This window comes from Anser cygnoides, chromosome 1, assembly GCF_040182565.1.
Source record: "Anser cygnoides isolate HZ-2024a breed goose chromosome 1, Taihu_goose_T2T_genome, whole genome shotgun sequence".
Classification (NCBI taxonomy): domain Eukaryota; kingdom Metazoa; phylum Chordata; class Aves; order Anseriformes; family Anatidae; genus Anser; species Anser cygnoides.
Window position 1 is genome coordinate 209,059,869 of NC_089873.1, and position 70,090 is coordinate 209,129,958.

At 48.7% G+C, this 70,090-nt stretch overlaps 2 protein-coding genes across 3 annotated transcripts; one reads left to right on the forward strand and one right to left on the reverse strand.

The window, feature by feature from the left end:
* Positions 1-5,446: 5,446 nt before the first annotated feature.
* Positions 5,447-32,555, forward strand: LOC136789653 (glycerophosphodiester phosphodiesterase domain-containing protein 5-like). Its single transcript, XM_066989993.1, is given in 16 exon segments — positions 5,447-6,335; positions 12,801-13,009; positions 13,749-13,849; positions 14,725-14,818; positions 19,397-19,456; positions 21,026-21,124; positions 22,445-22,538; positions 24,025-24,170; positions 24,512-24,594; positions 25,449-25,599; positions 26,127-26,359; positions 26,361-26,438; positions 28,167-28,314; positions 29,430-29,512; positions 30,606-30,688; positions 31,143-32,555. Coding segments are annotated over 15 exon segments (1,668 nt in total). The 5' UTR covers positions 5,447-6,335; positions 12,801-12,826; the 3' UTR covers positions 31,175-32,555.
* Positions 32,556-32,693: 138 nt separating this feature from the next.
* On the reverse strand, positions 32,694-44,648 carry LOC136789654 (unconventional myosin-VIIa-like). 2 transcript variants are annotated; one of them, XM_066989994.1, is made up of 13 exons: positions 43,888-44,648; positions 43,612-43,769; positions 42,349-42,502; positions 42,022-42,177; positions 41,710-41,815; positions 40,310-40,423; positions 39,425-39,512; positions 39,132-39,238; positions 38,037-38,222; positions 36,971-37,087; positions 36,178-36,261; positions 35,786-35,905; positions 32,694-34,778 (listed from the first exon to the last, which is right to left on the reverse strand). In XM_066989994.1, the coding sequence occupies exons 1-13, from the start codon at positions 43,947-43,949 to the stop codon at positions 34,689-34,691; spliced, it is 1,542 nt and encodes a 513-aa protein (XP_066846095.1). In that variant the 5' UTR covers positions 43,950-44,648; the 3' UTR covers positions 32,694-34,688. The 2 variants fall into 2 exon arrangements, with proteins under 2 accessions (XP_066846095.1, XP_066846096.1); XM_066989995.1 differs by having other exon boundaries at positions 44,132-44,647.
* Positions 44,649-70,090: the final 25,442 nt, after the last annotated feature.

Genomic DNA, 70,090 nt, shown 5'->3' on the forward strand with positions numbered 1-70,090 from the left:
GAGCCATGCCCCCATCCCATGATGGGATTTTAATTTTCCCAGCCTCGGGGGGCTGAATTTATGAAGCCTCACGTGGCCCCTCCTACGGTGGGAGGGACGGCTCCGGCAGCCTCCCTAACACTGGGTGTCACACAGCGGTGCCACCATTCGAGTCCTGAGTGTCACGAGCAGAGGACACAGCGATCCAAGAGCAGCAGAAAGCAAAAAATAACCCCTCCATGTGCGTCCCGGCGAGGTGAGTTACCTCCAACGTCCTCGTGCTAAAGATTCCCCCCACCTATGTGAAATGCATACCTCCTTGCCCGTTCCTGCCTGCCCTAAAAGTTAGCTTTGCGAGGGGGAAGGTGGATTTTTAGGACTTTTCTTGTATTCTTCGGAGTTTTGAGAGTGTTGGTTGGCGTCCGACAGCGGGGCGATTGTCGCAGCTGCTGCCTGGGTGGCAGAGAAACAAAGCCCGAAAAGCAGGAGGATGGGGAGAAGCGGGAACAAAAGGGGATTATTTGCAAAGGGGGGTGTTCCCGGTGACTTCTTGGAGAGAAAAAGGAGTTTAGGAGTCCGGCTTCGCTCTGGCACCCCTGCCAGAGAAGTTTGCCGTCACCTGTTGAGGGGAGGAAGGGGAGCTGGGGAGAGACGTGAGCGGTGGGTGGCCGGTGGGGCTGCTGGAGCCGGGGGCTGGTGGGAGGGAGCTGGCGGCTGAGCATTTGTAATGCCTCGGATAAAGGGCTGTTTCCATAGTAAACGGGAGAAAGGAGCCTCTCTTTCTTTCCGCGAGCTTGCCCGGCGTGTGAACAGGGAGGTCGTCCCGGGAGCAAATAACCCGTGAAAGGGCAAACATCTGGGAAGAGCTGCAAATCATAGAGACCTGGTAGGGATGGCTGGAAGGGGGCAAAGGCTCTCGGGTCTGCCACCCGCTGCGAGCCAGCTCGGATGGGCGACCTCTTCCCTTCCCCAGGCTGCGTGCCCTGGTGCAGGGCTGCGTGCTGGTGTAAATCAGGAGCAGCTCGGTTAGCTGGTGTCAACGCGGGGACCAATTGGGGTTGGATAACGCAGATTTCATCTGGCTGGAGGTCCAGAGGGTGTACATCACCCTCTCTTCCCTCCTACTTTTTCTTTGGGAATCCAGGTCTCCCAAGGGAGTCTCTCTCTGGACTTATTCTCTGGCACATGACACCAGGTGGAAGGGTAAAGGAGAAGGGAAATAATTTCCTACAGCTGCTCAAAGAGTTTAGCTGCATTTAACAAAAGAAAATGCAGAATGTGCTGTGGGACCAGCTGGATTTTAACTGAAAAAATGCTCTGCATGCGAAGGGAGCCAAAGCTGCCTCTTTGCAACTTTGCAATTGAAATGTTTAAAAGGTGTGCAGGGTTTCCAGGGCGACCTGGAAACTTTGCGGAGAAATAGAAAGCTGGGTTTCACAGCCGGTCCCGTGGCTTTCTTACCACAGAATCACAGAATATGGCATGGCATTGGACCGAGGAGGTGACTGGATGGTGTCTTTTGGGCTTGAGGTGTCATTAGGGGTGATGAAAAAGCAGCTCTTTAATCTTGGTGATCACTTGCTGCGGGACTGCGTGTGTCTTAGCAAGTTCCTCTGTGCAAATAGTTGATGTATGGTGGTGTTTAGTGTGATAAAATAACAGCCAAGACACACAAGAAGCATTATTTCTCTACATTTGTAGCTTTGGGGCAATGAGGCTTTGTTTGCTTGCTGTGCAAGAACCCAGAAGCTTCAGAAAAATATTTGTAATAATTGTGTGCAAGCGGCTTCTGAAGGCATCACCCATCAGCTGAGGTGCCCTAACCCGGCACATGGGCTCCTGCATCCTCCCCACGTGGAGCAAATCCTGCCCAAGTGACCTCTTGGTGGCTTGGGACGGGAAGGTCTTGGACTATTTCAGAGAAGAGTGGATAGGATAAGAAGTTGGGAAGATCCTTTGGGCTCCAGATCCCACAGGAAGGGAGGCAACGGATGGAGCAGCTCGGAGAGGATGCCTGCGATGGGCTTCACACCAGGCTGAGCATGGGCTCGGCTCGGACACCCTGTGCAGGGGAGCAGAGGAGGCTGCCCGAAGGAGGAACACCTCTGCAGGCAGGACACGGCACGGGAACAGCTCGAAGCACTGCCGTGTGCCTGCATGCTCGGGCTGGAGCCTCGCTGCTTGCGTAGACCTGTTGTGGAGCCAGTCCCCTCCTTACCCTCCCGCCTCATTTCCTCCCTTCTCAAAACTAACTGCAAAAAGCAATCCCTCATCCCTCCCGCCTCCATCTGCTCTAATTAAGCTGGAGGCCTCTGGAAGGTGTTCAGCCCCCCGTGGTACCGAGCTGCTGTGACTACCTCGGGTCCATCCCCTGCCGCTGCACAATTTTGCAGCCGCTCTTAATCACAGGACTTATTTTGGAAGGTCTCCAGAGTCCGAGAACTAAAAGCCACTTTAGAAAAGAAGGGGAGGGGGGAGGAATTGGCAGGAGCAATGGCTTTTTAAAAGGCTACTTATTTCTTAAGATGTACTTGCTACTGATTAACCTTTGCTCCGTGATTGCTTTAATTGATTCATGCCTTAAAGCGGTCTGAGAGGTTCTGCGGGGTCAGCGCTCTCCGAAGTGCTCCGTTTCTCTGAAAACTTCTTAAAGCTTCTTGCTTAGGCAAATCCCAATTTGGGCGTGAAATGCAGGTGAACGGCTCTGATCCATTTTTCTTCCCCTTCCCCCAAACTACACAAGCAGTGCTTTACCTCTTCCTTCCCTCGCCTGCTGCCAGGCTGTGCCTGTGTTACTGTGTTATGGTGACTGTTGGTTGGGGCTTGATGTTTTGGGGCCATTCCACAAGAATGAGGCACTACAGCATTGGGAACTACCGCCTTCAATCAGCCTGTTGAACTTCTGTGGTCCCCGTGACTGCTTCCTTTAACCATGCATGGAGAAATCCTGCATTTCTTCCTACTGCAGCGGGGACAGACCCAGAGCAAAGGCAGGGTTTCCAGGCAGCAATGGGCTTTGGTGCCCAAGGGCCATACTTAAATCGAGGCAACCTGGGAGGCCCAAGAAATGGTGCTTGGGATTTTTGGGTTGGAGTGATGAATGTCCTTATGTCTTGGGCTGGATTCATGCCCTGGCACTCTGGCTGTGTTCATCCAACCTGTTCAAGATGCCTGCTCTTGGATGGGTTGAGTTGTACCCATTCCTCTTCACTCCTTGTAACCACTCAAACACGGAGGAGATGGGTCCTAGAGGAACTAAAACAGAGGAATTGAAACACCCACCACAGACTCTACGGCTAAATAAATTACCCTCTTCTGATCTGTTGGGATGTGAGCGCTGCTGGGTGTTGACCCCGCAGAGCCAACCATAGCCTAGGTCCTGAGGTTGTCCATCGGGGTCCTGCACGCTGGTTTTCTGCACGAGGTGGTGCCCATGCGATGAAAACCACCATGCACCTGCCTTGCTGAGCAGGCCCTGGAGATTTTCACGATGGGTGAAAAAGAAATGAGCTGTGAAGTCGTCATCTGCTGCTTTCACCGTGCTTTCAGCACGCCCTTGCCCCATGGAAAATGGCACAGGGAATGACTGCTGATGGAGATGTTCATGAGGGGGAAAAGGAGGCTCTGGGTGATGGCTCCACCACACTGGGAGGCTGGAACCAGGATGGGGATCTTGGGCGTGGATCTTGAGTGTCAGGCCATCCTTTCCCTAAATCCCTTCAAAACTTTCCTGCGATGACTTATGCAGAAACGCGTAGCACTGAATTAGCCAGAAAGGGGGGTGCGCTGGGAACAGTGGGGCGGCATTGTTACGGGGTAAAAACGGGCCAGCCCTGATGCATATGGATGCTGCGGATAGCTGAATAGAGAAACCTCCGGCCGACGGCGTGGAAAGCGTCCCTTCCTCCCCTCCTTGCAGGGCTGTTTTGCTCCAAACCCTGAACTTTAACACGGGCAGCCCGCGGGAGGGCTGGCGCTGGGGGCTTCGGGCGGTGACCGTCCAGGGCCCCCGTCCTTTGTCCTGGCTGAATAGGGCTCTGCAGAGCCGCCGGCGGAGGTATGTGATCTGCAGACCTCTTTTCTTCTCCCCCTTTTGGCCGACTGACAAAGTCTTCCCTTGGAGATGGTGCTGGCGGCATTGCGCTGCCCTCAGCAGGGCTGGGGGGGCCGGCGGGGGTCCCCCACGCTGCGTCCCCATCTCATCATCTCCCCTGAGCAGTAGGGCACAAAGAGCCGCTTAGGAATTCCCAGGAGCAGAGTGGGAGCCGAGCCAGGATGTGCTGAACTGCACAAAGTGGGATTTATCTTCAAAGGAATGTTTCCCCCCTTTTCTGAGCACCATTTTTAATTTTTTATTTTTTTTTTGGCTTCCAAGGGATTTATTCCTCCTCCTTCCCCAGCCCTTTTTTCTTCGCTGTGGCCACTTTTCAAGGGTGGCGGAGACTTCTTGGAGAGCTGGGGGCCACCCAGGGGCACAGCCCCAGGCTGAGCTCCACGTGTGACCTGAGACCGTGCTGAACACAGCCCCATGCCCTGCACCACCTGCAAAGTTGCTATGAGCCAGGTGAGGACAAAACCCTCCTGTTGACCACGCCGAAATGTGGGGAGCAGCTTCCTCTCAAACCAGTCGCTTTGAGTTTCAGGCTTGTTTTCAGGCTTGACCTGTAGGTAGGATCTCCCCAGTGCTCCCCATTCGCTCTTGGCATGACCAAAATGACATGTGGACACGGACATCTCATAGAATCACAGCATCATTAGGGTTGGAAAAGCCCTCCAAGATCATCTGGTCCAACCATCCCCCTACCACCAATGTCACCCACCAAACCGTGTCCCTGATCTCGGGGCTGTCGGCTGCCTTGTGACTGGGGCCGACATCTGGCTTCAACCACCTCCTTGTGCTCACAGCTGGAAGCTCACAGTTCCCGACCCTTTTGGGGGCTAATTTCTGCCTTTGCCCACCTGTAGTGCCCAGAGGAGGGAATCCAGCTCCCCCAAAAGACTGGACATCCATATAACGGACATGTTGAGCAATGTGGGGCTGTAGCCCAAGCTCATGGGTTACAAATCAGCTATATGAAGGCTCTCAGGGTAAAAAACAGAAGAAAGGAACTGCTGATGGCCCAGCAATGGGGCCAGAGCTACCTGTGTGCCACCCCACATGTGGTGGGGCAATGCCGTGGCTGTTCCAGGGTGTTTTGGGGGGCTGGCCACCATGGTGGCTAGTGGCCTGAAGAGGCAGGGCAGGTGAAGACACCGGGAATGGCTGCCCAGGGAGTGTCCTCTGGTTCTAGGGGGGACGAGTCTCATGTAGGGAGGCTCGAAGCCCACCCCAAGCTCTGGTCTAGCAGGTAATAACCCCCACAAGGTCCTTTAACCCCAAATTTGATGCTGTGCAGTGCATCATGCCTCTAGGGATATGCAGCAAAGTACCACAGGACAAAAAGAAGCCTTGCTTCTGCATTAATGGATATTTAATGCCACACAGCATTTCCCTCTTCACTTTAAGCAAAAAAAATCTCCTGTCCCAGCCGGGACATCCCGCCTCATCTGCTGCTGCTCCAGCATCGCGTGCGAGATGCTGGCTGCTCAGCGGGGGATTTCTCAACCCTTCAGCTTTCTCGTGGGCGTGAATGAAACGAGCCTGAAAGGGAAGTTTGGGAAGCGATGCGATCCTGGGGCTCGTTGCAAGTGGAGCCCTTTAACACCCCGATATCTGGCAGCCCTGGTGTGCAGATCTGGGCTCTCCTGGGGCACTACCCCTGGTTCTGCACCTACATAGTCCCACCTTGTTTCCAGGCCTTATAATTCGTCTTCTAGGAGAAAGAAAGAGCCATGTCCTATGAGTGAATGTCGACCTTTTATTTTATTTTACTTGAGTTTTCTGATGTTTTTCAGGCCCTTCCATGGCTGAACTGGACCCTCTCCACATTTTAGCTCATGACAAATTACAGGAAAGAGACACCACAGCATAAAAACCTGCTACGTTTGGGTCAACACTTGATGTCAGAGTTTAGGACTTTATTATTCTCAGCCAGAATTTTCTCTCCCCCATTTCTCCCCTTGGCCCTGGAGCATCCCCTCCCTGGAGGAACAAGCCCCAGGGCAGGGGTCGGTGCAGCTTCTGCCCTCTCCTCCTCTTGTCCCCCCATGATGGAGGGGCTGAAGCTTCAGTCCTTGGGGTCCTGGAGACCTGAGACTGACAAGGGCTGAAGGCTGGGGGTGGCCTTCACTCGAGTGGTGCGGTGGAAGTTTCTGGAAGGACAGTTGGGGCTGGTGGAACCTTCCGTGAGGAGGGTTGGGGCGGGCAGGACTTCCCAGAAGGACAGCGGGGTGAGCTGGGTGGACCTTTCTGAAAGGTAGGTGGGCTGGAACCTCTCTACAAGCAACTGGCAGGCAAAAATAATTCAAACCCCGACCCGACGGGACAGCTATGCTGGGATTTACCTCCTGTTCCCCCTCAAAGGAAAATTTCTGTAGATGAAAGCATCCCCATACGTGCCAGTCCTACACCTTTGCTCCTCGAAGATGGAGGGACTGGGGCAGCAGGCGAACCTCTGCAGACCCAAAACCACGCGGCCCTTTTGGGAAGTCTCCGTGTAACGAGGGATGGCTCCAGCCAAAAGTCCAGCCAATGCTGTGGCACTTGGGAAGTCTTTCTCCACCCCTTCTTTTTCTTCTTCCTTTTATTTTTATTTTTATGTCAAGCCACTAAGCTACTATTCATTGCCTTTATTCTAAACACTCATTTTGCTCCTAGCAGGAAAGAGGGAAAAATCTATTGTAGTGCTGTGAGGCCCTTTGACAAACACGACAATTTCCCCTTGCCTGTTTCAACACAAAACTGAAAGCATTTGCACAAAATCCATCGCACATGCTCTGAGGCTTGGCCAATAATTTCCTAGGCACGCATTCGTAGAGGCAGCCCGCAAAGTGCTTTGAAGATGAAGAAAACCAGCTGTGATTTGTGATGATGATGATTAGGATTAGACGAGGGTTCTGCAAGAGGTTGTGGATAATGAGTCAACCCCGGGGGGCTGGGGACAAACTTGGTCAAAACATGAGAGCGTACTGTGAGAGTTTCTTGAAGTGAAGGGAGACCAAACAATTTTTGGGGAAAGGAGAGGTTTAAAAAGAAGTAATTTGGGCTAAAACGTGGTTCAACTTTGAAGCGTTCCTTCCTATGATGAGCCCTCTGAAATAAAGGCAGGGATTAAGGTACCTTTTCTGCTCCAGACTCTCATGGATGATGCCTGGCTTTGCTCTGAGGTGAGCCCATCACCATCGGAGTGATGTCTGCTTCTCCACGCAGGGATATGTGCAGAAGCCTGGAGCTGGCAGAAGTGTTTCCAAAACCGCGCCGATCATCCTCATCAATTGGGGTTCCTGTAGGGCTTGTCAAGTTGACCCCCACCTCCACCCCAAAATACATGGTTGGTTGCCTCGGAAAATCCATTTGCCTGCATCCTCAGATGAATCCTGGTCTAACCAGCCAGTGTGGCTCGTGTTGAGCAGGGTACAGCACCCCTTCCCAGCACAACTCATGCTGGATGGCTGACCTTTGAGCCTCAGCACCGACTCCTCTGTAAGTCCCTCTGCAACCCGAAGAGATGCAAAGCTTCATCTGTATTTTCAGGTTCATTTGTCTGAAGCAGGCGTGATTATTTATGACCGTTCAAACTGCGGAGGCATATTGCAAAACATGGGACATTAACCTTGCTGGAAACCTCCCCAGAGCTCTGAGAGCCACAGCCACTGCATGCTGGAGGTGTACAACAGCACACAAAATGAAACGAGTATTGTTCCTGCAGCCATGGGAGCACTTATTCCTCATTAACCCCTTCTCTTTCCATGTTCATTCATTATTTTCTGGGGTAAGGCCCAGCATTTCTGTGTGCTGAGGGCTGTCATCTGCCTCAAACCAACAGCTAATCAGTCCTCAGGGCTACTTTGCACACACTCGAGTCGAGCTGCACATCCTCCCTGGGATCCCACGCAGAAGCAAGGCATAATTAGGGCTAATAAAGAAGCTGTTGAATGTCTTGCTGATAAATTATAATTATCACCTGCCAGGGAAAGGAAAGGATGTATATCCCGTATCACAGGGAGGTGTTGACTAGTCGTGTTTCATATCAACCTTCTTCCTTCCCTGTGTCAAACCTCTTCTGTTTTCTGAAAAGAAAGTGAAGGCTGATGGCAGTGGAACAAGAGGAAACCAAGGCTGTGATCCAGATCCTTGGGCACACCGTGAGCTGGAAATGCAGGTTTAAGGGAGGCTCTTTGCTGAGTTTTCTGGCTGGTGGCAAGGTCTGTGTGCAGCTCATGGGGACGGTGACCAACCAGCACCATGTCTGGATGTTGATTTTAGTCCTTCTGATTTGTTGGTGTGATAATGTTGAAGATTCCCAGGTGGAGGGGCAGGGTGTGATGTCCCCAGAGAGCAGAGGGATGGCACTGGGGGTCCCTGTGCCAGGCGACTTCAGTGGCATCTCCACCATCAGGCGAAGGAGCTGCAGGCGCTGGGAAGGCTCAGCCTTGGCACAGGGTTTACTTTCTCTCCAAATTCTGTCCAAATCCCTTAGAAATGGGATGGGCAAAGCAGGGATCACCCCTACCTGCTGCCTGCATCAGGCTCCACAAGGCATCATGATGCTGAGGAGAAAGCATGGACTTAAAAGCCTCAAGGAGAAAGCTACAGGTGATGCCAGGTTTGGCTTCTGTACCTGTTTACCACTCAGAAGATGAGTTCCCCAGCTCTAAGCATCAAATAATAATAATAATAACAATAATAAGGCAAGGATCCTCTCCTTGCTCGTGCACTTGCCTCTCCAGCCAGCTCTGCTTGCACTACCTTCTGCATCCAGGCTTTGCAGCTGAATATATTTCCCAATTTTTTCTCCAGCTCATTTCTCCACCACCCCCCGGGCTAGTTCTCATGCTTTTCCTCCCTCTCTGTCGAGCAGTGGGAAATGAGCAGCCCCGCTCAAATGCCTGCAATTACGGGGACTCTTATCTGTGAGCAAACAGTCTCTGTTTGCAAGGGAAAGACCTGAGGTCTCTTGGGATTATGGAGCTGGAAAACATGTGTTACTGCTGTCATGGCTCACTTGCTGAAGCCCTAAACTTTGCTCTCCTGCTGATGCATGTTTTCCTGCTTGCTCTTTGCTCCCATGGCTTTCCCAGTGAATGGATTTGGGGTATGCTGTCCCCTTTTTCCAGCCATTTACTTTTGCCTGGTGGAGCTGGGGAGGGGTTGCAGGCAGCCTCCAAGTTTTAGGAGCACTCTGCTTCAAATCTAGACCAAGCACTGTGAGGTCTCTTGCTGTGTCCTAACAATGGCTGAACTGCTCCAGATCCTCGTGTGGCCCTCCTGTCTTTTGGACTCTGCACCCACCATATGCTGCAATGTTCTTTGCCCCTTTATCCCAGTTGCTGGGTCCAGAAGCCGGGATATTATCTTTGTTGGGATCAGGTGCTAGTGAAGTCAAAGGCTTCAGTGCTTGATGTGGTCTGAGGCATTGCAGTTTCGGCCATACCTTGGGAGAGATGTTTCTGTGGCTTCTGAACGCCCCAGTGCAGCTGTAACAGCAGGCTGGAAATTTGGGAGCAAGGATGAGGTTGTGGGATGGAGGGTCATGGAGAAAGCGAAGGGGGGCAGAGGTGTGAGGAAGCTTGCATTAAATTAAACACGATATCTGAGGACACAGAGAAAGAGAAGGACGGGGAGGCTGAGGATTTGAACCCATTTGGAGCTGAGAGGGACATTTCTGCCTGCCCTTGTGTGAAAGGCCTGGTTTTCTTTATCCCTATCAACCCTTTCCTTTGAATTTACACATAAATGCCTTCTTTATTCAATATCTCAAGCATCTCCTGTGCTTTTCTCCCCAGTGGACCCAGCAGTCCCTTGCAGCCGTGGGGCTCCAAGTCTCCCATTTGCTTTTCCAGTGTGAGCCCCGCATGCCCAGTGGGAGCAGGAGCAGCTGTGGGGCAAGTCATGATCTGGGGCTTGGCAGGGCACGTTCAGCTTTGGCTGAAAGCTTTCTGCTCCCACCAGCTGTGATATAATGGCTTTATTGGCATCCCTGGTCTCTAACCTCCGGCAGCCTCTTGTACTTCTGGATGGGGCTGGCAGGTCACTGCAAGGTCTTCTGTGCATTGCTGTTTCTCTTTTGGGCAGGATAGGATTTCAGCCCCAGGAGCTCTCATCCCCTAGTCAGCCCATGCTGGAGAGGAAGAATGGTAGAGGATGATTGAGGATGATGGGCTCCTTCTTATAAACAGCTCTGAAGATGTTTCCTGGGTTGCAGATGTTCCTCGGTGCAGAATTTGCAAACTGAGATTCCGAAACTTCAGCTTCCTAAGTGTCACTTCCCAAAAGGATGACAAGCAGTGGGTGCCACTGTCCCCTGAGGACATTATCCGGGGTCCCGGGGCTCAGCCGTGAGACAAGATGAACCCTTTGAGCACCGAGGGCTCTGCGATCTGCACGTGGACATCCCAAACCCACCTCATGCTGCCAGGAAGTGGATGCTCAAGAGGATTTCTTGGTTTGTTTGGCCGTGGTTAAGACTGAAGCTCTCTTAAAGGCTGCTACGTGAATGTTTCCCATTATGTGAGATGTTGTGCTTACCCGTTCCAAAAGCTCCAGCGAGACGGCAGTCATCCAAACAGTTGTGAAATACGTAACAGAGGAAACATTTACTCTCCTCTCTAGATCCATCAAGATCAGGTCGTGAAGTGGTGGGCTTAAACTGTTAGACATGAGGCCAGGCACTGAAAAAAAACTGTTAATGGTAGAGCAAATTCAGAGAGGATTAGCCTGTCTTGGGAGCTGGTGGTATCTCCATCACCCTTTTTATGAGAGAGCTAGTCTAACATCTCGACTAACATCCAGATTTAACATCCCGCCAGCCAGATGGAGAGGACAATGTGCTGAGGTCTCTGCCATCAGTTTTCCTGTCAAATCCTATACACTGATGGATAAATATCGATGTGTGAGCCTCGTGTCTCCATTAAGAATGCAGTAGCAAATTTCATGGTCCTCTGACAGCAAAGCTGCTGGTTTTGAACCAGTGTCTTCATTGCTATTGCTGGAGGGAAAGGATGAAGCATTAAATAAAGGGCTGGGGAAAAAAACGATGCTGTGCTTCACTGATGGGGAAAATCATGGTCTAGGGATCCTACTAGAAGGTAACAAATACTGCACCCGCATGGCACATGTAAACCTTCTGGTAAGAGCTCTGAAGGTTCAAACGTATTCAGAAGACACAGCTGGGGCAATTTGGCAATCGCTGGGCTTATGCCAGGTATATTTTAGTCCAGGTGACTAGGACAGCAGGATCAAATGTCATCTACACCACTCACCGGTGGCACAGAGCCCACAAACCGCCTGTGCTGGGTTACTCAAGAGCAGGCTCACCATGTCGCCATGTGAGAGCAGCATCAATTTTTTACCAGGGGGTGACCTCCTGCTGCCTCCGGATCTGATGCTGGTGAACTGAGTGTCGTGGATGGGCAAACACCTCTGTCTCAGGAAGGCATTCAGGGCATGGCACACGCGGGCACTTCTTGGTTAGGAGCAGCCTGATCTGACAACTCTTGTGCTTCATTTCCATCCCCTCTCCTTTGCAACCCAGCTGCTGTTAGGCTGGGAACATATAGCAGGAAATACATGAGGAGAGCATCATTTCCGTTTTAACTTGCATCTTGTTTTATTTGTGCCTTCTGCAAACTGATCATAGGGCTGGATTTTTGGGGTTGTTTTTATGTAGTGTCAATTTGCAAGCTGTTATCCATTCATTTCTGCAAAGAAACGCAGGACTTGGAGTTGTTTGCAAACTATTTACGTGTACATTTTACCCGCGTGTGTAGTGCAGCAATCTGTTCATTTTTGCTCTTAAATTACTGTTATTACATCAGATAAATTAAGGGGATTGGACTCCTGAGCTGGGACTTTGCAGCAGATATGCCTGCATCTGAACATGACCGGTACGGACTCAGGGGCACTATGGCACTCGGAGAGCATCTCAGGCTATCTCTGTTCTCCAAAGAAGCGATGGATAGCGGTGCCTGTTCGTCTGCCAACACAGGACTATTTTTCCTTAATGTTTCCTTGTGGTCTCGACAGTGCCCTGCTGGGCAAATTGCTCTTTGCTGGCACAACCCCTGTGCTGTTTGCTTCACTGCTAACACCGGCTGCAACTTACCACCGGAGTCTTTGTTTAAAGTCCCGATTATGAACAGATCTCCCATGTGTGCATCTTTACAGCTGTTCTTTCTGGCCTTCCAACACGCTGCCAGTAGAGCTCTTTGAGTCAGGAAATAGTTTTTCCATCAGGGATCGGTCTCTGCAGCGCTGCAGTTTTTCTGGGATAAGAGGGCTGTGTCCTGGGAGAGTTTTGGTCCCTTTCCTACCTGAACTACTTAAACTGGTAAGGGGTTGCAGAGAGGTCACAGCGATATTGAGCTAATTCCCATGGCTAAGTTCATCTCAGGTTCATCTGACATTATTTGGGAATCTGCATGGAGGGCTAAAGTTAATGATTTCCTTTCCCAGAGCTCCCTGTAGAGTCAAAGGGAGGCAGAGGTTCCCTCAGAGGTGATGCAGAGCACCAAAGTTATAACCACTGACCACTCAGGGGACTTGAAATGACCGTACTTTTCTTCTAGACATCTCTCTCAGGGGTATAAAGTTAGGTGGGGTGTCCTCAGCCACCTTTCCTGCTGGTCTCTGCATCCTCTTGGGAACAATTCCTCTCCTTCTGACACAAAAAGCTTACCCCGAAGGCAAGGAGACTCACATCAATCTTGTGACCTCATTTCAGGAGGAAGATGAGATAAAGCTCTTCAGATGGAGGCCAGTTCCACCAGCCTCAAGAGGATCAAGTTTGGGAAGCTGAAGGTGGTACGTCGGCACTTGCTGCAGAGGTACGAGCACCAGCCCTTCATCTCCTGCCTGGCGGGTTTCTACAGCTGCCGGTGGAAGCGGTACCAACGCAGAAGGACCGAGCCTGGGAAATGCTGCTGCAAGACGGTAAATTAGCTCAGAATCAGCAAAGACATTCATTTCTGCACTGGGAAAAGTCAGTCCAAGCTGAGAAGCAGTTGATGCTGTGGGTCAAAGGCCTCACCTCCCTTAGAGCCCAGCGCGGTCTCTTGGTGTCCTAGATGGCAGCTCCTGGGGCTGGAGGGCTTGCTGTGCTTCTCTGGCAGGCTCAGTTTGTCTGTGCCACCATGGAGAGAGTGTCCCCGTGTGGCTGGTGGTGTGGGGCAGCTGCGGGTCCCTGTGGTGCCAGCCCTGCTCCAGCAGGGCCACCCCGAGCAGGGGGCCCAGCCCCACGTCCAGGCGGCTGCTGGAGATCCCCAAGGAGGAGCCCCCAGCCCCTCTCTGGGCAGCCTGTGCCAGGGCTCCGGCACCCGCCCAGCCCAGCAGTGCTTCCTGAGGGGCAGAGGGCACCTCCTGGGCTCCAGGCTGGGCCCGGGGCCTCTGGGCCTGGCCCCGGGCACCCCTGAGCAGAGCCTGGCTCCGGCCTCTCGGCACCTCCCGGCAGTGCTGGTGGCCATGGCTGGCAGCCCCCGGAGCCTCCTCTGCTCCAGGCCCAGCAGCCCCAGCTCTCGCAGCCTCTCCTCGTAGGACAAGGTCGGCTTCAGAAGGTCCAGCATCAAGCCACGTGTTTCACGGACAGCCTAGGAGCAAGCAGTGACTGCTGTTTGCTCTGCTTGCTTTGGAGTGAACGAGGCTCTGACCGATTGTCCTTCTTCTCCCTCTCTAGCGGGAATGCGTGTTTTTCCCGTTGCTCGTTGGAGCTTTCTGCTTTTCTCTCGTCTTCCTGTACATGTGGGGTGAAGCGAAAAATGACTACAACTTTGACTGGTAAGTGCCACGTTTTCCTCCTTTCCCACTCGGGTTTTAATGAGACACCCCAGGTAGGCCGGGCACTTCAGTCACGAGCCAAAGCTTTGGTCCCTTCACATCTTGGTTCTGGCACCCAAAATGAACTCCCAGGGTCTCCAGAGGTGCTGAGGCTCTGCCCTTTGCTTGGCTACGGTGTACAGGTTTAAGTGTGGATTTGTGAGAAAGATAACAACCGCTGTTGCAAAAATGGTGAATGAAAGGGACTAAATGGCTCTTTCCTTCCCTTAGTCTTCTTTTCTTTTTTCCTGTTCCCTCCGAAGAAGCATAGTGGCTGGCATCAGAGGTATTGCAGCAGCTATCTCGGAGCAAAGAGAATTGCATGTTCCCAGTCTGGAGACAGAGAAATAACCAGTGTGGTTTTATGCAAATCCTTTCCTTCTGCACTGTGTAGGTAGCAGTTATGTAAATCTGGCCCCTAAAATTAGATGCCATCCAGATAGCTCAAATACCATGAGAAGGGGAGGTGTAATAATGTTATTCATTGTTATAATAATATAATATATATATATAATGCTATATATTGTATATATATATATAATATAATATAATATTATATATAATACAAATATATAATAATAATTATATTATATTATATATAATATATAAAATATATATGTAATATATAATAATATATAATAATGTGTAATAATGTTATTCAGGTGTAATAATGTTATTGAGCCTTTGGATAAAAAGGAAAGCTTCCCTCTCTCTCCTTGGGATACGCCTCTGTAGCTCCTCCAGCTTTCTGGCGTTTTCTCCTTCAAATATATTTTCCCTGCAGCCCCTGTGCTAATGTGCCACAAATGCTATTATAAGGTTTTATTGCTTTTTAGGTATAACTATGGGAACCTGGGCTTCTGGTTCCTCTGGTCTCTTGTTCTCCTGGTAGTGGCCGCAATCCTGTTCATGTACATCGCGCTGCTGTTGGTAAGTAAGGCTCCTGTTAAGGAGTGAGTTACGGGCCTAGAAAATAAATACAGGGATGGTTTAATGTATCAGACCAAAGTTCAGCCTAGCCCTGACACTTGACAGTAGCTACCTGGGGAGGACTGGGAACACAATGAGCATTTGTGGTACTTTCTCCCACCTGCGGATGAACATTTTCAACACAGGTGTCTCTGAGCTAGATGTAGGTTCTGTGATTTCCCTCAGTGATTTCCCTTTGGTGAATTTGACCCATTTCTCCATCAACACAAGCGAAGCTGTGCCAGTATTGGTTATGCGGAAGCTGAGTTTTGTTATTTGACAGCAGGGAAGTATGGAGATCTGAGTCTTGTAGTGGTGATGTGTTGTCAAAGTAGAGTTATTCCTCTAACCCTGAACTGTAAAACTCACGAGAAGAAGGGAAACATTATCACTAAAGCTGCCTTGATTCTCTCTGCCTTGCTGGAGGGTTTGTCTCCAGTTGGAGACCGCAGATGTGGTCACAAAACACTCCTTAAGTTTATGCCCAAAGAGGTTTATGTTCCTGAGGTCTTCACTTTTCCAAACTGCATTAAATTTTCCCCACTTTCAGTCTCATTCCTGCTCCAGCTTGCGTTTTGAGATGCCAGGTGCTGGGGCTGACGCTGTGGCTTTGACTCACCTCTGTGACCAAGGCAACTGGCTTTTATCATCAGTTCCTGCTGCTCCTACCCGTTCATTGACGTCTCATCATATAGCCAGCCTGTAAATTGCCCGTGGCAGGGAACCTCTCTTAGCCTTGCTCACGCAGTGCCCAACACAACAGATTTCCAAGGTCCTTTGTCCCTGCTGAAGTACAAATAAATAGTGATTTTATTTCAGTGCTAGCAATAAAATAACAAAGTGAGAAATAGGACAGCTGCTTGGCCATGCTACAAGCAATCAATAGCATTATAAAAGCTGTGGAATAACTTATCTCTAAGTAGGTCAAATAACAATATTTAATTACAAGGATTTTGAGGCGTGCTGGTGGCTGTAGAGCTTAATGTCTGTTATTTAGCTAGGTCTACCTAGCTTTCCTGGTGTTAATGGATCAGTGTGGGTAGTTTGGTGGTTGCAATGTTACTTTGGGCAACTCTGAGCTTTGCCAAAGATGCATGTGCGGTCAGGATCCATTTGCTCCTCATCTTCATGAAGCTGTTAAGTAACCCACCTAAAGTCACTGGGTATTTCTAAGGGCACTTGCCCTGCTTGCTTGCATCGCTATGTCCATCATGTCTAATTTGGCAAGACTCCTGCATGCACTGATGTTAAGTTCTGGGAGGCACAAGGCTGTTTGTGCTCCTGCTATCTCAAAATGTGCAGTGGCTTTCCACAGAGGCAAAAGAAGCCGGGCATGGCTACAGCAAGTCAGGGACCTCCCACCTTGGGGTGCATCAGCCTACTGCTATCCCACCAAAAACATTCATCTCCAGAGGTTCAGCACTCTTGAGCAACCACAGCCAGCTGGCACTTCCCTGAGCACTTCTCCCTCCTACCCAAGTGATGTTCAGGGGGCGTAACACAGCAGAAATACCTTCTGCATTGAGCCACTGGTGGTTCCTGTGATGTGTGACTTCCCTACAAGACTGTTGGTATCACGCATCATAGCTAGACTTAGGTTAAACCATGGTCTGTTCTTCACCAGGTCTTAGGCACACGTAGAAACCCTTTTTGAACCATGGTGGGCTGTGACCATGTTGGCTCCGTGTGAAAACTTGCTTTTGCCTTGTTTCCTAAGAGGCTGGCTGTGCTGCCTGCCTGTTATTTCTCAACAGTTTTTGGCTGAATCAGCCAATTTCAATCACCTGGGACAGACATCCTGACCTGCAGGGACATGGGATGGGGATGTGGAGGAGGGAGGATTCCACGTGTTGCAGGAAGGACCAGAGATCTTCACCCAGGCAATGCTTCCTTGTGATGTTTTGCATCACTAGTCCCGTGTGTCAGAAAGCTGAGCACGCTGATGCCCTTGCTGGAGCAGAGTTTTTACAGCAAGCAGTGCTTGGCGTGGTTTTGTTTGTGAGCATCGTAGTCTCTTCCTCCACCCAACTGGGGCCTGGAGGCCTCCTTCCACGTCCTTATTGTGAACCACTGAAGCAAACACTCTTCTGCCCAGCAGCCACCAGTGGCTGAACAAAGTGCTGCACAACAAAGCACTTGCTGTCTGTGCAAAGGCTCTCTCCGCCTGCATGCATCAGTGTAATTTTCTTCAGACAATCAGTTTCAATTAATTTAATTGTTATCACTCCCAAGGCAATCTTCTCATCCCCATTAGAGCTAAAAGGTTAAGCTGCGGGGTCTTGTTGTAGGACAGTTCAGGCTCAGGGGAGAAGAAAAATACTTTCTTGTTCAGTCTTTCAAACACAGAAGATGATATTTGCCTCTCTGCAGTTAAACACATTCATTCCAAGGGGTTTTGGGGAGGTAACTCCTGACTGTATAATGTAAAGGGGTTCAGATGTGCTGGGGCCTCTGCATTCATACGCTAAGAAGAGGACTCAAAATTGTACATTGGCACTGAAGCCCAAAGAGTGACCTCAAGCCTTCATCCCTGAGAGACTGGGGTATCATGGAAGCTCTGAAAGCCTGCATTTTTTTTTTGCCAGAAAGTGAATGTAGAAACCTGGCTTGTGCTGTCAAGCCCCCATTGCAGTGAATCCCAGGGTATGTGTAGGAGCAGTTTGGAGGAGCCAGACCTGCTGGTGGTGGTTGTCCTTTGGCCTGAAGAAGTCTTGCTGTAGGTGGAACCGTGTGAGACACTGCTAAACACAGCTGCTCTCCATGGAAGAGCAGATCAGACAGGTCCTGAGGCAGCTTTTGAGGAGCCAGAGCACACAGAGGACAGATCTTGTCCACATCACATCATCTCACCGGTCCATCAAGACGTGTTCTCCTCCAGTGACCAGTGGAGCAACTGCAAGAGTTCCTCCTTCACCATCCGAGGATGAAACTTGGTGATTATTCTTCTTGTAAGCTGGTAATGAGCCGTTACCTCTATCCATAAAAATGAGCTTTTCCTCCAATGGCATCCCCAAATATGCTGCATCTTTTGTAGGAAAGTTACACAGGAGTAGCAGGGGAGAGTCTAGTTGAGCACGGCCTCTGAAGTAGGCGTTTGGATGCACCTTAGGCATGGACCAAGTCTTCGTAACATTGCTTGAAGAAAAGGGGAGATTTTGAAAGTGTCTTTTCCCTTCATTTTTCTAAAATGGCTTATTTAAATGTGCCTGGTTTAAGATCTTCAGCAGTAATTCAGTTCTCCGTGAACTGCTCCCGCGGTTACTCATCATGTCCTGGGTGTAGGATTCAATTAAAGGAGGCTGACATGTCAAGTAGCCCTTAAAGGCTGATCTGTATTCTCTGCTGAGCTTATCTTGCCTCAAATCAGCATCATCCTGGAAAGAGAGGGTATTTGTAGCTGGGTCAGAATCACCTTACATTCCTTTATAGTTGGGTTTCAGGAGAACAGCTCCCCTTCCCAACACATTATTGCCCTAAATCTCTTTGTCCTGCTTTCACACAGTCCCACTGTGTTACAGTCTGCAAGGACCTGGATCATAAATTATCATCTCAGTGGAGCACTGAGGACTGCTAACAGATGTTTTTTCTCTAAACCCTCATATCTGGTGATACTGGTTCCCAGACCGTCCCTTACACTTGTTGGGAAGCTTGCTCCATGCACCTGAGCATAGACCCACGTGTTTGCACAGCAGCAAGGCGTCTGGGCTGGTGAAACTCATCACAAGGCACCTGGGCTGGTGAAACTCGTCACCAGGTTCATCAGTTGTCTGTGACAACCTGAAGCTAGTCTCCAGAAGAGCCACGGACTGGTTTTCCTCATCCTTTACTTGGTGTTCAGGGCATCTCAGGTTGTCCCCTGCCCTGGCTGGGGTTTTTGCTGTCCTTAAGGGACCCTGATCCCCAAGGGCTCCAACCTGCCAGCAGGGAAAGGAACACACCAGCCATAGGGCCACAGCTGGGGATTAAAAATTAACCTAATACAAACCAGAGGTTTTGAATCTCCAAGGCAGTTTTCCACGTTCTGAGATGTGCATTTCTTGCATTTCTTGCAATTACTGTCACTGTGTGCTTTCCTTTGCTCTCTGCTCTGTTTTTCTGTTTGTTTGTTTGTTTTGTGTTTTTGGGTTTTTTTTGAGACTTTTATTCCCTGAGCTGTCCCCCATGGATGATGTGCCTTTAGTGACAACAAATACATAGAAAAAAAGTAAGGTTGCTGCTCTATTTTTCATGTCATGGCTGCTGGCCCAGGCCATATTCTATATATCAGAGTGCAGTCACAAAGTGTGTACCCCAAAATGCTCAACTATCTGTCACCCATGAGAAGGTTTTGACCCTACAAGGCAGTTTTGGTGAGTGCTTGGCCATTTCAGGAACATATTTACTGTAGCAATAACCGCTTCTCTCCATCCACCTGTCCTGCCTTGCCATTGTGCACAAAGGTCTAGAGTAAAGTGACTTCCCTATGCAAAAATAATTCCAGAAATGCCTCATTTTGTCATTTTGTACCAGGATGCAAATAATCTCTTCTTGCTTTCCCAGGTCCTAGCGATGTGTTTGCTTGCAGAAGGTCAGCAGCTGTACCTGCACTGGAGTCACAAGGTGGGGAGAGGGTTTTCTGGTAACCCTAACCATGCTTTAAACCATCAGCTTGTGGTGTTTCCCTGCATGCAAAACAGCTTAGATCATAGGAGAGAGGGAGGAGGTTAATCTTAGGAGGCTTTAAATATCCATACTAATGATATCTCCAAGTGAGCTAATCACCCCAAGCTCCCTGTGCAGTCAGATGAGGGAAATGAACCCTCTGAGGATGCAAATCATCCAGCTGGTCATAGACACTTAAATTGAGATGAGATGAATCACACCTAAAGTACCTTTTTTCCCCACTGGCTCTAAAAGGAGCCCGTGGTGACTCACTGAGGTGAGGATGTCTGCATTTGACATGCCTACATGTGGTTGCATGTAGACAAAGGCAAAGTTTCCATGAGGAGCACAGCGTAAGTCCCTGTAGCAGGACCCAACAGCTTTAAAAACAGTGGCTGCTTCCTCTGCAGAACAGAAACCTGGCTTTTCCAAGGCATCCTGGTGCCCCGTGTCTTTTGGTCTTGGGGTGGTTTTGGAAAAGCCACGTGGAGTTTGGAAGGCATAGAAACAACTCCTCAGGGAGCTGTTGCTGCAAAATGATGCTTTAGAAACCACCTTTCTTAAGAACTTCTTGAAAGCCAGGTGAGGCTTTTAAAAAATAAGCCATGAAGCTTAGGGGAAAGCATAATAAGATTGCAAATCTTGCTGTGAAGGGGAATAGTTGAATGTCAGAATACTCCATCCTCTGTTTCTCCATTTACACAGTGGAAACGATCAATTTTACTATCAAAAATGGGCTTCCAGAAGATCCAGAAAGCTGTAGAGCAATTTGTGGAAAATACCAACACTGCGTCCCTATGTGGAAGAGATTAGGGACTGATTATTAGGATGCTGATCTGTAGGATCTCCCTGAAGACTAGTTAGGGCCTTGGTTCCAGTTTCTACTTGTGTTTAGTTCTCAGCAGACAAATAAGGTTCCAGGAAGAGCCTGCCATCATAACTGCTTGGTACCAACCTGGGCAAGAAGCCACAGCACAGAATGAGCTACCCCTTCACTTTTCTTTTAGTTAAAGATTAAATTCTTATTTCTGAACTACAGAAAAGTTTGCAGTTGCTGAAGCCTCTTCCAAAGCAACTCAGCATAAGGAAGCTGTGCTGATGTCTCTTTTGGGTTTAACTTGGTGTTTCTGAGTTCAGCCAACTACAGAATTTAACGATAGTTGTTCATCTAGGCTCCATCTGCATCAACAGACAGAGAGAGGCATCCCTTATCATAAAGCAAGTGGAAATGGATCACCTCTGTAAATTCCTCTCTTTCTCCCGTGACTAGAGAGGGAGCCTTGAGGGCTGACTCAGGTTAGGTACTTAACTTGTAAAATCAGTTTTGCCATACAGAAAATCCAATTTATAGCACTGTGGGTCTGGTTTTAGTCCCATTAGATCTCTTTGTCTATGAAGTGGCACAGCCAAGCTTGTGCATCCCGAATGTATTGAGTCCAAGCTGATTAAAGAAGCCTGTTAGGCAAATAGATTGCACACCCTATGCAGAAATACCAAAGCTTATTAATGTCCTTTGTATCTCCCCAGATTGGGACTTTTCTTGTCCTGGGCTTCTCTATCACAGCCCTCTTCATATTATCTGTACTCTGGGGAGATCAGTGGAAAACAGTCCGCCTCTCATTCCAGGTAAGAGGTTTGTTTGAAAGGAGGTTCTTTGAAAAAAGCAACTGGTTTCTTGAAGTATTGTGTGGCAATCAGTGGAAAATATTCCATATGGTAAATGTTTTTCACATGGGTTTTCCTGGCAGTCTGTGCAGTTTTGCATAGACTTTTATTAAGACTTAACATTTCCCGTAGGAAGGAAGGAAGCCAAGACCTGAGGTTTGGTATCAAGCTATTTGTTTGATATAACATGTCTCCTTTGGGGAAGTCGTATCTTTTTTTCCCTTTTTTTTGGCAAACTTGTTTTAAGTGCACTGTTAATTAGCAGGTGCTGAGGGCAGGTAAATCAGATCCGTTTGGCTGGTGGGGTTACTGGAGTGAGAACTCACTCCCTACTCAGCTCATGCCAGCTCAGCAGCTTTTAGCATTAGCCCAATTTCAGTCTCCTGCGACCCAGAAGAACTTCATTCCCTGAGGAAGGGAATCAGGGCTAATGCACTGGCAAAGGTAAAGAGAAAGTGTCAGCTTCTCCTCCCCTTTTCAGACTCTAGGGGAGGAGGATGGGGAGAAGGAGACACAAAATCTTTTGGGTTTCCCACAGGTGTGGTTTATTTTGGGTGTTCATGCCCTTTGAGATGCTTCAGCTGCTGTTCCCAAAGGACACCAGTCTTTAGCAGATCCTGTGTTCTGTCCACTAGCCCTGCATAACTATCTCAAATATCCTGGACATCTCAGGTGGCACCTTTGTTTATGCAACTGCATCCTGCTTCTGGTCAAAAGAAGTTGGGATCAGGTATCCAGGGCAGACGTTCTCACACACAATGACATCTCTCAATGACTTCTGCTTTTCTTCAACCCTTACATTTTAGAGAGTTGGCCAAGCGGTAGGAAAGGCTGAGGAAATTCCGGTTTGTTGACATTAGATTGATGATTTAGTTGCAGTGGAGATGACTGTTACATGGATAAGATTGGACTGGATTAGATTGGATTAAAACTGGTGCTCTCTGGAAGATGTTCACAGGTTATGACGTAGTAGTAAAGGTGATTGTTTGCCAAACCATCCTGGACAAGGACAGACTTGTCCCTTTTGGCTGGTTGAGAGGAAAGGAGAGCTTTATACTGAAGTGAGGAGCACTCCTCAGTGCGGGGAACCAGCCAGGCACATCTCTCTGCCCTGACTCAGGAGGTGTTTTGTGGATCCAACCTGGGTGTGGGAGAGAAGATAAACTGCTGATGTCCACAGCAGGAGCCCATCTATGTGGGAGGCTGCAGCTGTGTTGGGGCTTGTTTCTGTCTGTATCCACACTTCATCCTTTGAATAAAATCCTTTTTTCTCCTTTCCAGATCACAGCCCCCTATCTCCACATAGGGGCAATAACTATCATGGTCCTCCTCTCCTGGCCCATGGCTCTGTATGCCATCAGAGCAGATAAGAAAGGTACAGTAGCTCTGCTTCCTGCTCCCTGTATGACAAAAGACACATATCAGTGTGGAAAATCAAGCGTGCAGGAGCCGTTTCCTCCCACATCCACATTCCAGCTAGAGTTGAATTTTAGTTTTTGAGTATTCCAGAGAAATTAGCAGGGCTGGGGCTTAGCCTATGCACTGTCTCGGGCCTGTCCATACTTGTTAGTGATTTGCATGCTACCTTGCAAAGTTTTGGTGTATACCAAGGTAGTGACAAGCCCTAAAGATAAGGAGATTAGCAAAAGTCCCCAAGTTCTAGATCATGCGTGAAAATTTGGTCAGAATTTTGCAGGAGAGAGCAACCAGTGTCCGAAATTGCTATGCTCAGTTTCACTGTCTCAGAAAGTCAGTCCATACTAGAGGATCTTAGGAGAAGCCAGATAGGATGGGGAAAAGAGCTTTCAGATTGGTTGTTAAGGAATTTTGCTTTCCTTTCCTGGTGTTATCCCTTTGAGAGCTCCAGGAAGTGTAAGGGCAAGGAGTCAAGAACAACTGCAGAAGAGCCTGGCTCTGGCTCTTTTTCTCTGACCCAGTTTCTCCATATATCCAGTGTTGTCTACATGACACCCATCTGCAGATGTTGAGTTGTAACAGAAACCATTGACTTCAGACAGAATGTGCTGGTGGGAGCATTTTGTTTCCTACCTAGGAATTTCTCTACATTTAACTGCAGCTGGGGGTAGGGAGGAACATGTTGGGACCCAAGACTTTACAACCCACTGTGCCTAATGGTCACTCAACTCCATACATTGACTTGGTGTAACCCCAAGTTCTTTCAGAGCCACTAATACAGTGTGCAGAGGGGTGGTGGTACCCACCTAAATAAGGAATTTTGGTGCACAGGTGCTTCTCAGAGGAACTGTTTCATTCTCTGAGGTGAAGGTTGCCCACTGGGACTCTTGAGTAATATGTCAACAGACTCCAGAGACCATAGGTAATGACTTGGCAGGTTTCTGAGATGCAGTACCCATGCAGTCAGTGTCAGTAGGAGACTGCATGTCACATACAGAAAGCCACTGACAGCAGTCTGAAGGAACCAGGGAAGCATTCACCTGGAGGGGAATGAAACTTTAAAATGTTGCCTGCTCTTATTTGAGTAAGAAAAAAAAAAAAAAAGCATCCTTCTGTTGAGGATCATTCCTCTACAGGTGGGGGAAATTGCATTGCATCATCTCCAATGAAAAAGAAATGAAGGCTGTGTCTTGCTGGAAGGCATAGTGAGATGCAATTGCAGCACAAAACTTGCAATCCTAGCCTAAACAGCCCAAATCCTTCTTTGTCCTGGACTGTATTGTTTGGACAGACGGTGAAAATTAGGGGAAGAAGGGATGGAAAATGGGATGGGACAAAGCCCAACAGTTACTTAGCTGGAGGGCTGTATTAAAAGTCAAGCTGCAAGGCAAACGCTGTGCTACCAAATGGATTAACTCTAGCATTCCTCCTTCAAATTTTTGCAGTTGTTCAGGTGGTAATTGTTGGTCCATACCTGGCTATCCTTCTCTTTCTTTTCTTGATACCTCTGGGGATGTACTCTCCTTGCATCAGAGAGGAGGGGACACTTGGACCAAAGCCAGCCCTCATTGGACACCGCGGAGCACCGATGGTAGGTTTGGAGAAGCTATTTTACATCATTTCCTCATCCTGTGTGCTGTTGCCTTCATCATCATCATTTTTTCCCCCCAAGAAATCAATGGAGGGTGGAAAGGGAGACATTTCCGTTTGGAACTGTGTGCCAAATGATCGCTCTGTGGGTTTGCTAACAGGGAACCCTGAGGGACATGGTGGGTTTGGTGGCTAAGGTGGAAGAAAGCAAACGGGAGACTTTAACAAGATAATGGTGGTCCTTTAATACAAAACAGGCGTTACAAGGAGACAGAAAGTATTTACAGAGTCCTCCAGAGTGTGTCTAAAGCCAGTCTGCTCATGGCCCATTTTTTTTCCCAGCTGGCACCAGAAAACACTGAGATGTCATTTCAGAAGACAATTGAACATGGTGGGGATGGTCTTGAAACAGATGTCACCATTAGGTAAGGGAAAAACATCACACTTCCCAAAGCAGATACTTCTTCTAAGAGTTGCCTTTGGAGCCATGTAATTTTGGGCAATTTGGTTCTGCCAACGGCTGGGACAGGGTCCCTCAGCTGCTGCATGATGCTAAGGGCTGTGGGACATGGCTCTTCTCAATAAGCTCTTATCTAACAGTCATTATTTCTACAGTATATTTTAAATACTTTTGCAACATACAGAGACAAGTTCCTACTGTAGTCTGACTTCCAGGCCTCACTGAAGGTCTTATCAGGCCTAGAAACCACCAGAAAATTGTATTTAGACCTGTGCCATCATTGATATAATTATTAGACCTTTAATTACCTTTGTGTATGGGACTCCTTGCCATGACCTTCTAACCTACTGGGCAGGATGAGCAGTTTCCAGGCACTAAGTAACTAAAATACTAATACTTAGGTGTTCTATTAATAAAGACCTTTCTATAAAAGAGAATTTTGCCTTTCTATCCATTTAAACTTCAGTCCTCTGAAACCTGTAGAAGCACTTTGGTGTCAGCAAAAAGAGCCTTTGGCCACAAGTTACTACCCATTTTCTTTTAGGGGCTGGCAGGCATAAATGCCACCATCTCCACTTTGCCCCTGAGAAAAATGAGTCACAGTGAGGTACAGCTTCACCAAGGTCACCCAGAAATATTTAAGCTTGAAACAGTTTGGTATCTTGAGTGTCAGCCTTCTTTCCTACCCTACCCTCTGCTCTAAGGGAGGCTGTACTGCTGCATTCATGGTGGCCCACACGTTGTTCTCACCTGGTTTGACTCTGCTTGTGCCATGAATGATCTCCACTCCAGGTGACCTGAATTCTTGCTCTCCAACAGCTACGACGGAGTTCCTTTCCTCATGCATGACAGCAGCCTGAGGAGGACAACCAACATCAGGGAGGTCTATCCCAACGACACTGCTCAAAATGCAGCCTTGTTCTCCTGGGATACCCTGAAGGAGTTGAATGCTGGAGCATGGTTCCTTAAGGCAAGCACCATAAATGACTGTGATGTTGTAGAAGAGACACTGGCTGGCTACAGCTTATTAGTATGAAAGTTAGGAGAGAAACTTTTGGTTGAGCCCACACTTAGTTGGTAGAAGTCATTCAGTTGGGGGTCTCCTTGCTTTGTCCTTTTGGCCTTTAGGCCTAGGAGACCTATTTTGTTTGGCTGGTGGGTGTTCTTGTAGCTCCTTATCATGGCAGCAGCAGAACAGATGGTCTGGAGAAAGAAGAAAACAGGTACTTGTGCAAGGTGCTGTGTGTAATACGGTTTACGTGATGGGACAGAGAAGAACAGCAGAGCTAGCTACACAATTTATGTCCCAGAAGCAGTGTCATCTGGGTTAATTATCCATGTTTCTCAGGTAGAAGAGCTAAGCAGAATAGAATATCCTCACCTACTGAGGGTTGATGCCAAACTTTTTCGCTTACAGAGGTATGAAATGTTTGCATGCAGCTTGCTCCTAGATATGACTGGCTGACTGATTTCCTTTTTACATCTGTTTGTTTCTAGGACAAACCCTTTTCATGCATGGGCTCACTGTCAAGGGCAGATCAAAACCAGGCAATGAATCAGTCAATTTACAAGCTAAGTAATTTCTTGCGCCTTGCAGACAGTCAGAATAAACTTGTTATATTTGATCTCTACCGCCCTCCAGAGAAACATCCTTACAGGTACTCGTGGATCAACAGAACCCTGGAAGTCATCCTCAATGAGTCCGGGATTAGACCCAATCTGGTAGGCTGGCCCAGTTGAAGACCTATTGATGGACAATATTGTCAAACTCAATCTGGCCTACACTGAAATGTCCAGTGAAGATATCCGGTAGGTTGCAGTTTCAGCCCGAAGTGCTGTTGTCTAGAGGATATTTGCTTCATGTGTGTGGCAATGCCTCCCTCCGGTGACCAGCTCTAGGATCTACAGCATTTTTGGCAAGAGCTCTTTTAGGTTGTGGCCAACCCTGTTACATTTTGGAGTTGAAGGACTTTATTTCATTCCTACTGTATACCCCGTGTAGGGCCAAGAGGTAGCATACGTAGCAAGGAGGGTAGCACCCCTCCTTGTCCAAGTCCATATCTACTTCACTGGGATCTAAGGATTTTCTGACTAGAAGGATGCAGGTGTCTCCAGGTTTCTACACATGCCATCCTCAGTATTGCTAATAATGAACCATAGAGAATGAACAAACAACTATTTAACCTCCTATGGCCTCCACAAACATCGGTGTGAGTGCATAATGCTGTGGTGAGAGAACACAACACTCTTGTAGATGGTATTTTGGAGACTTCATTATTGTCTCTGTTGCTACCAGTACTCTGTTGCTTGGGACACACTAACAGTGTAATCTCTCCAATGGAAAGCTCCACATTTATTGAAGGATTCTCCAAAATGGTTGTCTTACATAAACAGATATTTTTAAAAACACATATGAAATGTCTTACCTATCCAGCTCTCCTTTTGTAAACAGGATTTTTTGTTCTTTCCCATGCTCAAAAGCATTGAAAAATAATTAAAAACAAGTATAAGAAAACGTTTAGCCCTTTGGATAATAATAATGTCCATGTTTTCTTAATGATAATTTTCCCAACATTTAAAATGCTAGGTAGATCCATCTGGGTAAATCTGGGTAAATCCTGGGCAGACTATAGATAAATTTACAAATACTCATACTGATGATACATTCCCTTAGAGTTATACAGAGAAATGGTATCACTTCATATTAAATTTCAGTAACTTATAAGGACATCACAGATGGCCAGCTGTTGCTGCAAACATAAGAAATGTGAATAATGACCTTGAAGATTATTTTAAACACACTATTGGGAGATGACAAATGCATTTTTAGGTGGAATACTGAATATGAGCTGGCAGCCCCCAGCTGGATTGTCCCCCTGGGCCCCGCTCTCGGGAGGCCCCCCCTGCAGCGCTGCGTTCAGCTCTGGGCCCAGCACAAGGACACGGAGCTGCTGGAGCGGGCCCGGAGGAGGCCGCGAGGATGCTCAGGGGCTGGAGCAGCTCTGCTGTGGGGCCAGGCTGAGAGAGCTGGGGGTGCTGGGCCTGGGGAAGAGAAGGCCCCGGGGAGAGCTGCCAGCGGCCTGCCAGGGCCTGCAGGGGGGGCAGGGAAGCTGGGGAGGGACTCTTTGTCAGGGCTGGGGGGACAGGACGAGGGGCACCGGCTGGAGCCTGGCAGGGGGGAGGCTTCGGGGAGGCGTTGGGAAGAAATTCTTCCCTCTGAGGGCGCTGAGGCCCTGGCCCAGGCTGCCCAGAGGAGCTGGGGGTGCCCCAGCCCTGGCGGTGCCCAAGGCCGGTTGGAAGGGGCTCTGGACAACCTGACCTAGCAGGAGGTGTCCCTGCCCATGTAGGGGTTGGAATTAGATATTATCAACCGATTATTGGCTGGTTGGGCTTCCTTTCTGTTCCTGACCTACGTCCTATAACAAGTTAGGACAGAATTGCCATACAGAATTGCCAGCTCTCCTTGATTCAGCCCAAAGGAAGTACTAACCTCCTTGCTTTCCTTAATGAAGGCAATTGCCTCTTGGTCTTTTAAAGGAAATACGCTGAGGCAAACATCACCACCAACCTCTATGTGATCAACGAGCCGTGGCTCTTCTCCCTGGCGTGGTGCTCGGGGGCACACTCTGTGACCACTAATGCTGTCCACACGCTGAAGAATCTCAGCCAGCCCCTCTTCCTCATGGTAAGCAGTGATCCTCCCTTGTTCCCGGGGTACAAAATGGGGGGCAGATATTCATGGCTACCTTTAGAGACCATGGGCTGATTTGTGCATGAATAAAGTCCCTCTGCATGCAGACGGACTTAACATGAACCTGGTTTACCTCATTCCTCTGAGCCATACCAGGTATCATCACCCTCATTTCCTGGTTCTTTTTGGTCCATGGAGAAGAACCCTGGTTGGCTGGACTTGGAGACTCAGGCCTGACATGAGGGAAAATAAGTCATACTGAAACTTGTCTAGGGTTAAAGGAAGGGGCCTTTGAGGGTACATGTGGATATCGCATGAGGATTTCAATCTCTAAGCTTCTAAAGAACCTTATTGCTGTCAAAAGTTCCTAAATCCCAGGAACGCCTACATTCCTTCTCAACTTGGTCTGTTGTCACAAGCCCAAAGGGAAAAAAAAAAAAAAAAAACCTGCTGTGAGGAACTTTTCACATTGCTTGTCTGCCCTCTACTGTGCCTTTGACAACCTATAGGGCTACGGAGCACCTGGGTCACTGGTCTCACCAGAGTCCCTGCATTCAGGTTACCACTCTGAATGACTGGTTTCACACTCTTGAAGTAGATTTTACAGTGCTTCCATCTCCCACCCAGAAAACCGCATCATTTCAGTCCATTCTGAGGGCGGGAGTGGTCTGATGTGAGGACAAATCTTCAGATGCTCTTGGACTTGAAGCAGGAGCCAACCCAGCCCCTCTCTGGTTTTCACTTAAGTACAGTTTTTCCAGGGGCAGCCAAATGCCATCTGTTGATATTAATGTCATAGGGAAGCAAAGGAAACTACAGGGCCTGCCTGTCCAAACAAGTCCCTGTTGTATTTACTGTGATGTGGTCCAGTCTCCTTGGCCACCCAGCGGACTTGTCCTTATTGAGACTGATGATTTTGCACCAACACCCACTGGCAGGTGACCTCTTTAAAATGCCACCAAATACCTTAAACACCGTAAGGATATTACTTCACATGCACACCAGGGAGCTGAATTGCTAGGATCAAGAAGCAAGGAGGAGCTAGAGCAGCTTTCTTGCGTATTTCGGGGTCCTTGGTGTTGGACACGTCCTCTGTTGTTCCCTTCCAGACGCCGCAGCAGTACAACATCATGTGGATCCTGACGGACCTGGCCTCTGTGCTCCTCATCTCACTCATCTTCGCTCTGCACTGGTAACTACTGAGCTGCTAGTGGCCGTGCTAGCCTCATCTGTTGTCCCCCTTGGAGGAATGAAGGGATGCTTTCAGTGACCTGAAGGGTTAAAACTGCTCTAGAGGACATCTTCCTCTTCAAGAATTAGAAAAAAAAAAAAAAAAAGGCCTTAAAGTCTCCAAAAACCTCTGCACTGCTCCTGCTTGCTATATATTTCCCTTTCCTTTTGGTAACTCAGACATCACCTACCCAAAGGATTCAGTGCAGACTTGGTGTGTTTAGAGTAGCAGCAGAATCCAGTTATCAAAGCTGGAAAACGAACTGATTTTTCTATTTTTTACTATTTAGATTATTTGGACATTGGATGTAACTTAGGAGGAGAGCTCTCATTGTTAATATTTGTGCACCTCATGTCTCTGTCTGCATATATCAGAGTCACTGAGGAATCCATCCTCCCAGACGAACTATCTGAAATATGAAATATACCCAGAAATACCTGAGTGTCACAGACACTATTTTCTTTCTTTCTGTGCTGTCCAAGACATTATCTATGTTTAATAACGGAGAAACTGGGGTCAGGCTGCTGGATGCTCAGCTCTGCCGTGGTTGGATCAGAAGCCAGGCTGTGCTCCTACAGCAGGAGGTGCTGGGCTCAGCTCTTCACCTGCCTGTGGGTGGGTGGAGGGACCAGACCAGCCAGCTCGGGGCTGTTTTCTGCAGGGGTGCTGGGAGCACAGCTCTGCTGCGGGTCACAGCAGGGGGAAAGATCAGGAAGATCCTGGGTGAGCAGCCTGGCTTGCTTATAAGCATGGCGTGGTTATGTGGAGTGCTTTGGTGTGGAAAAGGAGAGACAGCTATACTTTTGCTTTGGAAGGCTGGAGAGGGATTAGTCAAAAAGGCGCCTTCAAAATGCTGTTTTACACGTGAAACGTGGACACTTAGACATCACAGCTGTGCATCAGGATCCCTTCTCACTAAAAACTTGAGCAAACCCTCAGGTACCAGGCCAGGTCCTGCCCTGACAAAGTAGAAAAAGGGTGATCGGGGCTCCAGGGAGCTGCGGGGGGAACCACAGCAAGCAGTGGCCTGATCCAAGCACTTTGCCCCTGGCAGGTGGCGAGAGCGGAGTTTCTCCTGCTGTGCCCACGATGGTGGCTCGATGCTGGAGAGCGGCACCTACAACAAGTTCAGGACAGGTGAGCGGGGTGAGGGGGGGCAGGAGATGGATCCTGCTCGGGGTCACCTCTGTCACGCCCATGTCGTGGTGAAGGATGGATGGGTTATCTCAGCATGGGTGCAGTGCTGTGGTTCCTCCCCAGTGATGAACATCACTTTTCATCAAAGCCATGAGCAACCTTGAGCTCTGCTTCAAGCAGAGGTTGGACCAGAGAGCTCCAGAGGTCCCCTCTGACCTGCTTTACTCTGGGATGCTGTGAAAAAAGAACAGAAGGGCACTGAGCACTCTCAGATCTCCACGGCAAGGTGGGGTCTGTTGGGGATACCCCCATGCGCCAGATTTCTGGACTAAAGGAGCAGACAAAATGACCCAACCTGGGCTGCAGGATTTTTTTTGGCCAAGCTGTTTGCTTGTGACTGCTGGCAAAATAGCTGGAGGTGTGTCAATAGCTCACTGCTTGTCTTCTGTTGCAGAGCTCAGCAACATGCCTGCTGTCGTGGCCTGACGCGGGCAAGGAGGAGGTGCAGACCTGCCATCTCGCGGAGGATCGGAGAGCAAAGCCTGCCCTGCTGCCCCTTGCTGAGGTGCAAACAGCAGCCTGCCTGGCGAGGGGCAGCCATTTGCCACCACGACCCCGATGGAGATGAGCACTGACCTTGTTCTCCTGTTGCTTTCCTCTCAGTCCCATGCCTGGCAGGGATCCCTGGGGTGTAAAGGAGCACAGATGGGGCTGCGTCCATGACGAAGCTGTGCACCACGGTGAAAGGATTAAACCTCCCTGGCAGGATTCGTGTAGGAACCACCATTTCCCTCTGAGACCACTGTACCTCATCCTGTAAGCCCTCCTGCAGTGTGTAAGCCCTCTGTTTGTGCAGCTTTGTTTTTATCTTCGCTGCAAACACCCGAGCACCCTCTGGTCCTCCTTGCCCTTGGTTGTCCACATCTCTCCAGTCTCCTGTCCACACACTCCCTTCCTCCTCTCAGGTCTGCTCCAGCCCCAGGAGCTCCCCAGCCCCACCACGACGGTCAAGTGCTGCTGGATGGTTCACCAGGGTCTGTGCCTCTCCATAACACAGGCAGGGACAGCTTAGGTTTTCCTTTCCCCTCCTCTAGTCCTGCCGTAAACCCCAATGGGACAGACTTCACCCTGGCTGTGGGTGAGGGAGTATTTTCCACAGATGCTAAAGGATTTCTTGGTGCCTTGGCCATGTGACTACCGGGACAGTAACCAGGAGCACAACACTTCTTCATCGAGCTGGGTGTGAACTGGTTCCACGAGGTGTCCTGTTTGCTTTTCCCTTGGGAAGGTCTTTGTTACCTGCTCTGCATCCTGGGATTTATTCCGATTTTCATTTCTCCCGGTGGCTGCTGGCACATACAGGGAAGGAATTCCATGCCTTGTTCTGCAAGGGAGATGTGAACATCTCCAGGTTTAAGCCATACATTTCTACTTGAACAGATAATAAAAACTTTTTTTTTTTTTCTTTTGTAAATTTTAGGTGATGTTTTAAATACAGTTTGGCTCTCCAATCCTGTTTTGTTCTTATTCTAGGGGATTGGGAAAGGGGAAGAACGTGGCATTCAGATCATCATCATTCAGAGGTGTGTTTTTGCTGATTAAACATATCATCACAAATAAAAGGTGAAAGGGAAGTACAGGGTTTCAAAGTTAACTGTGCTGAAAAGCACTCAAATTTTCTAAGCTTGCAATTTTGAGGTATTTTGGAGGCTAGATGTGCGAAAAAGCAGTAGCTTCCCTTGGAAAAGGGCAAAAGGATTGGTGTAGAGCAGCTCCAGATCTATGAAGCGTGCAGAAAGGATCCTAATGATGGTGTTAGCTCCCTACCCCCCTTCTTAATTTTCTTAATTTTTGTGTCCACTGACGGTTCGCTCCCCCTTGCCGGATATTCTCACCAGGAGCCCCGTTCCACCAGAAGTCCTCTCCCTGCTGAGGACCTGGGGGCCCTGATCCCACCCGTGGAGCCACCACCACGACCGCACAGTGCAGGACAGCCTCCCGCAAGCCACTTTATGCCTTTTAATGAGAATATTTCACTTGGACATACGTTTTTTTTCGTGTTACATTGCTCGGTGTGAATACAAAGAGGCCAGCAGATGCTAATACATATGACACACAGGCACACGCACACAAGAGTCCCAGCACCCCCTAAATGGTGGGGTGCACGGGAGGCCAACAGAGCTGTGAACGAAGGGACGAGGGTGGCGGTGGGGGAAAGCTGGCCCAGACCAGCACTGGAGAACATTGCTAGGCTGCATCGTCTACTGAGCGTGTTGTGGGCGGCAGGGGTGGCTGGAGGCTCGTCGTGGTGGTAAGGGGGATCTCCTAGCAGCCCTGGCTGGCTGGTGGACGTCTCCAAGCAGCATTTTGTTTGCTTTGGTGGAGAGACCGAGGTCCAAAGCCACTGCTGTATCCCCGTCAGATGCCGTGCTCCTGGTGGCCTGGCAGGTAGTGCTCCTGGTGCCACAGCGCTGGGAGACTGAGCCCAGTAAGCCCAGCAAGGGTTACTTGAGCTTAACTGGTTAGTGACACCAACATCAGCTCTCAGCAGACACTTCTCACCCCTCCTGATGCCACCTGCCCAGGAACGTGCTCCTCTGAAGCCTGGATTTTGGAAAGGCACCCCATGCTCCTTCCCCTACCTCCCCCCAGACGCGACATGCCTTTAGCCTCCTCTCTGCCGGCAGGTCCCAGCTCTGGTCCAAAGGAGCTGCTCCACACTGCGTGGTGCTGGGTGGACAATGGGACAACCAGCCAGCAGATCGGCAGGGCCAACCAAAGATGGAGAAAAACCCTCTGAAATCATGGGCCTGTGCTCTCTGAGAGTGCTTCAGGCTCCAACCGGGACTGGCAGAGAGCCCTTTTATACAGCAACACACACAAAAGCACAACAAAATCATTAAGTTTTTTCCAGCTGTGATGGCCAAGTCCGTGTTTAGATCAGAGCCCTTTCTGCACATGGGCTTGGCCACAATCTTCCAAGAGCAGGAACTTCGAAATCCCTACGTCCACGTTGAAGCTTGCAGTAAAGATCCTCCCAGGGTTAATTTGTCTGGACACAAGGGGGGCAAAAGGAGATGACATCTTCTGAGCTTCACTTCCAGCTGAGCCCTTAGGTTGGGGAAGATGTGCCCCAGTCACTGGCTGTCACGGTGCCAGGGGGATCCTAGGGCGAGGAATTGTCCTGCAGGTCGCCCTCAGCCCTGAGTCATCGTCCAGATACCAGCGCAAATTGCGGGATATTTTTTTTTCTTTTTAATATTTTAAAAAATAAATAGAAGAAGAAACAGAACTTTAAAATTTGTTCTTTAAATATTTCCAGCATTGCACGGACAGCACTTCAGTACTCTAGCCTGTTCGATCAGTGGTTTGTTTGTTCTGATTCCTGGTTAAAATGTGCTCCTCCCAGCCTGCTTTTTCTTCCTGTCCTTAAGAACACGGTGTATTCTTCTGTGATGTCAAAAAACAAGCCCCGCAGTGTTCATCAGACACCTTTCCAGCATGGACTGGGGCTCTGCTACTCCTCTTCAAACCTGAAATGCCCATAAGCTCACCAAAAGCCGTTAGCATCTCGATAGCTCTCTCTTTACTTAAAATAAAAACACAAACCAAACCAAGCCACACGCACACGCACACACACACAAATCCTCTTCCCAGAGCCTTTTTGATGCCAGCTGTTGGGTTCAGGCAAACGTCCTGCCGGAGTTTCTTTGCTCAGTCACTGCCTGAGAGCGGTGGTGTCCCCTGGAAATCTTTGAGGTTTAAGGTGGAGTCGGGGTGCAGGGTGGGGAAGGAGGACGGGGGGTCAGAGATAGTCATCCTCGCTCGAAGGGGAGGTGGGATTGGAGCCTTCGAGGTCAGAGTCCAGCGAACTCCCTGACGGCGTTCGGCTCATCTTCCACATCTGGGAGGCAAAGGTTCTCCCCCAGCTGCATGGGTACCCCACAGCCCTCAGCTGGCGAATTAGCCCCATGGCCACCTGCCAGTGGCTTCTTGCAGTTCACTTGCTACCCTTTGCACTCCTCTGTTTGCTCATGGCTGTTAGCATCTGGCTGATGTACGAGGTCAAAAGATCATCCATCTTGTAGCCCTGGTGAGGAGAGAGAAGATGTTACCTGCCTTTATAGCACAGCTTGGTCTCTGGCTCATGCCTCTTGAACACACTTGCTACAAGTCGTTAACTTATATGTATGTTTCCAGGTATATTTTTCCTTTCTTTTTTTTTTATTTTCTTTTTCCTTCTTCCTTTTTCCACAGTTCTCCTTGAGTGATATGGCCCTGACACAAGGATCAAACATAATTTACAGCGCAAGTCTCTCCCAGGAGGCTGCTGAGGCTAAGGATGTGTGGAGCTTTGGAAGGGGAGTGGATTTTTCAAATGGCCAAAAATAATGTGAACGCCCCAAATTAATAACAGGACAGGACTTTTTATCCTACATGCTTTGAGTTTAAGATAGACTAAGCAGAAGTGTTTTGTTTTCTTTTTTTTTTTCCTTGTGGCTGTTAGTAGGTACAAGCTGGGCAAAGGATCTTGGTAAAAGGACACCCCCTGAGCCCACATCTGCTTTGATACGTTTTTCACTCCAGTGACATGGAGCAGTGTCCCATGTTCCTGGGTTGGCAATGCCCCAAGAACCTCAGGCTTGCCTGTAACTTGGAAGATGGACCTAATGAGAGCCCCAGTTGCTTGGGCAGAGCCATGGTGTGAGTGCTGCTTGTTTGCTTACTACAGGCTTGTCCAGTGCTACTGCCCTGGGGGCAGTGGCAGGGAAGTCTTGGATGAACTCTGTGCTGCCATAAAGCTCTCCATGGATGCATAGGAGGTGAGGCATTACACACTTAACATCTCCCCATACTTAATATCTAAATCATCCCTAGGAAAAGCTGTTCTGGAGATAGCAACCAGACAGTGCTGAAATCAAGGGGAAAAAATATAAAAAGAAAAAAAGAAAAACACACATTGATGGGTCTTCTATGAGACCACTTACAGTCCAGAGAATCCCTGAGACATGGCTTATGGGAAGCAGTTTATTTTGGCCTGCCAAAGTCAGGATTTTTTTTTTCTAACTGTGCCCATCAATCTTTAACACTCCTTACCAGGGATGTCTCGCAGAGCAGCTTGCTTCCCCTCACCAGGTTGCCGATAGTTATATGGAAGTAGGTGTTGCCACTGCTCCAGTTGGAGATCTTGGTGAAGGGGTGAGTGATGAGAATATCCTGGTGGGAACACAAGACTCACACTCAACACGAGAGCCTCAACCTTTAACTTTCCTTCAAGCAGACCAAGGATGTCTGCTGAAATGAGAATATACCCTGGCCTCACAGGAACAGCAGTGAAGTGCAAGACTGCGGATCCTCCATTCTCGTGGAGGACTGCTCTACTGGAAGGTCCATGTGGCTGGTGGAATAGCACAGCCTTTGGGATTAACCCTGTAAGGGGTTGGGGAGTTGGCTCAGGAGCACCTGGTGAAGACCTCAGTCTTGCTTACCTTGGTTTTGGGATCAATGAGGCTCACTCCATGCTTATTGATGGCAATTAGAAGGATTTCTGGATAATTTGGCTCTGTAGTTTGCTGTTGGAAATGAGATGAACTGGTTAGGGGAAGTGTCGTGCTAAATCAGGCCCTTTCCTATTTCCTCACCCAGTATCTTCTGCCTGCATTTGCATTTACATTTGGCAGCTAAATCACTCTGGGTGGAAAAATCACTGGATATTATTCAGATCCACTATGCCATCTAATGAACATGACAGAAATTAAGGTGCCTAAGTTCAAAGATATCATGAACGGTTTCAGCGTCATGTTTCCACACCATGCCTAATGTATGGTCCCTGAGTATGGGGGGTTGCAATAAGGTGCCCAGAGTTCTTGGACTTCATCACTACTGGCCTCCCCTGCCTGTGATGGGAACCTGGTGCCATGATGGGTGATCTGGATTGGGTTCACAGTGTGTGCACGTGTGTGAAAATTACACGTTCCCTTTTGCCTTCACAAAACTGAGAATGGCTCTTGCCTCCTCGGCAGTACAGCTGCGAGGATAGACCTGAAGAGGACTGAGATACGTTGATGCTCTACAATGCCCCAGTATTGTAAAGAGACAGGGCAGCCATAAATGAGTATCTCAGCCCCTTACTGATGGAGAGACTTACATCCTTTCCCTGTCTTATCAGGGTTGTTCCAGTCCAGGCACTGGGACAACCCTGCATACCTGGAACCCCTCCATGATACGGGACTTCTGATACTGTCTCAAAGCTGCCAGGGAACCCCCAGGCAGGGCAGGTACCTTCACTTCAAAGAACGCTGATCCAAATGTAGGCCACTTGAAGATAATCTTTAGGAAGGCAAGCTTGGCTTCTTCTCTTGTTTTGCCTGCGTGCTTATTGTAGTATGCCACGATGGACTGCAACAGAGAGGACAGCAGAGCTGGAGGGTTTGCATTGCCTTGGACCAAAGATTTTTGCAGGGAAAGAAGCATCATGCTACAAAGACGGACTATCCTACCAGAAACCATAATTGCTTCACGGTAACTGGGCTTTCGCTGAGATTCATTAACAAACCACAGCATATGGTGAACCTGTGATCAGTTCTTCCTGCCTATTAGCTGTTCTCAGATGGCAAGTTTCTTGGGATGAGTAAATATTAATTGGGCCAAGAAAGTAGCTGGAGAAGTTTTCCAGGTGGAGACATCTATTCTAGTCTCTGCTCCAATGAACACTTCACAGAAGTGTTGGTGGGTCACTGAGCAGAGCCTGGAACTAAAGTAGGTCCTTTCTTAGAAGCTGTACTGATGACTCCATTATAGGGATTATAAATTTTGATCTTTCAATTTTGGGAGCAGAAGGGACTGAGGGGACTTCGACACAGAGAAGCCAATAATTTGCTGGTTAGACACATGGCCAAGTTCAAGTCCCAGCAAACAGAAAGGACTTACAAGATTGTTTCTTGGCAGTGAGACATCTACATTACTTTATGGCCTAGACTTGTCCGTACCTGTGCCACAGCTCTCCTTGTGTAAAGCAGGGAGAATTGCCTTTCTGCTCAGCAGTCTGCCTTCAACAACAAAGCTTTACATGAGACCATCCCCTAGATGTGTCCATACAGCACTGCATCCACCACTACAGTCACAGCAACGTGCAGCACAAAGCCCACAACGTGTGTGTGTGTCTGAACACATGTACAATTCCTTCTCTTGGTGCTGTTGGAGAGATTGTGGCCCTTTTAAGGCTCAAGAGGGACCATGGGTCACTCCTTCTGGCAACCTGACTTCAGTGTTGAACATCAGACAAGTCACACGAGATGCTGGGTTTCCCCCCACCAAGCCTGACCTATGACTAAAGCTGCTGTTTTACCCGCTTCCAGTCATCTGGAGAGAGCTGCCGGACGAGGTCCTGAGGCACCAGCTCCTTCAGAAGCTTGGGGATGCTGGGGAAATAGGATTTGTCATCCTCAAACTTCACCCGGTAGATGAGAGCTGCCAACTGCAGGACCTCTTCCCGTGTACACTTGTGGTAGCCGCGCAGGTACTTTGGTAACTCCTGTATGTGGAAGAAAGCCATTCAGAAATAGAGGGGGTGACCTCAGACCTTCACCCTCTGGTGCTAAATCACATTTTTGGAGGTCTCCAGCTCCTGGATATGAGGCTCTGCCTTAGGAACACTCATAGTTGTTGTACCAAGTGTGGTGGACAGGCAGCTGCTCAGCTGAGACCACACTTGATGTCTAAAGATCCTCTCTGGCCTGAAACGTTCTCGTGTTACAGGGTGGTCCCTGTGGTAGGTATCAGATGTGTGAACCTACAGTCTTGTTCTCCCTCCCTCATTGCTGAAAATCCAACCCTTGTAATGGACAATTGGAATTGAATGGGTTTTTTTTCCTCCCTTTATTTTTCCTTTTCATTTTTTTTTCAATCTATTCCCCCATTACGAAAAGATGCTTGAAAATGTGTCAGGTAACTATCAAAGCATCAGAGGCTATGATCATATTAGGATAATTGCTTTATCCAGGCAAGAACACAGGGAACATCTGTGTATTTGCATAAGTGTATGAGAAAGCTTTGGGACATGCACGTGTCTCTTTCTTCCCAGACGAAGAGCTGCGGCTTCTTGACTGGCTGCTGGGACCATCACAGCTCACGCCCAAGAATGAAGGAGCTGAAAACCTTCAGAATGCTTGTGAATTTGTACTCCCTGCTAAGGCTGAGTGCTACTGTGTCCCACTTCTTGCTACTTTCCCAAGAAGATCTGGCCCAAATCTCAGCTGAGTTGGTTGCCTTACAGTGCATGAAGCCTGGTCCTTGCCATACAACCCAACTGTTCTTCATAGCTCTCTGTTGAAGGCAGGACTTTGTTCTGTTAAAAGTAAAACTTCAGGCATCTGCACATACACAGTCTTTCCACCCTAATTCCTCCCAAAGTCTCTGCTGCTATCTCAGGTTCCCAGAGCACCTGGTAATAGTGGAAGATCGAATCTGCCATCGAATCCTTTCCAGGCGTTGTGTTGGTCCACAGCTTTTTCATGAAGAACACTTGGTAGGTGAGGGAAGGCACTATACCTGTGCGAAGGAAGCAGGGAGCAGATCTGAGAGCAATGCTGAGAGCACCAGCCAGGTCATCTGTCAGGTTTTGCCCCCAGGGCTGGCACGGGCAGCACAACCACAGCAGCGTGGCCCATCTTTAAAAGGGCTGGAGGGCTCAAGGAGGGCTGTGCGTGACCCCAAAGGGAGAAAAGTCACTGTTACCATCTTTCGCTGGTCTTGCTTTCTTTATCCAGTCCGTCAGGTGTCTCACAAAGTCAAAGAAGAAATCGCCCTCGGGCACACTGATGACCTGGGGGCACAGCACATGGTTACAAAGGCTGAGGAAGCAGCGAGAGGCCACAGGCAGGGCTGGCTGTTGCCCCATCTCCTGCAGTTTTTGCTCACTGCTTTGTCTCAATTAGACTTCTCTGCTACAAACTGCTGATGCCAGAAAGCCATTGCCAACAACTCGCTCTAATTCCACCCATTAATTCTTATTGCACCTTCCTGTTTCCCTGGAGCAATTAATTTCCCTTCCTGATGACTATCTCTGTAGATTTCTTCCAGTTGCCCAAGGCAGCTCTAAGCTTGCACATTTTTCTTAATCCTTATAAGCCAGCCAAAACCAGGACACCGTCTCAGCAACATGGGTTTTCTACCTCTTTCTCCTGATGGACCCTATCTCCTTTGCCCCAGATCAATGCAGCATCACAGGAACAGCTACCCAGAGGGGACCAGGCTGGCTCCATCTGGCAGTCCCCATGTGCTCTTTAACATTCAATTAATTCGCAATGCAGTGACCTCTTTGGGCAAAAAATGACAAAAATGACAACAAAGGCAAAAAAAGAGTGACTCTTGCCTCACTCTGGATCACACAGGGATTCGGTGGGCCACAATTAGTGTGAGATCCTGCACATAGGGTGGCACTGGCTGCATCACTCAGTCAGCAGGACACAGCAGGCTGCCACAGTGCTATCATCGGGCATTAAAGCCACCTGCTCTCAACACAGGAGACCTTTGCCTGTTTGTGTTTTAAGCCCTTTGGGATGATTGCTGTGAAGCACCGAGTGTTTTGGCATTACCCCAGCCTCTGTGTGGGTCACTCACCTTGTCAGAGATTTTGACGAAGAGGCTGAAGCCTTCAGAAGATTTTAGGAGCAGCCTGTTGGAGATGTTCTGGCAGAAATCCTTGGCTTTTGTGCTGGACTCCACCTCAAATGCCTACAAAGAAAGGAAGATCATCACCACTGCTACCTCAAGATTAATTTCTGCTTCATGCTCTCTTCGAGGTGGTCTAGGCTCAGATATGTGAAAAGATGTAAGTGCCCACCACCAACAAAAGCGGTGATTTTATGGATTGTGGCTCTGGACATGTGAAAAGGAAATTTGCAGAAGTTCAGCCATGAACTTCTTATTGGGAACTTATTGGGAACTTAAACTTCTGCCAGTCCCATGCATGGCCACGTTTGCCTGAACCACCAGAACCCACGTTCCACATACCATGAGAGAATGGCCTGGAGCTCACTGTCAATGCCCCTCAGTGCAAATGCATGTTGTACCACAGGGACACTACTTGGCCAGCCCACCTGGGTGACTGCCATGGTCAAAGGGACCACAGACACGTGCCGAAGTCCCCTCTGCCTCCTTCTACTGGCTCTCACACAGATGCGTGTGTATAAAGCAGCTTATTACTAGTCACATAGAAAAAATACTCAGAGTGATAAGAAGTCCCAGGAGATCTGTAAAACCCCGTTACAGAAAAACATGGGCACACACACAGCTACTGGAGAAGAATACCCTTTTCCCTTCGTGGGTGTGCACTGCTTTTCACATAAACTCCCTTGGAAATACAAGAATTTAGTTGTGCCCAAGGTCATGATGAAAGAGAGGAGCAGGCAAACCTCACTGGGAGACTAATCAGTAGCATGAGAGAGCAGTACCTGCAAGGACATGCCTATCTGCTCCAGCCTCAATTTATCTACATGCCTTATTAATGTCTAAGATGATTAATGAAAGGTTCCTGAGTGCAGATGTTATGATTTCTGCATCATCTCAGGTCAGAATGGGGAATAATTTTAGTTTCCTTCTTGCCAGCTCCCAGCCCAGTCCCTGGGACTGGTACCCAGCTGGGTATGGTTTGGTGGACTGAATCTGTCAGTTGAGGCTGCAAATAACTGATGGCCAAGGCCTGTGAACCACTGAGGGCGTGGATGGAGATGAACACATCCTGTTTCTCTCTTCCTGGAGTCAAAATTTGCAGTGAAGACTGACTCAGCACCCATGTCTGGAGAAGGTGAATTGCAGGAAATCAGACCCCTGAGCTCCAGTCTTCTATCCTGCCTCACCAAGGTAGATAAGGATGGATCTTTCTGATGCTGCTGTTTCAGACTCTTCTGGGAAGGCTGAATTTTTTCTGAATCAGAAACAACAGTAGCCTTTTCTGGGATTTTAATAAGAAAATTGACATCCATCCTGACAAAAATGAAGTTTCCTTCTATCCCATTTACCTCATCGGTGTCATCAGGAAAGTAAACCTTGTGGAAAATCTGGGTGGTTTTGTGTTGAATGGCTTCCACTTCTACGAGATGGGGAGGGTACTTTCTGGATCCATTCCTGCAAAACAGGGAGAGGCAAGTGCCATAGCATCAGCAACATCCTCCACCCAAAGTCCTTTTAGTTCAGTTTGGCTGAATGCAGAGAAAGGCTGTGAGCTTCCAGTGTCCCTCCAACTACTACCAAAACATCTCCTACTTGTAATTTCTAATGCATATTTGGATGCTGTGACATGGTCAGGACTAGGAGGTCTTTTGGTGCTGTACCTTAGGGCTTTCTGGAGTCTTTGGATGCAGTCTGCTGCCAACGGGTGATGTTTTCGGGACTGCAGAAACCTCTGGACATGGGGCAGGAGGATGTTACTTGGAGGGAAAAGGCCTGTACACAACCACAGCAGCTCCCAGCCTTTCTCTTCACTGTACCTAAATGAGGAAAGATCCAGGAGGAAAAAAGTTATGGCGTGGACACTGCTCTGTGCTTTGGCATGGGTGGGTGGTTCTCAGCTAGAGGGGAGGAGACATGCTTAGGCTCCAGATCTCCTTTGCCCAACAGAGGCTAGTGTCTTTGGGCCAAGCAAAACCAACGACTCTTACTTGATGTGGTTGTCCGTAAGCTGCTTCAGGGTCTGGCAGTAGATTTCATCCTTCAGAGGCTCAGCTTTCAAGGCACCTTCAAATATTTGGTCTGTCAGCTCATTGACTGAGCGGGTCCTTTTGGATGGGTAGTCACCCATGTACTTCAGCACTGGTGGGAGGCAGGAGTCAAGGATCAGCTAAGCGGGAGGTCTGGAGAAGCCCTTCTGTTGATGATGTGATAAAAGACATCCCACATTTGACTACAGAAGTGGCTGCAATTTGGTGGAGGGGGCACAGTGGTAAGGCTTTAAATTTCTTTAGGAGATGTCCAGCGAGCTCTCTCTCTTTTTCATGCATCATCTCAGGTCAGAAAGAACCACTTTGTGGTTGGGATGTAGGCCTAGGGAAGTTCTGTGACTACTGTGTTACCTGATCACACATAGTGATACCACTATAAAAGACCAGATTTTCAGCTGGTGTCATGAGGCAGAGCTCTGCAGACAGCACTGGAGCTGTGGTAACATAAACCAAATGATGACCTTCACCACTTCACCATATTGTACCTATTCTGCATGACAACAGGTCACAGTATTCTGAATAAATGTGTTTAACATGGAAAGGAGAATGATAAAATTGCAGATGTTCTCAATTTTTACCAGTCCTTTTAGTTCCTACTACTGCTGTTATTTGCTGCTAGGAGGAAAACTGTAGCAGCAGTAACTGTGCTGTAGCATCAGTACCGGGTTTATACCAACAGAACTGTTCGAACTAAAGTCTGTATCCTAGAGCAAAACCCTACCAAAACACAAAGGCGACTTCCACAGGTTAGATTTATATTTGTACTCAGCTTCTTTCTCCCATGCTGTCTTTATTCTGCCAGGAAAGTGATACTCAGGCATCAAGCCCTGTCCCTGAGGCCATGAGGACTAGTTTGTATCCATAATGATTAGGTCTACTCCCTTCTACAGCAGATGCATCCTGGAGAGTTGAAGCAAGCCAAAACAGAGCTGTTGAGTTAACCGCTAAGCGATGTGTACCTGCAAGACTCAGTAACTTACTCCCTGGACCTTGCTTATGGAGAAGACACCCATCAGCTCTCAAGGATGCTCAAATACAGATTTCGGGATCAGATCCATCTCCAAGTCCATGACATGGTCCCAAAGCCCTTAAGAGGGACCAGAAACCTTTCTATGGGCTTTAGTTGGGTCTCTGAAGAAGCTGCTCAGCCCTTTGCCTGTCAGCCCTGTTGCCCAAGGGGTGCCCCAGGAAGTGGAAGGATATCAATGAAGGCCATGCAGGCTTCTTGGGACAGCTCCTCGCTCCCCAGGATCTTCTTCAGCAACGGCTGTTTGATGGGCTCACGGGTGTAACACCACAACTTGTCCTTCCCACGGCTCTTGGTGATCATGACCCTGCTCAGGGTGTGCTTGGGTGGTGGCCTGGTGGCAAAGGAAAAGCAAAAGGAAAGGTGGAGAGGTTACAGGGATAAAATGGACTGTGTGTAACCAGTGCTTCACCTGGAAGGCTGTTCACAACACCAGAATAAAGAACTCTTACACCAAGTGGCTATTCACAGTTTTACAGAGTATCTGTCTCCCGCTGTGTCCAAAGGTAGTCATTTTTCCTTTCCTAGGGCTCAGAAAAGTCCCTTTTGGACCCTACCCAAGCACCTTTTCTACTGAAATAAAAAAAAAAAAAAAAAAAAAAAGCTTCTAACCACAAGAGAAGGGGTGATGGCAATGGGTGGTGAGGGAGATGGGCAGCAACAATGAAAGAATATTGCCCAGTAGAACAAACCCACCAGGGTGAAGACATCTCACAGGACTTGGTCTGTCTCCATGGGCTGCCAACCCCTCTAAACAGGAGCGGGAGTTTTTTGATCAGTCTGGTAAGCTACATTCAGCAGTGGTGCATGCTTTGGAGCTGAGATGAAAATGTCCCCACGTAATTCACCTGCTGCCTACGTGGTCTCAGGCTGTGTAAGGGATCACTGGGAAGGAATACTAGACCACTAAGCACAGCCTCCCACAGATTCACAGATTCACAGATTTCTCTAGGTTGGAAGAGACCTCAAGATCATCGAGTCCAACCTCCGACCTAACACTAAGTACTCCACTAAACCATATCCCTAAGTTCTACATCTAAACGTCTTTTAAAGACCTCCAGGGATGGTGACTCCACCACCTCCCTGGGCAGCCCGTTCCAATGCTTAATAACCCTTTCGGTAAAGAAGTACTTCCTAACATCCAACCTAAAACTCCCCTGTCGCAACTTTAGCCCATTCCCCCTCGTCCTGTCACTAGGCACGTGGGAGAATAGACCAACCCCCACCTCTCTACAGCCTCCTTTCAGGTAACTGTAGAGAGCGATGAGGTCGCCCCTGAGCCTCCTCTTCTCCAGGCTGAACAAGCCCAGCTCCCTCAGCCGCTCCTCGTAAGACTTGTTCTCCAGACCCCTCACAAGCTTGGTCGCCCTTCTCTGGACTCGCTCGAGCACGTCCATGTCCTTCCTGTAGCGAGGGGCCCAAAACTGAACACAGTACTCGAGGTGCGGCCTCACCAGAGCCGAGTACAGGGGGACAATCACTTCCCTAGACCTGCTGGCCACACTGCTTCTTATACAAGCCAGGATGCTGTTGGCCTTCTTGGCCACCTGAGCACACTGCTGGCTCATATTCAGCCGACTATCCACCAATACTCCCAGGTCCTTCTCGGCCAGGCAGCTTTCCAGCCACTCATCTCCCAGCCTGTAGCGCTGCTTGGGGTTGTTGCGCCCCAGGTGCAGGACCCGGCACTTGGCCTTGTTGAACTTCATGCAGTTGACCTCACCCATCGCTCCAGCCTATCCAGATCCTCCTGCAGAGCCTTCCTGCCCTCGAGCAGATCGACACACGCACTTAGCTTGGTGTCATCTGCAAACTTACTGAGGGTGCACTGGACGCCCTCATCCAGATCATCAATAAAGATATTAAAGAGGACCGGCCCCAGTACCGAGCCCTGGGGGACTCCACTAGTGACCGGCCTCCAACCAGATTTGACTCCATTCACCACAACTCTCTGGGCCCGGCCATCCAGCCAGTTTCTAACCCAGCGAAGCGTACGCCAGTCCAAGCCCCGAGCAGCCAGTTTCTTGAGGAGAATGTTGTGGGGAACGGTGTCAAAAGCCTTACTGAGGTCAAGGTAAACCACATCCACAGCCTTTCCCTCATCCACCAAGCGCGTCACTTGGTCATAGAAGGAGATCAAAGATCTCCTGAAGATGGGTACTTCAGCTGTGACCGCTTTAGCCTTTTGAATGGGTCTGGTTTGGTTTTGTTGATGGAGTTTTCTTTTGTTAACCAGAGATTCTAAGCCTTGGAGATGGGGAGAAAAAATGGGTTGAGGCAGGATTGCATGGGGCAGCCTTTCTCTCTGTCAAGCCAAATGGCCTGGGGGGGAGCCAGCCCCAGAAAAGGGGCCCCTCAGCCCCCCCAGCCCTCCTCCTTGTCCACATGAGGGCATCTTCCAGGCCTCTCCCAACGCAGCCGCCTTTGGCCTCGCACGGGCCACTCCATCACAGAGCCTTGCTGAGGTCACAGTGGCCACCGCTGTCACGCCTTTGCCCCGGGCCCTATAAAAGAGGCCCCCTGCCGCTGGCCCGCCACTTGCTCAGCGACTCGGTCCTCTGAGAGCCAGCGTAAGCGGCAGGAGGAAGGCCAGAGAAAGGAGCAAGGCGAGCGGCAGCCCTCCTCGGTGTGAGGACCGCGAAGCGATCTGAGGAAGCACCGAGAAGATGGCAGCTAATGGGAGAAAGATGTCTCATGGGCAGAGGGACAGCACCTGCGGCACAAAAGACATCAGTGCCTGGGGGAAGCCTGCTGCCCGGCCCAGAGACGATTATTGGAGATATCACTGGCACCGCAGCGATGCGGGGAACAGGCCGGCCCCTCAGACATCCAGCAGCAGGGGGCCTGGGCCTAACCAGAGGTGCAGTGGTGGTGTGGAGCGAAGACGGGAGCGTGATGCGGAGAGCCGTGGGGAGCAGAGGCGTGCCCATCGGCCAGATCGCAGCGAGGGACCCAGCCGTGGCCGTAAAAGAGATGGCGGCGTGAAACCCACGAATGAATATCAAGTGGAGAGTGGCATGGGACCAGGCAATGGAACTGGGCGACCCCCTTGTTCGGCACCCTGGCCGGAGAACACAGCTGATGGGAGGCATCCCGTGTGGGCAGTCCCAGGCAAGGACTGGCTTGTCCTCCTGCCTGACACCGTGGAGCCCATGGAGGTGGATCCACAAGAAGAGGCGGAGGAACCCATGGAAGTGGATCCACCTCGGCCACATCAGACCTGGGACTACCCCGGCAGCTCTCTGCTGCGTGCCATGAGAGAACACCGGTAGCTACGCAGCAGGGCCCGGCGAGCTCCCTACTCCTCGTCGCGCAGGCTCCATCCCAGGCATTAGCTTGGAGCCACCAAACACCTGGCAATAAAGAACTCTTGCTGATATTCAGGGCTTGTGTGCGTGTTTCTTTCCCACCCGCCAGCCCTTGTGCGAGAGGTGTCAGCCCCTCTGCACAGAGCCTCGAGGAAGAGCACGAGAGAGGACCCAGCTCCCTTCGGGCTGCTGCGCTGGGCTGACAGGAGGAGTCCCCAGGGGCCACCATGCGCCTTTAACATTTGTGAAAATAAACTGAGGGGTGAAAATAGTAGTGTGGAAGCGATTAGAGGTGGCTAATTTCTTATATTAGGAGTGAGTTTCTATACCTGAGTAATTGGTAACGACAGACACGGAGAAGGCTGAGGTACTCAGCAACTTCTTTGCCTCCGTCTGCACTGGTAGATGGGCTTCCCAAGTCTTTCATTTCCCTGAACCTGTAGGTGGAGGCTGGGGGAGCAAAGTCCCACCCACGGTAAGTGAAGAGCAGGTTCGAGACCACCTGCTGAATGTAAACAGGTCCAGGTCTATGGGACCTGATGACATGAATCCCAGGGTCCTGAGGGAACTGGCTGATGGGGTTGCCAAGCCGCTCTCCATCACAGTTGAAAAGTCCTGGCAGTCGGGTGATGTCACTGGTGAGTAGAAAAATGGAAACGTCATGCCCTTACTCTTCAACAATTAAAACAAAGAATTGAACAAAGAGTGCTACTCTTCACCAATTAAAACAATTAGGAGACATTTCTTCTCAGAAAGAGCGGTCAGGCATTGGGACGCGTTGCCCAGGGAGGTGGTGGAGTCCCTGTCCCTGGGGGTATTCAAGGCAAGGTTGGACGTGGTGCTTGGGGACGTGGTTTCGTGGGTGACATTGTTCGTAGGGGGATGGTTGGACCAGGTGATCTTGGAGGGCTTTTCCAACCTTAATTTTCCTATGATTCTATTATTCTGTGATCTTTTGGAAAGTCAAATGCAAATAAGACAGGGCCAAGCAATTTCCACAGGAAGGCTCTTCAGCTTTCTGTCTTCTCAAAGAAAATAATAAGTACCAAATTAGGTCCTTAAATTTATTCTGAACACAGTATTTGCTCTAGAAAGCAAATCGTGTTTGCGAGATGGTACATCTTCTGGGGAAATACTATCTCTGGGACTGAAAATACGACCAGATAATACTGGTGGGTGTGGGTGGAGGGAGGACAGACTGGGCATTGGTTTCTGTTTTCACAGACCCAGGAACAGGCTTGAGAGCATGTGTTACACAGTGTATTACAGCTGCCAAATGCTGCACTGCCACGTTTCACAGCATCCATGTACAGCTCTTTACTGATCACCAGCCTTCACATCGACAAGTGAGCAGCTCTGTGATGTTGATGGCCTCAGCGAGTCAGATTTAGAAGCTTACTCCTGAACACCTTGTTAACCACAAAACCAGCCCTCCTTTGCAGCAGCAATGTAGCAGGCAGTGCAACAGGCTAGCTTGTACCACAGCTGTGGCATCAGTACGTGTTGTTTTTGGAGAAACCTGCTGATTTCTAACTTTTTCTTCCCTCCTTCTTTGCTTTTCCAGCTGACTTTGGCTTCTGTGCCCAGATCACTCCCGAACAGAGCAAGCGCAGCACCATGGTGGGGACCCCGTACTGGATGGCGCCTGAAGTGGTGACACGAAAAGCCTACGGGCCCAAAGTGGACATCTGGTCACTGGGGATAATGGCCATCGAGATGATCGAAGGAGAACCCCCCTACCTCAATGAAAACCCCCTGAGAGTAAGCGAGTGCCTTTTTTTTGCCCTCAGGCCTTCGCTGAGCCTGCTGGTTAACCTAGGCTCTGGAGGAGGCAGGTGAACCTCCGCTGTGGTTTCATCACATGCAGCTACACGTCTCCTTAGATGCTGTAGTGAGAAGATTGTGGTCATTTAAGTTAGAAGCCATGGCTGGTTCTGGGTGGCAGAGGGCACAGGCTCTTCCTGTTGCAGACCTTCAGGTAGGGTCTGAGTTAATCCTGTGGTGCATCCATAATTCCCCCCCTTCTGGAGAGGCCGATAGGGGCACCTTCTGGCCCCAGAGTGCCTGGCTTCTTAAATCCTTGTGAGTGGGGAAGAGAGCTGTCCTTGAATTCAAAGAATACCACATTACTCTTTTATAAACAGGCCTTTTTCTTGCTGGTGCATTGTTCTTCTTTGCATGCTCCCAGTAAAGCTCCAGGTTTAACAAGCCTTTAGTCAGGCTTTGCCCCGCTGGTGTCTTTCCCGTCGTATTCTTTAATGAAGGGGGAAAGTCTGTCTGTCTGTAGGAATGCGGCTGTTCTTGGTGTAAGCCAGTTTTATGGCTTTTTTTCTAAGCTAAACAGGACGAAGGGATCTAGAACAGTTCTGTTTAACTTGTTTCCACCTCTTTGACTGGAGGTGATTTTGGGAGAGAAGCGCAGCAGTGAAGAAATGCGAAAGGAAAAAGTTGGTGTGGAGTTAAATGAGGATGGCTAAGCAACGGGGTGCTTTGCTCTCATTTAACTTAACTTGTTGCAGTTCCCAGGCTATCAGACCTCTACCTTGAGATGTGATGAGCAGTGAGCTCAGAAGGCCTCTGCCAGATGTCTGTTTCCTTTTAAAAGGCATCTAGCGATTTTCTTTTAATAGTAAAATTTTGCAGTGGATGAATTCTGAATTTCCTGATTCTTAGAGAATTCTTCATTCCCAAGAAGCAGCAAAACGACTCCACTTGTTTCTGTAGGGTGTTAAGTGCTGCTTGAGAACCTACTGGCCATCTTTTGTAAAGGACCAACTGCATCTTTAGAGTATTGACTTTTTAGGCCTTGTGCATTTGGGCAAAGTATCGAGAGAAGAAAGCCTCCTGTTTCTTCAGGGGTACCTTCCCATGAGGATATAGTTATTGCAGGAGTCGAGCACCGGCAGAGCTGTGCCAGCCAACTTCCCTCTGTAAACACAGTCTGGACTGCTGGTTTTGTCCTCTTAATCCCTTGAGAGGGCTGCAGGATCCAAACCCAGATTACGAGGGTAAAGCAAGAAAGGATTGGATCCCATCCACATAAAAATAGGGCCGGCAGCTCTTCTCTTTGCTGAAACTTAAGCATTTATTAGTCACCCTGATAAGGGTTTGTTTTGGTTTTGTTTTTCCCCATTGAACTGTGGGGAGGGAGAGGAAAAATGGGTGCCTCTGTAAACCGCAGCTGGAGTCTGACCTTCGTAACCTCCTGTTTCTTTGGTGCTTGCTTTGCTTTAGGCCCTGTATCTCATTGCTACTAACGGGACTCCGGAACTGCAGAATCCAGAAAAGCTTTCACCCATATTCCGAGACTTCCTAAATCGCTGTCTTGAAATGGACGTGGAAAAAAGAGGTTCTGCAAAAGAGCTGCTCCAGGTAAGTGCTGGGGAACGGGACGGAATTAAGCATTCTAGAGTGAGAATAGGCACGTGGAGAAATGTCATTTGGGGTCTTAAATACTGCATCATCTGAAGTCACAAGCACAGCAGAGATAATTTACCATGAAGAAACGAACAAAAAAAACCAAAACCAACCAACCAAAAAACCCCAAATCCCTAACGAAGCGTTAACAGAGTACTTTCCTTTTTGTGCTGTACTTGCTACTGGCAGCATCTGTGCAGCGTGTTCTGTAACCAACCTCAAATAATTGCCGTGCCCCGAGCCTGCCAACTGCTGAGCCCCTTAATTCCCGTGGCTTCTTCACGCAGCTCACCCTAACATCTGGCTGTGGTGTTGCGGTCTGGCCGTGCTTGTTCCCATTTGGATAACAGGAGGGCTTCCAGCTATCGAATGCTCTGGTTGTCTCCCTTCTGGGGGAGAGTTCCCAAAGCTTTCTGGAAGGGACACGTCTTGCATTAACTGCAGCAGTTTGGCGTTAACACATTTTGCCAGATACAGCTCTTCCTGCAGAGGTGATGGAACCAAGCTTGTGAGAAATCCTCAGTTATTTCACTGAAAACCTGGTGTCTTTGTCTGGACTCGTGGTGAAAGTGAAGGACGAAGCTGCCAGGCTTTTTACCAACACAGATGAGGAGTGTTCATGTGTTTCCTTTTGTCAGACCTCCCACGGGGGTGGAAAATGTGCTTCATCCCTTTGTAAAATAAATCTGTGATGATGGGGCCCTCAGACGTCAACTGTGAGACAGTTGTCTCTTTTTTGGTGTTCCTTTCTTTCCTTTAGTTTGTCTACTGGGTTCAGCTTTGGGAGTGCTGCTGCCTTTCTGAGACACTAATGAAGCATTAATCACCGGCAGAAAGAATGGCAGTAGATGAAAGCTGACTTTTTCTCCTGGACTTGCCAGCTCCAGAGTATCAGACAGTAGCAGGGTTGTGTTCCTTGGGGCAGGAGAACATTGGGACTGCAGCATTTCTGCCTGCCTTTACCTTTTAGCCTCGGATTTTTCCACCTCTGAAGTGTGTTCAGATTGGGTGGTTGATCCCTTCTGGTGCTCAGAAGTCCTGGGGGACTTAATTATTTTGGGTTTTCTGAACAGCTTGTGGGCTTCATGCCTCCACTCGTCTGATTAGCTGTTTTGTGTCAGTCTCTGTCCCCCACTAGACTTTCTCTGCGAGGCTGGAGTATTGCAAGCTTTCCACTTAACCCTGAACACAGGGAAAACTCCTTCCTCTGTTCCAGATGTTATGTTTTAAGCCTTGCCCCCGAAACAAACACCACATGTGCTGCAAGAAGCACTTTGTGACACCACCTACTGCTTGTTGCGTGCTCGATAATCAATATTGTTTAACAGAACAGAGCACCTGGTATAGGAGATGGCCTGACTGGTCCTGTTGTGAATTCCCTGCTGTGCTCCTCAGTCCCAGCTGTTCTGAAAATTTCTAATAGCTTTAGAAGGCCAAGGCAATGTTTTCAGCAGATCTGTGGTGACAGGAAAGGAAGAATGGAGAGATGATTGCTTCAGGAAGCCCTGTGCAATGTTTTGGAACTGCACAGGTTGCTTTTACTTACACCTCCCTTCCACAAAGAATTTCCCTGCAGATTTTGCATAAATTTATTTCCTGGGAGAACTTGCTTAGTCTTGAGAGTGTATAAACATTGGAGAAATTAGGATGTGTTGGGTGCAAAGATCTTTATCAGTTCAGGTGAGGCCCAAAAGTCACGGTGAACTTTCTTGCTCATCGTGCCTTTTTTGTTTCGCCTGCTTGGAGGTTGTTGGAGTTCATACAGGTCTAGGTCCTGATATTTTGTGTAAACACCAGGCTTTTGGGACATGTTCTGAGAAATGTAACCTTTTTTTTTCCTTTTTCCTCTTCCTAGCACCAGTTCCTGAAAATTGCAAAGCCTCTTTCTAGTCTCACTCCTCTGATTCTTGCTGCTAAAGAAGCAGCAAAGAACAACCATTAAAGCGGGGGAGCCAGCACAGCCGTCGTGTCAAGCCTTTTAGATGTTCCCTACAGAAACCGAATTACCTGTCCCTGTCCCCTCCCGCTCCTCCTTCACAGGGGTGTTCTTAAAACTTTGATCTGCCTTGAAGGGTAGCAGATGTATCGTTTGCTGAATGTGGGAGGGCACGCAACAGGTACGCTGCTGATCTTGCGTAGTGAACTGTCTTTCCATCCTCCTTGATGGGCACGGTAGGGGAAGGGTATATTTTATGGCTGGGAAGATCTTCTGAGAACATCTGAACCTGACCTACCCGTAGCAAAGCCAGTTTGTTTTCGTATTTCTTACTGTGTTTATTTTTAAAGATAATGTGGAGCCTTTAGACCATGTTTATCTTAATAAAGTAAATCTTCTGCTGGCTGGACTCCTCCTGCTTTTGCCAAGCTGCTCTTCCAGCACTGAGGCTGCTCTCTGCTGTGGATGACTTCAGGAGGGAAGGAAGCAGGCAGCAGCAATCGGAACAGCTAAAACAACTGGAAGGGGAACGAGGGCAGGACCATGCAGCCCTCCCGCAGCACCGCTGGATGCTTCGAGGGAGCAAGGAGAAAGCCTGTGTGTGCTTCTTGCAGCTGTTGGACAACGCGTGATCTTTTTGCCAAATTGTGTGAATCAAGGTCCTTCCCCGCACACTTTCGTTTCAACTCAAGTAATTAAACAGCTTTCAAATAGTTCTGATATTTCTAGAAAAATCACAGGAAAAATCAACTGGGATTTCTTTTAGGGTTATTTTATTAGTGCTGTCAGGCTTCGTGGAGACCTGCCCTGTAAGAGAAAGCAAACAGAACAATTGCTCTTAGGAAGATAAGATCTGCCTGCAAGATGATGGTGAAAACTCTTGCTTCTTAGACCAAGGCCAACAGAAAACAAACTGATCATGGACAGTGTTTCCTTGGAAGCATAGGGGCATTCATTTTATTATTTTTTTGAAATGAGCGAGTGAACTGATATCTTTATGCTACTGACTCCTTTGGTTGCTAATGATATGTAAAACAACAGCGATCCTGGAACTACTAGAGAGATCGGGTGTAAACACTGGCATTATGTTGAACTGTATCCTGATTTTTAATAAAAGGACTGCTGCATTTCTTAACTCGGGGCTGAGGGAGGGTTGGAGAATTCACTGTCACCAGACAATTCTGTCGGATGGGATGGGTTTTCATGTTATCGTCACTGGGTGCTTACAAGCGATGCATTAAGTGATACAAGCTTCTGTAGTCCTGTGGGATAGCGAGTGGCTCTGAAGAGGAGTAACTGCACACAGAGGGAACGGATAAAAGATCTTGCTTTCTCTGTACGTATCGCTTTGGTCATTTCCAGGGTGAGTTTAATCCAGTTCTCCTCTCCCCAAAGCACTTGTGTTGCACAGAAACTCATTCCTGCTTCTTGCTGAGACCTGCTTCTGGATCAGTCCTTTCCTCCCTGCCCTGGGCTTGTGATTGAAATATATGCATATATTTTTCCCCATTCACTCTGCGATACGTGACAGCCCTTGCACTGGTTTTACAGGCGTAGATAAAGCCTGTAAGGTCCCTTGCTTTTTTGGTGTCTTCTCCCATCCTTCAGGCTACAGGGTGGCCACTGTCTGACGTGAGTCTGTAATGTCTGAAGCCCATTGCCAAATCTTCTGCCTTCCTCCCCTTGTATACATTCTTCATCTTCATGTAATATGGAGAGTTTCCCCTCGCAAGATGAATTCCTTGGGCAGAGCAGCAAAGCTGCCAGCCCTGGGGGGGACCTGATCTCTTGATGAGCTCCTCTGCTTGGGGCTGGGGTGGAGATCGGGAAAGGGAAGGCCACTACCCTCGGATAATTCTCTTTGGTGAGGAGTTTGCTTTTATTTTCTGTGCAAGTCTCAAATGCCATGCGTGGGGTAGATGGGAAGGAATGATGGGCTAGATCTCACTAGGTCTAAAATCTAATGTTGCTCTGGTCTTATTGACCCATCAATTGACATTTTTTGACAGCACAGGATTAAACCTGATCCATGAATGTACTGAGTGTTGCTGACTTCCCTTCGCCTTCCCTTCCCACTCCATCCTTGACACCCCTTTGAGGTGAGAGTGGTAATGCAGATGTGCCCTACCTGCGAGCAAATCCGTGAGCTTATTTTTCTGCAGGAGGAAAAATGGTAAAAAGGGTGACTTGTATTTAAGTTACTCTGCTGGATTCTCTGTTGCCTATTGGAAAGGAATCTGCAGGAGTGACTGTTTCTCCCCATTCTTAAGCCCGTGATGTGCTTCTGTCTCATTGACTTCAGCTGTGAATTGGTCCTTACTGGTTTGGTAAGGACTGAGAGCTATGCACTGGGAAGCTGTAAGACAGCGGCTGTAGACATGTCATCTTCTCCTGTTTTTATTTTACCAACCTGTGATGCGAAAGAGTTTGACTTGCTACTTTGTACCTAGCCCCAATTCCAAGTTAACAGACGCATCGTGTTTTCATGGTCTCAGAAATCTTAAATAAAAAGATAAATAAAAGAATGTAGTTAGTTTAGGAGAATGAGATACATTTTTTTTTGTCCAGAGATGGATCCTTTTCTCTACTCTTAGGTTCATCTGGGCATCGCTCAGCTTCAGCACTGGTGGCAGCTGCTGCATAGCCTTTTACAGCACTTTCTGGTCACTACAGAGAGCTGTTAGCACAAGTGTCTGACTTAATAATTCTTATTTTTTTTTCTGAGAACATCCTTACTGCTGGGATTTGAACGCAACTTCCAAGAGAAGAGAACTGATTTGGTAGCATTTTAAAATATATTTTAATATACCTACAGTATGAACTAATTCTACTGAGTCTGAACCATTTTTAATCACAGCCCTTATTTATTTGATTATTAGATTCTCTCTTCTATATGAGAACATGAAATATTCAGTTTGACTATCCATCCTGAAAACCTGCTTTGTTTTTATGGGATCCTCAGCAACCCCATCAGGTTAGGTGCCGAAATGGCACAACGTGCTACAGCTCCCAGAGCTCCTGGTGGTGGCGGAAGGTAAAACCCATCTCTTTTTTTTCCAAAGCACTGAAGAATATCGTATTTAAGAAGCAGCTGGTGCATTTCAAGCTTCCTATATTTAAAGAGCTGATATTGAGCTGGATTACTGCAGCCCTAGGTTTTCTTTAAACAAATGATTGATTTAAGTTCAGTGGGGCCAAGAGTTTGGGTGAGAGGGGCTGGCTGAGCTGAGATCGCTTCTGAGCTGAGATCTCCGTTAGTATCCGAACGTGTCTGTCTCAAGGTATCACGGGTTGGTATCACCAGATGATATTTACCATGCAAGGATGGGCTGAAGTGGCCTGTAGGCTGCTGGTACTTCAAGTTTGCTGAGCTCAGCTGGCAGTGAAAGGTCCAGCCCAAAGTCCAAGAAGAATGGTACGTATCTGAACGCCTTTCTTAATTATGAGCTTACAGATTCCCCAGCATCTTTCATATGGAAGCTGTCAAAGGTGAAGGCTGAGTCTGTTTGTCTCCCTAGCATAAAATACGGAGACTTTTCAGTGGCTTATTTTGATAGTAATAGAGAACATGTGGATGTATTTTGGGGTTGTAAACACACTGGATTGAGCATATAGATAATGTCCTAGGGCGGATCTCATGGTTTGCTGCTAATGACAGCTCTCAGCATCAAGGCTGGGGTCTTGGAGAAGCAGGGAGCTGCCGGTGGTGGCAGAACAGCGATGCCGGCAGGGGCTGGACGGAAACTTGCAGCCGAAATGGATGCCCCCAGGGAAGGGGTGGGAAGGCAACAGAAGATGGTGTTGGTCTGAGGAAGAGGATGGTTGCAGGTGTAGGTGGAAGCAAAAGGTAAAAGCTCAGTTTCCCAACTGCTGAGGGAATTTGGAGGATGCTGGAGCAGCCTACGGTGGATTGAGGCATCCTGTTTGGGAGCAGGAAGGAGCGGGGGGCTCCTGTGCAATGAAGGGGTGCTCAGAGTGAGGACTGAGCCTTATGTCTTTGAGCAACAACTCGTGCTAAGTGAGCTGGAGCTAATCTGACCTGCTGCCAGGTGTCTGTGTGTCTTGTCCTGCTGGGAAATAAGGGCCTTTGCCATTTTAAAATCAGCTGGAAAACGTGTTTCTCTTTCTTTGTACTGCCTTGGTGTAACTCTCCGGTAGTGCCCGGTTTGTTAGGGTCAGCTCAGCCATTTAGAAAGCAAAGCTGAAACCTTAAATAAAACCTGAATGAATGACCTGCTTCTCCTCCCCTTTGTTTCAATGACGCTTGCAGAAATGAATTGGGGGGTGCTTGAAGGAGTTGTGTTTCTCTGATCTGTTTTAATTAGATCTTACTTGATAGAGCAAAGTGACTTTACACTGAAAGCTGATGCAGAAAGTGTGATTTCTACTGCTTATTTTCACCTGTTTGGAAGTCATTAATGCTCTGAGAAACACCAGTGTGGAAGCAGGATGTAGAGCCCAGCTTGAGGAGGAAGAGGAGGAGGCAGATGATGAAATGGACCCTCCTGGCTGCTTGCTGTCTCCCCAGGTAGAGCTTGGTGTCTGCGGCTCCAGGTGCAGAGGAGGAAACGGGGGAGGATTTGGGATCGGTCCCTAAAGCTGCCCTCCCCAGCATCACTTTTACATGTGGGGTCAGTAGGGTGAGGCTGATGACAAGAGCAGGAGTTTATCACCTACATAATTGTGCAAGTGCCTCGTCCCAGCTTGGATTAAGGAATATTAAGGGGAGGACACGTGTGCCCCCACAAGCCCCCTGCTGTAGGATTTTATCCGCTTGTGGCTGTAGGGCAGAGCTGGGTGCTGGAAGTCCAAGAAACCAAGCCTAACGTGAAGAGGACTTTCCCAGCTCAGCCTCCTGGCACTGGGAGCCCTGCCGAGCTCTCACAAGCCATTTGGGTGCTGAGCCCCACGTCGGAGGGGGAAGAAAAAGGGAACGTCTGGAAGGGGGAGCTGGCAAACTAGTTGGTGGTGGCACTGCTGCGATGTGCATCCCATGTCCATGTCCTTGTCCCATGAGAGCCCGGCAGCCAAACTGTGTCATCCTGCATCCTGCTGCTCCCCTCGTGAAACTTCACAAAGCCGAGCACCAGGCAGACCGGAGGGCCTGGTAACGTACCCCAAAAGTGCCTGAAAAAGTGGTAACGGGGCTGGTGGCTCTGCCAGTATTTCCCTCAACACCATTACTTGAGTGTTTTTATTTTATTTTATTTTATTTTATTTTATTTTATTTTATTTTATTTTTAGTCCCATGGCAAAGGAGAGGAGCTTCTGCAGAGGTCCTGGTTGAAACCTCGTGGCTGCAAAATGCTTCCCAACCCCAGTCCTCTCATCCCACTGCTGCCTTTTTTTTCCACCTGCACGGGAGGGAAATGTACCTGTGGTTATCTCAGAGGGGTGTCCCAAGGCTAAATATGCACTGGGACACACAAAACCTGCCCTGGATCTTTAAACTTTTACTTTTTCATACCTAAATTTAGCGTTTTCACTGGTGGGAACAGTTCTGCAGGGTCTTATTATTTGGGAGCGAAGTGGGGGGAATGAGCAGGAGCAGAGGCAATACGCTGGTAGGTACAAGAGAGGAAGAGAGGGTTATTATCGCATGCTTCAGGGAAAACTGCTGCACTTTATATAAGTGATGTTTTTCCTGCATCCCTGATTTTTATTGCCCAGAAGGGTCCCAAGTTTTGGTCCCGAGGCTCATCTTTTGGGAGAATTTAGAGCTTGAACTCCGTGAGCTTGCCGGGCTTAACCTGGCTGCTCCCCTCCAATTCCTGGGGCTGTGCTGCCCTCAAACAGATCAAAGATCTCCTGAAGATGGGTACTTCAGCTGTGACCGCTTTAGCCTTTTGAATGGGTCTGGTTTGGTTTTGTTGATGGAGTTTTCTTTTGTTAACCAGAGATTCTAAGCCTTGGAGATGGGGAGAAAAAATGGGTTGAGGCAGGATTGCATGGGGCAGCCTTTCTCTCTGTCAAGCCAAATGGCCTGGGGGGGAGCCAGCCCCAGAAAAGGGGCCCCTCAGCCCCCCCAGCCCTCCTCCTTGTCCACATGAGGGCATCTTCCAGGCCTCTCCCAACGCAGCCGCCTTTGGCCTCGCACGGGCCACTCCATCACAGAGCCTTGCTGAGGTCACAGTGGCCACCGCTGTCACGCCTTTGCCCCGGGCCCTATAAAAGAGGCCCCCTGCCGCTGGCCCGCCACTTGCTCAGCGACTCGGTCCTCTGAGAGCCAGCGTAAGCGGCAGGAGGAAGGCCAGAGAAAGGAGCAAGGCGAGCGGCAGCCCTCCTCGGTGTGAGGACCGCGAAGCGATCTGAGGAAGCACCGAGAAGATGGCAGCTAATGGGAGAAAGATGTCTCATGGGCAGAGGGACAGCACCTGCGGCACAAAAGACATCAGTGCCTGGGGGAAGTCTGCTGCCCGGCCCAGAGACGATTATTGGAGATATCACTGGCACCGCAGCGATGCGGGGAACAGGCCGGCCCCTCAGACATCCAGCAGCAGGGGGCCTGGGCCTAACCAGAGGTGCAGTGGTGGTGTGGAGCGAAGACGGGAGCGTGATGCGGAGAGCCGTGGGGAGCAGAGGCGTGCCCATCGGCCAGATCGCAGCGAGGGACCCAGCCGTGGCCGTAAAAGAGATGGCGGCGTGAAACCCACGAATGAATATCAAGTGGAGAGTGGCATGGGACCAGGCAATGGAACTGGGCGACCCCCTCGTTCGGCACCCTGGCCGGAGAACACAGCTGATGGGAGGCATCCCGTGTGGGCAGTCCCAGGCAAGGACTGGCTTGTCCTCCTGCCTGACACCGTGGAGCCCATGGAGGTGGATCCACAAGAAGAGGCGGAGGAACCCATGGAAGTGGATCCACCTCGGCCACATCAGACCTGGGACTACCCCGGCAGCTCTCTGCTGCGTGCCATGAGAGAACACCGGTAGCTACGCAGCAGGGCCCGGCGAGCTCCCTACTCCTCGTCACGCAGGCTCCATCCCAGGCATTAGCTTGGAGCCACCAAACACCTGGCAATAAAGAACTCTTGCTGATATTCAGGGCTTGTGTGCGTGTTTCTTTCCCACCCGCCAGCCCTTGTGCGAGAGGTGTCAGCCCCTCTGCACAGAGCCTCGAGGAAGAGCACAAGAGAGGACCCAGCTCCCTTCGGGCTGCTGCGCTGGGCTGACAGGAGGAGTCCCCAGGGGCCACCATGCGCCTTTAACATTTGTGAAAATAAACTGAGGGGTGAAAATAGTAGTGTGGAAGCGATTAGAGGTGGCTAATTTCTTATATTAGGAGTGAGTTTCTATACCTGAGTAATTGGTAACGACAGACACGGAGAAGGCTGAGGTACTCAGCAACTTCTTTGCCTCCGTCTGCACTGGTAGATGGGCTTCCCAAGTCTTTCATTTCCCTGAACCTGTAGGTGGAGGCTGGGGGAGCAAAGTCCCACCCACGGTAAGTGAAGAGCAGGTTCGAGACCACCTGCTGAATGTAAACAGGTCCAGGTCTATGGGACCTGATGACATGAATCCCAGGGTCCTGAGGGAACTGGCTGATGGGGTTGCCAAGCCGCTCTCCATCACAGTTGAAAAGTCCTGGCAGTCGGGTGATGTCACTGGTGAGTGGAAAAATGGAAACGTCATGCCCTTACTCTTCAACAATTAAAACAAAGAATTGAACAAAGAGTGCTACTCTTCACCAATTAAAACAATTAGGAGACGTTTCTTCTCAGAAAGAGCGGTCAGGCATTGGGACGCGTTGCCCAGGGAGGTGGTGGAGTCCCCGTCCCTGGGGGTGTTCAAGGCAAGGTTGGACGTGGTGCTTGGGGACGTGGTTTCGTGGGTGACATTGTTCGTAGGGGGATGGTTGGACCAGGTGATCTTGGAGGGCTTTTCCAACCTTAATTTTCCTATGATTCTATTATTCTGTGATCTTTTGGAAAGTCAAATGCAAATAAGACAGGGCCAAGCAATTTCCACAGGAAGGCTCTTCAGCTTTCTGTCTTCTCAAAGAAAATAATAAGTACCAAATTAGGTCCTTAAATTTATTCTGAACACAGTATTTGCTCTAGAAAGCAAATCGTGTTTGCGAGATGGTACATCTTCTGGGGAAATACTATCTCTGGGACTGAAAATACGACCAGATAATGCTGGTGGGTGTGGGTGGAGGGAGGACAGACTGGGCATTGGTTTCTGTTTTCACAGACCCAGGAACAGGCTTGAGAGCATGTGTTACACAGTGTATTACAGCTGCCAAATGCTGCACTGCCACGTTTCACAGCATCCATGTACAGCTCTTTACTGATCACCATCACATCACATCGACAAGTGAGCAGCTCTGTGATGTTGATGGCCTCAGCGAGTCAGATTTAGAAGCTTACTCCTGAACACCTTGTTAACCACAAAACCAGGGCCTCCTTTGCAGCAGCAATGTAGCAGGCAGTGCAACAGGCTAGCTTGTACCACAGCATTGGCATCAGTACGTGTTGTTTTTGGAGAAACCTGCTGATTTCTAACTTTTTCTTCCCTCCTTCTTTGCTTTTCCAGCTGACTTTGGCTTCTGTGCCCAGATCACTCCCGAACAGAGCAAGCGCAGCACCATGGTGGGGACCCCGTACTGGATGGCGCCTGAAGTGGTGACACGAAAAGCCTACGGGCCCAAAGTGGACATCTGGTCACTGGGGATAATGGCCATCGAGATGATCGAAGGAGAACCCCCCTACCTCAATGAAAACCCCCTGAGAGTAAGCGAGTGCCTTTTTTTTGCCCTCAGGCCTTCGCTGAGCCTGCTGGTTAACCTGGGCTCTGGAGGAGGCAGGTGAACCTCCGCTGTGGTTTCATCACATGCAGCTACACGTCTCCTTAGATGCTGTAGTGAGAAGATTGTGGTCATTTAAGTTAGAAGCCATGACTGGTTCTGGGTGGCAGAGGGCACAGGCTGTTCCTGTTGCAGACCTTCAGGTAGGGTCTGAGTTAATGATGTGGTGCATCCATAATTCCCCCCTTTCTGGAGAGGCCGATAGGGGCACCTTCTGGCCCCAGAGCGCCCGGCTTCTTAAATCCTTGTGAGTGGGGAAGAGAGCTGTCCTTGAATTCAAAGAATACCACATTACTCTTTTATAAACAGGGCTTTTTCTTGCTGGTGCATTGTTCCTCTTTGCGTGCTCTCAGTAAAGCTCCAGGTTTAACAAGCCTTTAGTCAGGCTTTGCCCCGCTGGTGTCTTTCCCTTCATATTCTTTAATGAAGGGGGAAATTCTGTCTGTTTGTAGGAATGCGGCTGTTCTTGGTGTAAGCCAGTTTTATGGCTTTTTTTCTAAGCTAAACAGGACGAAGGGATCTAGAACAGTTCTGTTTAACTTGTTTCCACCTCTTTGACTGGAGGTGATTTTGGGAGAGAAGCGCAGCAGTGAAGAAATGCGAAAGGAAAAAGTTGGTGTGGAGTTAAATGAGGATGGCTAAGCAACGGGGTGCTTTGCTCTCATTTAACTTAACTTGTTGCAGTTCCCAGGCTATCAGACCTCTACCTTGAGATGTGATGAGCGATGAGCTCCAAAGGCCTCTGCCAGATGTCTGTTTCCTTTTAAAAGGCATCTAGCGATTTTCTTTTAATAGTAAAATTTTGCAGTGGATGAATTCTGAATTTCCTGATTCTTAGAGAATTCTTCATTCCCAAGCAGCAGCAAAACGACTCCACTTGTTTCTGTAGGGTGTTAAGTGCTGCTTGAGAACCTACTGGCCATCTTTTGTAAAGGACCAACTGCATCTTTAGAGTATTGACTTTTTAGGCCTTGTGCATTTGGGCAAAGTATCGAGAGAAGAAAGCCTCCTGTTTCTTCAGGGGTACCTTCCCATGAGGATATAGTTATTGCAGGAGTCGAGCACTGGCAGAGCTGTGCCAGCCAACTTCCCTCTGTAAACACAGTCTGGACTGCTGGTTTTGTCCTCTTAATCCCTTGAGAGGGCTGCAGGATCCAAACCCAGATTACGACGGTAAAGCAAGAAAGGATTGGATCCCATCCACATAAAAATAGGGCCGGCAGCTCTTCTCTTTGCTGAAACTTAAGCATTTATTAGTCACCGTGATAAGGGTTTGTTTTGGTTTTGTTTTTCCCCATTGAACTGTGGGGAGGGAGAGGAAAAATGGGTGCCTCTGTAATCTGCAGCTGGAGTCTGACCTTCGTAACCTCCTGTTTCTTTGGTGCTTGCTTTGCTTTAGGCCCTGTATCTCATTGCTACTAACGGGACTCCGGAACTGCAGAATCCAGAAAAGCTTTCACCCATATTCCGAGACTTCCTAAATCGCTGTCTTGAAATGGACGTGGAAAAAAGAGGTTCTGCAAAAGAGCTGCTCCAGGTAAGTGCCGGGGAACAGGACGGAATTAAGCATTCTAGAGTGAGAATAGGCACGTGGAGCAATGTCATTTGGGGTCTTAAATACTGCGTCATCTGAAGTCACAAGCACAGCAGAGATAATTTACCATGAAGAAACGAACAAAAAAAACCAAAACCAACCAACCAAAAAACCCCAAATCCCTAACGAAGCGTTAACAGAGTACTTTCCTTTTTGTGCTGTACTTGCTACTGGCAGCAGCTGTGCAGCGTGTTCTGTAACCAACCTCAAATAATTGCCGTGCCCCGATCCTGCCAGCTGCCGTGCCCCTTAATTCCCGTGGCTTCTTCACGCAGCTCACCCTAACATCTGGCTGTGGTGTTGCGGTCTGGCCGTGCTTGTTCCCATTTGGATAACAGGAGGGCTTCCAGCTATCGAATGCTCTGGTTGTCTCCCTTCTGGGGGAGAGTTCCCAAAGCTTTCTGGAAGGGGCACGTCTTGCATTAACTGCAGCAGTTTGGCGTTAACACATTTTGCCAGATACAGCTCTTCCTGCAGAGGTGATGGAACCAAGCTTGTGAGAAATCCTCAGTTATTTCACTGAAAACCTGGTGTCTTTGTCTGGACTCGTGAAAGTGAAGGACGAAGCTGCCAGGCTTTTTACCAACACAGATGAGGAGTGTTCATGTGTTTCCTTTTGTCAGACCTCCCACGGGGGTGGAAAATGTGCTTCATCTCTTTGTAAAATAAATCTGTGATGATGGGGCCCTCAGATGTCGACTGTGAGACAGTTGTCTCTTTTTTGGTGTTCCTTTCTTTCCTTTAGTTTGTCTACTGGGTTCAGCTTTGGGAGTGCTGCTGCCTTTCTGAGACACTAATGAAGCATTAATCACCGGCAGAAAGAATGGCAGTAGATGAAAGCTGACTTTTTCTCCTGGACTTGCCAGCTCCAGAGTATCAGACAGCAGCAGGGTTGTGTTCCTTGGGGCAGGAGAACATTGGGACTGCAGCATTTCTGCCTGCCTTTACCTTTTAGCCTCGGATTTTACCACCTCTGAAGTGTGTTCAGATTGGGTGGTTGATCCCTTCTGGTGCTCAGAAGTCCTGGGGGACTTAATTATTTTGGGTTTTCTGAACGGCTTGTGGGCTTCATGCCTCCACTCGTCTGATTAGCTGTTTTGTGTCAGTCTCTGTCCCCAACCTAGACTTTCTCTGCGAGGCTGGAGTATTGCAAGCTTTCCACTTAACCCTGAACACAGGGAAAACTTCTTCCTCTGTTCCAGATGTTATGTTTTAAACCTTGCCCCCGAAACAAACACCACATGTGCTGCAAGAAGCACTTTGTGACACCACCTACTGCTTGTTGCATGCTCGATAATCAATATTGTTTAACAGAACAGAGCACCTGGTATAGGAGATGGCCTGACTGGTCCTGTTGTGAATTCCCTGCTGTGCTCCTCAGTCCCAGCTGTTCTGAAAATTTCTAATAGCTTTAGAAGGCCAAGGCAATGTTTTCAGCAGATCTGTGGTGACAGGAAAGGAAGAATGGAGAGATGATTGCTGCAGGAAGCCCTGTGCAATGTTTTGGAACTGCACAGGTTGCTTTTACTTACACCTCCCTTCCACAAAGAATTTCACTGTAGATTTTGCATGAATTTATTTCCTGGGAGAACTTGCTTAGTCTTGAGAGTGTATAAACATTGGAGAAACTAGGATGTGTTGGGTGCAAAGCTCTTTATCAGTTCAGGTGAGGCCCAAAAGTCACGGTGAACTTTCTTGCTCATCGTGCCTTTTTTGTTTCGCCTGCTTGGAGGTTGTTGGAGTTCATACAGGTCTAGGTCCTGATATTTTGTGTAAACACCAGGCTTTTGGGACATGTTCTGAGAAATGTAACCTTTTTTTTTCCTTTTTCCTCTTCCTAGCACCAGTTCCTGAAAATTGCAAAGCCTCTTTCTAGTCTCACTCCTCTGATTCTTGCTGCTAAAGAAGCAGCAAAGAACAACCATTAAAGCGGGGGAGCCAGCACAGCCGTCGTGTCAAGCCTTTTAGATGTTCCCTACAGAAACCGAATTACCTGTCCCTGTCCCCTCCTGCTCCTCCTTCACAGGGGTGTTCTTAAAACTTTGATCTGCCTTGAAGGGTAGCAGATGTATCGTTTGCTGAATGTGGGAGGGCACGCAACAGGTACGCTGCTGATCTTGCATAGTGAACTGTCTTTCCATCCTCCTTGATGGGCACGGTAGGGGAAGGGTATATTTTATGGCTGGGAAGATCTTCTGAGAACATCTGAACCTGACCTACCCGTAGCAAAGCCAGTTTGTTTTCGTATTTCTTACTGTGTTTATTTTTAAAGATAATGTGGAGCCTTTAGACCATGTTTATCTTAATAAAGTAAATCTTCTGCTGGCTGGACTCCTCCTGCTTTTGCCAAGCTGCTCTTCCAGCACTGAGGCTGCTCTCTGCTTTGGATGACTTGAGGAGGGAAGGAAGCAGGCAGCAGCAATCGGAACAGCTAAAACAACTGGAAGGGGAACGAGGGCAGGACCATGCAGCCCTCCTGCAGCACCGCTGGATGCTTCGGGGGAGCAAGGAGAAAGCCTGTGTGTGCTTCTTGCAGCTGTTGGACAAGTCGTGATCTTTTTGCCAAATTGTGTGAATCAAGGTCCTTCCCCGCACACTTTCGTTTCAACTCAAGTAATTAAACAGCTTTCAAATAGTTCTGATATTTCTAGAAAAATCACAGGAAAAATCAACTGGGATTTCTTTTAGGGTTATTTTATTAGTGCTGTCAGGCTTCGTGGAGACCTGCCCTGTAAGAGAAAGCAAACAGAACAATTGCTCTTAGGAAGATAAGATCTGCCTGCAAGATGATGGTGAAAACTCTTGCTTCTTAGACCAAGGCCAACAGAAAACAAACTGATCATGGACAGTGTTTCCTTGGAAGCATAGGGGCATTCATTTTATTATTTTTTTTTTTGAAATGAGCGAGTGAACTGATATCTTTATGCTACTGACTCCTTTGGTTGCTAATGATATGTAAAACAACAGCAATCCTGGAACTACTAGAGAGATCGGGTGTAAACACTGGCGTTATGTTGAACTGTATCCTGATTTTTAATAAAAGGACTGCTGCATTTCTTAACTCGGGGCTGAGGGAGGGTTGGAGAATTCACTGTCACCAGACAACTCTGTCGGATGGGATGGGTTTTCATGTTATCGTCACTGGGTGCTTACAAGCGATGCATTAAGTGATACAAGCTTCTGTAGTCCTGTGGGATAGCGAGTGGCTCTGAAGAGGAGTAACTGCACACAGAGGGAACGGATAAAAGATCTTGCTTTCTCTGTACGTATCGCTTTGGTCATTTCCAGGGTGAGTTTAATCCAGTTCTCCTCTCCCCAAAGCACTTGTGTTGCACAGAAACTCATTCCTGCTTCTTGCTGACACCTGCTGCTGGATCAGTCCTTTCCTCCCTGCCCTGGGCTTGTGATTGAAATATATACATATATTTTTCCCCATTCACTCTGCGATACGTGACAGCCCTTGCACTGGTTTTACAGGTGTAGATAAAGCCTGTAAGGTCCCTTGCTTTTTTGGTGTCTTCTCCCATCCTTCAGGCTACAGGGTGGCCACTGTCTGACGTGAGTCTGTAATGTCTGAAGCCCATTGCCAAATCTTCTGCCTTCCTCCCCTTGTATACATTCTTCATCTTCATGTAATATGGAGAGTTTCCCCTCGCAAGATGAATTCCTTGGGCAGAGCAGCAAAGCTGCCAGCCCTGGGGGGGACCTGATCTCTTGATGAGCTCCTCTGCTTGGGGCTGGGGTGGAGATCGGGAAAGGGAAGGCCACTACCCTCGGATAATTCTCTTTGGTGAGGAGTTTGCTTTTATTTTCTGTGCAAGTCTCAAATGCCATGCGTGGGGTAGATGGGAAGGAATGATGGGCTAGATCTCACTTGATCTAAAATCTAATGTTGCTCTGGTCTTATTGACCCATCAATTGACATTTTTTGACAGCACAGGATTAAACCTGATCCATGAATGTACTGAGTGTTGCTGACTTCCCTTCGCCTTCCCTTCCCACTCCATCCTTGACACCCCTTTGAGGTGAGAGTGGTAATGCAGATGTGCCCTACCTGCGAGCAAATCCGTGAGCTTATTTTTCTGCAGGAGGAAAAATGGTAAAAAGGGTGACTTGTATTTAAGTTACTCTGCTGGATTCTCTGTTGCCTATTGGAAAGGAATCTGCAGGAGTGACTGTTTCTCCCCATTCTTAAGCCCGTGATGTGCTTCTGTCTCATTGACTTCAGCTGTGAATTGGTCCTTACTGGTTTGGTAAGGACTGAGAGCTGTGCTCTGGGAAGCTGTAAGACAGCGGCTGTAGACATGTCATCTTCTCCTGTTTTTATTTTACCAACCTGTGATGAGAAAGTTGACTTGCTACTGTGTGCCTAGCCCCAGTTCCAAGTTAACAGATGCATCGTGTTTTCATGGTCTCAGAAATCTTGAATAAAAAGATAAATAAAAGAATGTAGTTAGTTTAGGAGAATGAGATACATTTTTTTTGTCCAGAGATGGATCCTTTTCTCTACTCTTAGGTTCATCTGGGCATCGCTCAGCTCCAGCACTGGTGGCAGCTTTTGCATAGCCTCTTACAGCACTTTCTGGTCACTACAGAGAGCTGTTAGCACAAGTGTCTGACTTAATAATTCTTATTTTTTTTTCTGAGAACATCCTTACTGCTGGGATTTGAACGCAACTTCCAAGAGAAGAGAACTGATTTGGTAGCATTTTAAAATATATTTTAATATACCTACAGTATGAACTAATTTTACTGAGTCTGAACCATTTTTAATCGCAGCCCTTAATTATTTATTTGATTATTAGATTCTCTCTTCTATATTAGAATATGAAATATTCAGTTGTTTGACTATCCACCCTGAAAACCTGCTTCCTTTTTAAGGGATCCTCAGCAACCCCATCAGGTTAGGTGCCGAAATGGCACAATGTGCTACAGCTCCCAGAGCTCCTGGTGGAGGTGGAAGGTAAAACCCATCTCTTTTTTTTCCAAAGCACTGAAGAATATCGTATTTAAGAAGCAGCTGGTGCATTTCAAGCTTCCTATATTTAAAGAGCTGATATTGAGCTGGATTACTGCAGCCCTAGGTTTTCTTTAAACAAATGATTGATTTAAGTTCAGTGGGGCCAAGAGTTTGGGTGAGAGGGGCTGGCTGAGCTGAGATCGCTTCTGAGCTGAGATCTCCGTTAGTATCCGAACGTGTCTGTCTCAAGGTATCACGGGTTGGTATCACCAGATGATATTTACCATGCAAGGATGGGCTGAAGTGGCCTGTAGGCTGCTGGTACTTCAAGTTTGCTGAGCTCAGCTGGCAGTGAAAGGTCCAGCCCAAAGTCCAAGAAGAATGGTACGTATCTGAACGCCTTTCTTAATTATGAGCTTACAGATTCCCCAGCATCTTTCATATGGAAGCTGTCAAAGGTGAAGGCTGAGTCTGTTTGTCTCCCTAGCATAAAATACGGAGACTTTTCAGTGGCTTATTTTGATAGTAATAGAGAACATGTGGATGTATTTTGGGGTTGTAAACACACTGGATTGAGCATATAGATAATGTCCTAGGGCGGATCTCATGGTTTGCTGCTAATGACAGCTCTCAGCATCAAGGCTGGGGTCTTGGAGAAGCAGGGAGCTGCCGGTGGTGGCAGAACAGCGATGCCGGCAGGGGCTGGACGGAAACTTGCAGCCGAAATGGATGCCCCCAGGGAAGGGGTGGGAGGGCAACAGAAGATGGTGTTGGTCTGAGGAAGAGGATGGTTGCAGGTGTAGGTGGAAGCAAAAGGTAAAAGCTCAGTTTCCCAACTGCTGAGGGAATTTGGAGGATGCTGGAGCAGCCTACGGTGGATTGAGGCATCCTGTTTGGGAGCAGGAAGGAGCGGGGGGCTCCTGTGCAATGAAGGGGTGCTCAGAGTGAGGACTGAGCCTTATGTCTTTGAGCAACAACTCGTGCTAAGTGAGCTGGAGCTAATCTGACCTGCTGCCAGGTGTCTGTGTGTCTTGTCCTGCTGGGAAATAAGGGCATTTGCCATTTTAAAATCAGCTGGAAAACGTGTTTCTCTTTCTTTGTACTGCCTTGGTGTAACTCTCCGGTAGTGCCCGGTTTGTTAGGGTCAGCTCAGCCATTTAGAAAGCAAAGCTGAAACCTTAAATAAAACCTGAATGAATGACCTGCTTCTCCTCCCCTTTGTTTCAATGACGCTTGCAGAAATGAATTGGGGGGTGCTTGAAGGAGTTGTGTTTCTCTGATCTGTTTTAATTAGATCTTACTTGATAGAGCAAAGTGACTTTACACTGAAAGCTGATGCAGAAAGTGTGATTTCTACTGCTTATTTTCACCTGTTTGGAAGTCATTAATGCTCTGAGAAACACCAGTGTGGAAGCAGGATGTAGAGCCCAGCTTGAGGAGGAAGAGGAGGAGGCAGATGATGAAATGGACCCTCCTGGCTGCTTGCTGTCTCCCCAGGTAGAGCTTGGTGTCTGCGGCTCCAGGTGCAGAGGAGGAAACGGGGGAGGATTTGGGATCAGTCCCTAAAGCTGCCCTCCCCAGCATCACTTTTACATGTGGGGTCAGTAGGGTGAGGCTGATGACAAGAGCAGGAGTTTATCACCTACATAATTGTGCAAGTGCCTCGTCCCAGCTTGGATTAAGGAATATTAAGGGGAGGACACGTGTGCCCCCACAAGCCCCCTGCTGTAGGATTTTATCCGCTTGTGGCTGTAGGGCAGAGCTGGGTGCTGGAAGTCCAAGAAACCAAGCCTAACGTGAAGAGGACTTTCCCAGCTCAGCCTCCTGGCACTGGGAGCCCTGCCGAGCTCTCACAAGCCATTTGGGTGCTGAGCCCCACGTCGGAGGGGGAAGAAAAAGGGAACGTCTGGAAGGGGGAGCTGGCAAACTAGTTGGTGGTGGCACTGCTGCGATGTGCATCCCATGTCCATGTCCTTGTCCCATGAGAGCCCGGCAGCCAAACTGTGTCATCCTGCATCCTGCTGCTCCCCTCGTGAAACTTCACAAAGCCGGGCACCAGGCAGACCGGAGGGCCTGGTAACGTACCCCAAAAGTGCCTGAAAAAGTGGTAACGGGGCTGGTGGCTCTGCCAGTATTTCCCTCAACACCATTACTTGAGTGTTTTTATTTTATTTTATTTTATTTTATTTTATTTTATTTTATTTTATTTTATTTTATTTTTAGTCCCATGGCAAAGGAGAGGAGCTTCTGCAGAGGTCCTGGTTGAAACCTCGTGGCTGCAAAATGCTTCCCAACCCCAGTCCTCTCATCCCACTGCTGCCTTTTTTTTCCACCTGCACGGGAGGGAAATGTACCTGTGGTTATCTCAGAGGGGTGTCCCAAGGCTAAATATGCACTGGGACACACAAAACCTGCCCTGGATCTTTAAACTTTTACTTTTTCATACCTAAATTTAGCGTTTTCACTGGTGGGAACAGTTCTGCAGGGTCTTATTATTTGGGAGCGAAGTGGGGGGAATGAGCAGGAGCAGAGGCAATACGCTGGTAGGTACAAGAGAGGAAGAGAGGGTTATTATCGCATGCTTCAGGGAAAACTGCTGCACTTTATATAAGTGATGTTTTTCCTGCATCCCTG

Bases quoted from the DNA above. Each gene is read 5' to 3' on its own strand.
- LOC136789654 (XM_066989994.1), bottom strand. From the start codon at position 43,949: ATGACTACCTTTGGACACAGCGGGAGACAGATACTCTGTAAAACTGTG. The intron at 39,239-39,424 runs GTAACAGTGACT...TCCTTCGCACAG, and splicing joins AGCAAGACCAGCGAAAGATG to GTATAGTGCCTTCCCTCACC. The intron at 36,262-36,970 runs GTACCTGCCCTG...CATTTCCAACAG, and splicing joins CAGCGTTCTTTGAAGTGAAG to CAAACTACAGAGCCAAATTA.